Here is a 66,728-nt window from a genome sequence, read left to right as displayed (position 1 = left end):
CATGATATAAAAATGCACCGACACACAACAATATACTGTAAAGGTGTCTTTACATCACCATATTTCCTAAAATCAAATTAAACATTTGTACAATTCTTGTACAATTCTTACAATTCATCTATACAATTCTTCTGTAAATGCATTTATACATCTCTGAACAGCACTGATAGTGTGTAAAGACACAAATGCCTCTTTCAAAAGTGCTTCCGTGCCTTATTTGCAGAGATGTATAAAGTACTAGAGACCCAGACTTAAGTAAAAGTACAAGTACTCTATCAAAAAGTGACTTGAGTAGAAGTAAAAGTGCTCTTCAAGCACCATACTTAAGTGGAAGTACTAAAGTATTCAACATTTTTTGTACTTAAGTATTGCAAGTAGTTTATTTCAAAATTTACTACTCAAGTACTGAAAGTAAAAGTACAAGTATTGTGTAATGTAGTTATTAAAGAATGCAGTCAAAAGACATCATATTGTTTTGTTTATTTTAAATCTCTTTTTTGGGGGCACGTCATTAAGCAGAACGAAAAGAAACATGACTTACAATACTGTTTTTCTCTCACGCTTGAACCACAGATCTGACAGATTATAACAGCTTTAACACACACCTTTCAAAGTTGTGTGTCACAAAAACAGTCCATAATCCACTCAAAACGCTATTGAAACCCATTTTCGGAGCACAAATTACTGGTTGTAAACGCTGTAAACGAACGTTCTAATTCACTTGATTTTGATTTTATTGTAAAAAATAGAAAACGTGTATATTACTGTGTTAAATGAAAATCTGAAATATTTTATGGCTTATGGCTATGATTTAGTATTCAAAAATGTTTCATTTTGATTATGTTTTAATTAAATTGGTCTTAAACTTCATATTTTTCTTATTTTTATAGTATATTTATTCATTCTGGTACTTTTACCATAAACCAACATCTCAACCATTTGGTAGAGGCTGATATTTTAGAAATTATGGGATGTGTTGGGGGAAAATGTATTGATTGTGTTAACTAGCGACATTAGGAGTTAAGAAATGCAATAAATAAAAAAATTCTATTGGTTTTTTTCTTGGCGTGACAGTTAAATGGTTACTTGTATTAAAATTTTGTTCTTTAACACAGCAGTAATATATATGAACTGTACCCTTAATTTGACCCGCTCAAAGAAAACACTCTTTCTGAATGTATCAAACAAAACTCATGCACTGAAGACAGCATGAGCATTTATAGCAAATAAACTAATGTAAATATTCTCCCGCCTGCTTTTTAAACGCTGACAGGCGAGGTCTTACACCCCTTTGATTGGTTATTGTGTTCACCTTCTCAACAGAAAGGGCTGCTGTCGGCTTTAGAAATGAAAGCGTTGTTCACTGATGGCGGGAAGAACAGCCGCGGTTACAGTCTATGTATGTTTAATACGCGGTTATCACAGGTAATCTATAATAGACACAGTGGAGAAACTTGCACCTCATACACGCCCAGGTCTGGATCCACAAGTATCGCTTTAACAGCCAAGAGGAGATGAAAAGTTACCTCACAAACAGGCCAGCGGGTCAAATGTCCAAAGTGAGAGAGGCAGAGATGGAGTCTCACAACATTTCTCTGTAGTAGTGAAATAGCGGCTCGTGTGCTGTGCCGCCTTCACTCGCCCTCGCGCCTCCGTCCTTCGCCATAGTATTGCGACACCGCACATAGATAAATGACGTCAGTACGTAATAACCCGTTATGATCTATTACTGAACCGATATCGACCATTTTGACACCTCTAGTAACGAGTAACGATGCAGCTCATAAAAAATCTATCGGAGTAAAAGTATTAAACTCATCAAAAATATGTACTTAAGTAAAAGTGGAAGTAGGAGAAAAAAACAATACTCCAGTAAAGTACAGATACTGCCTTTTAGTACTTAAGTACAGTAGTGAAGTAGTTCTACTTCGTTACTATACATCTCTGCTTATTTGAGTGTGAATTTGGTATTAGGGCCTACTCACACTATGCTATCTGAACCGTGCCCAGGCCTGTTTCCCGGATCATTTGAGAAGTGTGAGTGCTCTGAATCGGGCTCAGGCACGATTCACTTGGCCGGCCCTGGCCCGGTTGGAAGAGGTGTGCTAGAGCGTGGTTCACTTGGGCTTTGGCGCGGTACGCCTGTATGTGAGTACAAAACGCGCCAGAGTACGAAACTGAAAGCGAGTCGTGACGGGAAGGGACTGTTTCATATGGATTAATTAATCATTCTTACTGTTCATTGAACGCAAACTGTCGTAGTTTATTAAAGACGCAAACCCCTCACTGCACGAAAGCTGCGCACCTTTAGCAAACCTCCTAATTCTTGCAGCACGAGGACTTTATGATTGTTTATGAGCGTCAAAAGTGGCTGATCTGTTCTTTGAAATATTTGACTGCGTGTCACTGCATCTCAAACGACTAAACCGATATAACTAAAGAAATCTCCACTGTGCTGAGCGAGAGTGCTTCTCTACTGAACAGCGCATCATCGATGACGTAAGCGTGCCCAGGCCCGAATGAAATGTGAGTGCGGGTCGTCGGGGGAGACGGGAGAGGTGACAAACGTGCTTTGGCCCGGTTCAAGGCAACTGTACATAGTGTGAGTACGCCCCTGGACTCTGTATCAGGCATGAGGCCACAGGCAGGGCCGGATTAACATAAGGGCTTGCTGGGGCTGAAGCCCTAGGGCCCACAGAAGAAGGGGGACCTTGATTGGCTGAAGAATTATTTGCGCTATGATGCGGGAACCGTCTCTTTGCATTATGTTTTCTCTCGTCGATAAAGTGAAGTATTTCTTTTGGTTTGCTGCTGTTCAAAAACAGTGACACCAGCGCTAAACTGGGGCTCAGAGTGGCTGTAGCCCAATCAGAATATTGAATAGCCCTGTTTTAGTCACCCATAAGGGTGATCAGATGTCCCAATCTTCCCAGGACAGTCCTTTATTTGGGCATTACTGCCATATCAGTCCAGTCAATGGTAGGCTTATCAAGCTCGTAGTAGAACCAAAAATACAATTCAAACAGTCTTCATCACTGATTAACTTGTACATGTAGCAACAGAAGCTGGGATACGCGGAATTATGCTGAATGGACTCATTACTGCAACGCAGTCTCAGCTGCGCGGCAATTACAGCTGGACGCAAAAAACTGGTGCGCACCCACAATTCAAATAGCCTGCACAAGCAGTTATCAAAATGTCCGCCATTACGGAGTATATATCTCAAGTAAATACTCTCGGTTTTGCTTTACAGTAAGGGCGTACTCACACTATGCTAATCGAACCGTGCCCATTTCCCGGATTGTTTAAGAAGTGTGAGTGCTCTGAATCGGGCTCAGGCGTGGTTCACTTGGCCGGCCCTGGCCCGGTTGGAAGTGGAGCCAGAGCGCGATTCGCTTATAGTGTGAGTGCAAAGCGCACTTGAGCCCGAAACTGAAGATGAGACGTGACTTTTAAGGGACAGTTTCATATGAATTATTTAATCATTCTTACTGTCCAATGAACGCAAACTGTCGTAGTTTATTAAAGATGGAAACCCCTCACTGCACGACAGCTGCACCTTAAGCAAACCTTCTAATTCCTGCAGCACAAGGACTTTATGGTTATGAGCGTCAAAAGTGGCTGATCTGTTCTGTGAAATATTCAACTGCATGTCACTGCATCTCATACCACTAACACGATACAACTAAAGAAATCTCCACTGTCCTGAGCGAAACCGCTTACTGAACAGTGCATCATTGATGACGTAAGCATGCCCAAGCCCGAATGTAATGTGAGTGCGGGCCTTCAGGGGAGACGGGAGAGGGAACAATCGTGCTTCAGCCTGGTTCAAGGCAACTGTACATAGTGTGAGTACGCCACACAGTGCGAGTCTAACTGAACTAGTTAGAAAGCAAACTTTGTTTATAAATATTTACTTTGCCCCTTTTATAAAAACGACAGTAATAATATGGAGCAATGAAATATTGGCGCTGGCTTTCATCAGACAATATGTCTGATGTAAAAAAAAATTATAAAAAAGGATGATAGTCTTCCGTAACTGAGAAAACCACAGTATTTTGGATATTAGAAGCATGGATTTTAAAGATATCCTATCATTAGGGATTTATGGTCAGCTAAAGTTCCAAAAAAACTTTTTTTAAAGTAAACCCCTATTTAAAGTACCACTTTAAAGCTCTAAAAAATGAAGTATTGCAAATGTTTGTTTTTGTTTTGCTGATTTATGCAGCCTGTTTGAATTTCAAAGTTCATATCATGTCATTACATACAGTAGTTTTATAGCCTTCCTGCAGGCCTATTTTATTAAAATGGAAAAAAATATATAATAATCAAAAATAAATGAAATGGTGGAAAATTAGATAATCTTGATTAGTAAATTGTTAATAATAATAACAAGAACAACATATATATATATATATATATATATATATACATATATATATATATATATATATATATATATATATATATATATATATATATATATATATATATATATAAATATATATTTTAGATTGTTCAGGACGGGTATTTTATACCCACACACCAAAGATAACCTTTTTGAGGTTTGGGGAGATGCATCTCTGCAGATTCTCTTTTATTGCAAAAATCTACTAGTGCAAGCAAACATTTCACCTGGTGAGAAAATCCTGCATAACAGCTCTGTTTTAATCCCAGCTTGTAGCATTTCACCTTTGATATGAGGGGCTTGTTTTGAGTTTAATTATTGTGTTTTTTTCTGTTTGATATAAAGACAGCCTTGGAGATCACGCTTCGGAGATGGTGCTTTAACAACTCAGCCAGCTATCCTTTCTCCACTGCCATACAGATTGTGCAGCAAGATGGTTCGGCCCTCATACCAGGAGGCAAAACAAGAATTTGTTGATTTGCCACCTCTAGGTGTAGGACAATAAATGTTGGACATTATTTAATTCATGTGTGTATTTCGTTCAGTACTTAAAGATGGAGGAGCAACAGAGACAAAACAATCTTGTCCTGCTGCTTAGGGATGAACTAAACTGCTCTCAGGCGTTTGTTATTGTGGGAGAAGTGGCACTAAATTCATGGATTTAAATAAAGCTTTGCCAATGTAATAAAAACTACTACTATAATAATAATAATAATAATAATAATAATAATAATAATAATAATAATAATAATAATAATAATAATAATAATAATAATTTATCATTATATAGTGGTTAAGCCACATTTTGGCAAAATAACCCAACAAATTAGTTATATTTGTAACCCAAATTGTTGTGTTAACCTTAACAACTCAATGGAATTGGTAAAAAATATTCCTACAGAAGGTTGGTGACCCATCATTGGGTTACCTGTTGGGTTATTATTAAACCAACTGTTTTAAGTGAATAGGACATACATGTGTTATATATCTAGGGGACATGTATGTTTCTGACATATGGGACATATATGTGTTTTACATGTTTCTGGCATATATGTGGACATATAGCTTTCTGGCATATATAGAACATATATGTTTCTGGCATACATTATATGGGACATATATGTTTCTGACATATATCTGGACATATATAATCCTGAAATATAAGGGACATAGGATTCTGGCTTTTTAGGACTCATGTTTCTGACATGGACATATTTGTTTCTGGCATGTATGTGGACATATATGTTTCTGACATATATGGGACATGTTTTTCTTGGCATGCATGTGGGCTTATATGTTTCTGACACATTTGTGACATTTATATATGTGGAAATCTTTCTGATATGGGACATATATGATTCTACCATATATCGGGACTTGTATGATTATGAAATATAAAGGACATGTTATGATTCAGACATTTTTGGGACTCGTTTGTAACTGTTTATTTAAGTAGTAATATTTGAGTAAAATATTTGAGTAATATTTATTAGTTCATACATGGTTGGGTAGAACGTAAGATATGTTTAGGGTTAATTACATATTTATGCGTAATTTATTGTAATTACAAGAGTATGGAGCTTGTTTAATTAAACCTTAAATTAAAAGTGCTACAAAATATTTTACATGTTGAATATAAATGTTTATATTGTCAATGTCTATATTGTAAATACTTCATATAATATATTTGACCTACTTTTGTACCGAAACAAAGTGTTCAAGATTAAAAGAACAAATATATGACGACCTGTTCATAACGGGAGCTATAATAACAAAATATAGAACGTAATAAATAGAGTTTATTTTTTTTTAAAGAAATCCCGGCTGTGGTTTAAACTAAACTGCGCTTTGCCCCTTTAAGAGTGCGTCAGTTTTCCCCGCCCCGTCAGTTTATTGGGCGCTCCGCCCGGGCGGATTTGAAAATACAAGTGAAGGGAGGAGACAAGACAGGCCAACAGAATTTGTTGAGCGAGTTATAAAACCGTATTTTAACAAACTCTGTTACTTTACTGTATTATATTGACGTTTTAAGCTTCAGTGATGTCCGGGGAAGTTGTGTGTCCAAAGCCAGAGGAGGTGAGGGACGCCGAGGCTGAAAACGGCGTTGAAATCATCATCAAACTAACCAGCGGAGATTCACAAAATAATAACGACCAGAATGTAAATCAGCTCACCATCTGTAATGACATCAGACAAAACCACAGTCGGGTTTCAAAAGGTTTGTGATTTACATGCTTTGTAAATATTGTCGTGTGATTTGTTATGTTTTCTGTCAGGTTAATATGCCATTGACTTGAATTGAAACTAAATCTTTAGCCACACTTTTGACTTTTACATGTTTGTTTTTTTCGCACGTGGTAGGACGCAGTTTGTGTGGGATATGCCACTTTCTTGATCCACCGATGTATATTGTTTTCAGAGTTATTTCAGGCTATAGGTGAAGATGATGAAGATGATGATGATGACGACGATGACAGTGGCACGCATTATCTGAATGGTGACGATAGACCCTGCACACATCTACAGAGAGCAGAGAGACCAGGAAATGGAGGACTGCCGGACACCTTCCAAACAGACCATCTTCTGTACTATGAAAGATTCAAGGCCTATCAAGATTACATGCTTGGTAACACTTAAGACACTTGATAGACATTCATAACAATAAATGACTAAATAAGAGTATATTTATGAACCTAAAATGTCTGACAGGTGACAGTAAACCATCTGAAGTACAGTCTTTCACAGCTGAATACTTGGAGAAGATCGTGGAGCCATGTGATTGGCAAGCCATATGGCACACCGATGTATTTGATGTGCTGGTTGAAGTAAGCATATGAAATTTGCTTTATTTTAATTAGTTTAAATTTTTTACAATTAAAACATTGAAGCATCTACACAGTGGAATGTGGAGAAATCTGAGTCATGTGTGTTGTTGTTGTAGGTTGTTGACGTTGATTGTAAAGCGCTGAAGGCAAAAGTAGAGCTGGTGCTGCCGATGGCGTGTGAGACCAGAGGCTGTGATCTTACTGAAGAATCCATGAAGGCTCTGCTGGAGGCTACACTTCATAAAGTACCTCTTATGGAGCTCTCGGTTGTCTATGATGAGCCTGGAGACTTTGATCAGACTGCTTTGGCCCTGGAACACCTCAGGTAATCTAACTTTTGATAGGGTGAAATCTTTTTTTGACCAGTGGTACTGTTTACTTCATATTGATAGACCAGTATACATGATACAAGAATGAGCAATATCTAAAACTAAAGAAGGGTATAATGGATGTAATAATTAGGGTTTGGTAGTATTTCAGATTTGATATCTCTTGATTCAATTTAATTCTTGATTCAGTTCATGATTCTTGATTGAATTGAATTTTAATAAAAAAACAAAAAACTGAACTTAAGTTTACAAATGGTAAAAAAGAAATTAAGGTTAATCTCATAAAAATTGTAACATTATAAAACTGAATATTAAACTTTTTTTAAAAATAAGGCACATATATGTGACTCACTGCGGAATTGTGGTAAATTTCAGGCACTTTAGGAAAAAAAAAAAAAGAGTTGGGGGGAAAAAAATTGTGCTTTAGCTCAAGATGCTAACCTTAAATCAGAATAATACGCAAAATAGATGTTTCATGCACATTTTTATTTAGCTTATAATAGTAAAGATAAAAATTAGTCTTATTTTATGAAAATGGATGCTGAATACATGAATCAAGAGGCAGACACAGTCAAAAATATCTAGTGGGAGACTGAGTTAATATCTTCAAGATATTATGTCTAAATACACATACAAACTATATTTATAGATGTATTTATCTAATTTGTGTTATTCTTCAAAACTGTTTTATTAATGTTTTGTATTTGGAAAAAAAAATAGGTCATATATTTCAGAAACAAAATGCATCCTCAATTCTAGAATCACTATATTGCTAAGAGCTTGTAAGTTTACGTGAAAGCGTGCAGTGTGCAGGACTCAAAAAATGGCACACCTCAGTGCACACATCCCTAATACCGCTTCAGAGTGGTATTTGAGACCAAGCATTTACCTATCTATAATCACATTTTAAGAACTTGTGTTATCAAAATGTCAAGGAAAATTTTCCATTTGCAGCAAGTTAATCTATTTAAGGATCACATGAAATTTATGTAAAGCGTAAGTGTTGCCCATTTTAATTGAGCAAAGATGTTTGTGTATTTTGTAAAACAATTGTACCTTCTTAAACATTACAAGCATCAAAATAAAATAAAAAGAATCATTCAAAAAGAACCTTTTATCAACGTTTACATTTTAAATTAGTGCAAGAGGAGTGGGATGCAGTGAAAAATAATAAATTGTATGAAATACAACCTGAAATCTCAGAGTTTTAAAACATTTTAAGACTAGATTTGATCAAGGGATTTTTACCAGATGTCGTATTGAACATACAAGATTAACCCATTCCTTTTTGCTCAAAGGTGAAGACCCCACTCAATGTTGGTACTGCACAACTCCCCTTACTGTAAAACACATTTTACTGGACTGTCCTGCTTTTAATGATTCCAGAAGGTTTTTTATTAAATGAACTCTCTTAAGGACATTTTAACTAAGTGACACCAGGAAAATATTTTGAATTTTTATCATGCATGAACACAAAAATATTTCTACGTATTCAGTTGTTTAATTGTTTATTTATTATTAAAATGTTCCTGCCATAAAATAGCCTTGGTTGCTGAAATGGCATTAAATAAAAGAAATACATTACATTTCACTAAAATATATTATCAAGAATAAGTTTAAACATCAATTAATAGAGCAACGCATTACATGTACAAAATGTTCATTGTTGTTTATTTGTGCATACTACCTTAACTAATGTAATTTTATGTCAATTGTAAAACTTTAATTTATAAAAATTTCTTATAAAGTGGGTGAAAATTGTAGCCAAAAGCAGATTTTAAATATCTAATTTAATACAATTTCAGTTTGTCTCATTTTAAATGCCTAAAAAGGGATGCTGCTACATACCAGTTTGCTTTGTGATTTTGAGGAGGTTCCTCTATTCAACTAAACTGACTGGATGAGCATGCTTTACAGACATTCTTTTTCACATTTACCCCCGCCACCCCCTTTCTCCCCCTCTCCTCCATTCACTTTTGCATCTTTCTGTCTAATTCCTACAGGTTTTTTTATAAACATATCTGGAGGAAGTGGGATGAGGAGGATGAAGATGATGACTTTGATTACTTTGTGAGATGTGTGGAGCCTCGTCTCAGGCTGTGAGTGTCCTGTTTGTCCCATCTCTTACCCTGAAGCATAACACACTGCACTAAAGTATTAGATTCTTCCAGAAGAAAATCCAACCACAAGGTGGCAGTATGTACCCAGTGATAAACTGTTCATTACATGACATCACCATAAACTGCTTTGAGTAATGCCAATACATTTACTTTGCAAATAATTTATAGTAGCTTTAGGAAATGAGTAGTTTTAAATTAAACAAGGTATATCTAGATTTTAACGACAATGATGTCATCTGACAAAATAAATGTGTCCTAGAGCTCCTCTTTGACTTTTTAAACACAAGTTTGATTGCAATTTGTTTTGGTGCCATTGGGGATGCTCAAATTACATGTTGTTTGTTTTAATTTGAATGCCAAATGCAGAGTTGCTATCACATTTAGAAAAAAATTTAAGTCAACATTTTTCAAATGCATTTTTTGTTATTGCAAACAATTCATCAATGCTGTTTTTTTTTTTTTTATATCGCCCTGACATCTCAATCACTCATTTAAATGTAGATTCAAATCCCGTTAGAAGGCGACCTGACTTCCATTGGTTTCGTTCAGTTTGCTAAAAATCACCAAAAAATATTCTTTTTGATCTCTCTTGTAATGCAGAAATTGCATGTAGCCACTTTAAATATGAACTGGATTTTCTCTCTTCTCGCTCCTTTCTCATCTCTGCCCCATATATTTTCTCCACAGCTACTATGACATTTTGGAGGATCGTGTTCCAGCTGGTCTTGTAGCAGAGTATCACTCATTGCTGGCGCTGTGCTCGGAGAAGTTTCAGGAGTTCTCCAGCCTGAGAAGTGACCTGAACAGTGACTCCGAATCTGAACAAGACAACGTGTCTATGGTTGAAGGGCTGCGCATGTACGAGCAGCTGGAAGCACTTAAGCGCAAGCTGCGTATTATTGAAAACCCACTGCTCAGGTTATTATTACTGCTGTTTGTCTGTGTTTGAGATTGAAAGGTGTCACACATTTGCGCTTTCGCTCTTCAACCTCAGGTTAATCAGGACAGCAACCTAATAGGCATAAATGTGATTAATATTGCTGTCAGGCATTCATGCCTTTTGAAGTATTGACTTCTTTACATTTTCCAAACCTGGATCAATACACACTGCTTCATAATTAATCATCCGTCTTTCCTAGTTACTACATCCCAGATCCGCAGAGATCAAAGAGGTGTCAATCCCAACCGCTGGGTTTGAACAAGTGTGTCTTTGCTTTGCCCACTGCAGGTACGTTCTGGGCTACAAGGTGAATTCCGGTCAGCAGTCATGCCGGGCCAAAGGGCCACGTCCTGCCGGCGGCCGAGTAGTCCACTTGGTATCTGCCTCAGCTACAGTTCACCAGCTTCAAAGCTTAATAACTGACAAACTGATGCCCTGCTACTCGAGTGAAGAGTTTGAAGTCCAGGTGTGTATGACCTGTTCTTATTTTCAAGATATAGTTGCATGCTGGTCAGAAGACCTTGTGCTCACCTTTTCAGGATAATGGTTTTCATCTGTACTGTACTCGACCAAACTGATAGTTGGCCTTAGGGCTGTCTTTGAGCATCGGTCAGCTTAGTTTTTGTGGTGTGTTCTGAACTATCCACACTAGTTGGACAAAGCATCAAACTTCTTTTGAACTCTTTTCAAGCCAGTGAGAGAGATAGACCTCTGACAATCTGTTCAGTTTAGTAGAGGAGGTTCATTCATTCATTAATTTTCTTTTCGGCTTAGTCCCTTTATTAATCCATAATAACCACCAATTTATCCAGCACAGTGGATAAGCAGCGGATTATGCAGCGAATGCCCTTCCAGCTGCAACCCATCTCTGGGAAACATCCATACACTACAGACAATTTAGCCTATACCCAATTGACCTATACCGCATGTCTTTAGACTGTGGGGGAAAGCGGAGCACCTGGAGGAAACCCACGCGAACGCAGGGAGAACATGCAAACTCCACACAGAAATGCCAACTGACCTAGCCGAGGCTCGAACCAGCGACCTTCTTTCTGTGAGGCGACATAGTAGAGGAGGTTGTTTAATGTAATTTTACATGTGCATTTCACAGTGGTGTAAAGTAATAAAATTACAAAGACTTTGATTAGTGTAATTGAGTAGTTTTCGCAGGATTTGTACTGTATTGGATAGTTTAAAAATCTGTACTTTTTACTTGAATTTGTGTTTTAGTGCTGTATTGTACTTTTACTGCACTATTTTCCTTCAACCTGTAGTCACAATATGATTATTTATTTATTTTCTATTCTATTATTTACAAATTGCTCGTAGGAAAATGCATCAGGTATGCTGTATAAATTCAGCAGACAATGTGGAAATAGGGCTGCATGATATTGGAAAAATTTGACATTTCGATATATTATTTTGCTGTGACTTCTATTGCGATATGAATACAATTTCGGTAGATGACTTGAATAGCTCTATTTGGAATGAAACCATTAACTTCGTCTGATTGGAATAATGGTGTAGAGGAGTGAATCAAAGAAGTTGCAAGAATATATAAATAAAATACAAGTGAAATAAGTAGTCAAATTTTCAAGTACAGTAATATGATACGATATTATCATGATATTTTGGCCCTGTTAATGGTAATCACGATTTCTTGAGATTTGTATCACAAGAAAACCATCCACAATATCATTATATTTGTAAATGAAGAGGAGAAAATGCATCAACAAGTTATAAGATGTATATTTTTTTAATAAACAGCACATATGTTTCTTAGAATTCCAACATTGATATATGTTCCATCCACTATAACTAAAGCGCCACCTCATCCATATCGCTATTTTCTCCTGCCCCTATTGAATATTCAAATGTAATGTATAATGTAAACACTGTACATTCTTCATTGCTGATCAACAACAATAATAATCCCAATTCCACATTGCAGAGCCTGCGATGTGACTATTGCAAATGCACACATTACGATATAGATGCTGAAGCGATATATTGTGCAGTCCTATATGAAAGCATTAAAAATGTCCAAGAAGAGGAAAAATCATTACACGCAATGAGAAGATGAAGTATGCCTATTGTATAATGACTGTAATCATGAACTTGTCTTAAACAGCTTGGTTTGCAGTACCAACTGTTGGACACTTGTAGCTTGTTAGTCTGGGTTCAAAAAGCATATCCTAAGCGTTAACGCATCAACACAGCTAGATGTAAACTTTACAACACATTGCTCCAGATGTAAATGTATCAACATGGATTCTGTCGGCTTATTATAGGTGCATGTATTAATGTAATATGTTCTTGCATTAAAATAATCTCACATTTTATTTATAGTCCATGAATGGCAAATAATTTATCTTGCACTTAGAAACACCCTTAAAAGTAAATGGCACAGATGTAAGCTACATTTTTAATTTGCAGGGTGCAAAGTGGAATGATTTTCACAGCATAATATAATACTCAATACTCTTGAGTGCTTCTAGAGGGGCTAGTTTTACTCCTACTTAACAGATTCGGTTAGTCTGTGCACATTGTTTTTGGGAATGGTACTTTTACTTGAGTATGAATTTTCAGTTCTCTTGCCACCACTGGCATTCAATGTGTGAGTATATTCATAACTAATGTAAATGGAATGAATGTTTGGTTTAAAAAAAAAAAAAAAATTCTGAATCCAAATTTCCTAATTTCTTCATCTGTTTCACTCTCAGACCAAAAACATTGAATTTTTTTTTCTAGCATTCATGGTATTGGCTGTCTTGAAAAATGTTGCTGCATCTTTGTTATTGGTTTGTGTCAGGGCCTTAAATGGGGATTTTGGGATTGGTTTATTGACATCTGGACTGTGCAAGAATAGGAAAACCTCTTATTTTTAAGCCATGACAAGACTTTTGAGTGGAAATATGGTATTTGTTTGGGAAAAGGTCAGTCCTGAGAGCTGAATCTGAATGGAGGATTGTCAGATCGTTTAAATAAAGTAGTTTTAGACACAAATCCTGCCCAAACAGTGAAATTAATGTTCCTCGCTTTCTCTCCCACCACGTCTGATCACTGTCTTTTAATTTCCTGGGTTTACCTCTTAAAGGTTAATATCTGCTCGAGAGCACCGGCCGCCTCAGAGCTCTTAGAAAAAAAATCAAATCATCGATTTCTCTCATGCTAGTATAATTTTATGACCGATAAGACTCTATGAATATTTTTGCCAGTAAACTCTCACGTTCGCTTCTCTCTTCTGTTTGGATGGTAAGATTAAAGATCGGTTTGTGCATAAAAGAAGGACTGTATGATCGCTAATGTGTCAGGGTGCTGTAATGCAGGATTTGTAAAGCACTATGTTCATGCACTAGCTCATGTTTGATCTCTCTTGTTCTGTGAGCCAGTTTATCCCTCAAGAACTTGTTAAAATGGTGCAGATGTGTGTGCTTGGATGTCTTTGCTCAACCCCACTGAGACCCGTTCGCTTAAATTTCTGTGTCGGGCTGTTTTTTTACAGTGTGATTTGAAATTCAATTTTTAATGCTTTTTATTTTATTTTGAAATCTTAAGGTGATTTGAGTTAGATTAATGTGGTGTGTTTTTTGATTCCAGTTTCACAGTGACCCAGTGCTTGCGGTCAATGCGTGCTTTGAGGGGGATGTGGTCATTGTCTGTCCTGGTCTTTACAGCATCACCAGCTCCATCAGTATTGTTGACTCCATCGAGATTGAAGGTAATAGCATGACTCATTGGATGGACATCTATGTCCTCCTTTTCCTTTTATGATTGTTGAGTTGGTGTAAATAAATTATTTATTTTTAAAAAAAGGTTTCTCCAGTTATTAAGTCTGCTAAATAAGCATGCAAAGGCAGTGCAGACATTAGGAAATACTCATGTATTTATTTATTACAGATTTAGGGATCAAATGAACTTAGGTTTAAATTAATATCATTGGTTTAAATACAGTTTGACAAAAATCAACACTGCAGAACAAACGGAGCAAAAAAAAAAAAAAAGATGGTGGCTCAGTAGTTAGAACTGTAGCCTTACTGCAAGAAGGTCGCTGGTTTGAGTTCCGGCTGGGCCAGTTGGCATTTCTATGTGGAGTTGTCATGTTCTCCCTGTGTTGGCATGAGTTTGCTCAGTGTGCTCCAGTTTCCCCTACAGTCTAAAGACATGCGGTATAGGTGAATTGGGTAAACAAAGCTAGCTGTTTCACAGAACTGGGTTGCGGCTTGTAGGGAATCTGCTGCGTAAAACATGCTGGAGTAATTGGTGGTCGTGACAACCCCTGAAAAATAAGGAACTAAGCTGAAGGAAAGTGAAATGCTTGAACATGTTTAAATGGACATCTAAATTAGTCAACATCGATCAATTAACAGACAGTTGCTGCATATTTAATGAACTTATAACCCTTTAAGTTGATAAACAATGCAGTCTACCTACTCCTTCAGATATTGATGGACAAAATGCATATAACTGACTTCACCTGGTAAAATGTCACTTGATTTTGGTGAACCGTTAATAATTCCATGAGACATGACATATTCGACCAAATGAAAATCCACATAAACAGTATATTTCTTTCGTGAAATGTAGCAGAATTGGAGAATGGAGATGTGTAGGGATGCACCGATACCACTTTTTACAAACCGATACGAGTACAAGTATTTTAATTTGTGTACTCGCCGATACAGAGTACCGATATCAATACTTAATAGATTTGGTTTCAATTATGTTTATTTTTTTTGTTTTTTTGCCTGTAACAAGGATGAACACAAATCTTTAACCGAATGCTGTTCCAAGCCAAAAATATATGAGGTTTCTATTTTTTATAATTAATACTCCATTCTAACTCCATTTGATTGCTTTTTGTTCATAAAAGTTTAATGAACTATCACTTTAAAATTTAGTGACATCAGTGATTTCTAAATGGTTTGGCCAGTTTTAGCTTGCAGTGAAGAAAAGGCATTGACCTTTATCGTCTGATTGATTGGACTGTATTTCATTTTTTTTTTCCCCATTCACCTCTATCTGCAACTCAGAGGAAATCACCTGCGCTTTGTACTATTCTTTTCCCTTTAATAAAGCTTTGTTATATACCATGCTTCATAACAGTAAGTCAATAGTCTGGCACCAGGCCTTGTTTGTCAAAATGGTTCCCTGGGCGTGAATAAAACGAACACTGCAATCGGTACATGATATTACGAAGCCTGCTCAAGGTAATTGAGCTCGATAGCACAATAACCACCTTCCAATGATGAGGGGCGGAAATTAATGCATGAGGAATGTGGGAGCAGGCGAGCAGAGAGAGCACAGGGTCAGGGTCGAGCTTCTTTATGCAAATTGACGACCTGCAAAGTCAGATAGTGATGAAGTCAAATGAGGAAGAGGAAAGAAGGCCTGGAGGACGCTGTGTAAATATGGAGTTTTTTGTCTGCTTGGCAGTACCTCCTGCAGCGTCAGGGAAGCCCTGAAAGAGGAGATAACACACAGGCGGCTGCTGGCTCTTCTACAGGAGAAGAGCAACTCAATTAGACCACTGCCAGATTACCATAAAAGAGCTGGGCTTGCTGCACTAAAGTTCTTTGATATTTTGTGAGAACGTCACATGTCTCTGTCTTAGGTCACGGCTTTATCAAGAAGATTAATTGAAGGAGCTGTAAATAGATTTTTGCTTTTGTTTTGTTTTTTTAAAGTAAAGAGGAGTCATTTTCATAGGTTGTAGCTTTTGTATCCAAACTTGTGAATATATATATATATATATATATATATATATATATATATATATATATATATATATATATATATATATATATATATATATATATATATATATATATATATATATATATATATATATATATATATATATATATATATTTCACCCCATGTGTTAAAGAATAAAATTGGCACTTCCTGGGAAACTAGCATGATAAATTAGTAATAAAGAAATAAAATATTATTTCTAAAAGCCGCGTAAACTACAGAGCTCTTTTCCCTTCATAATGGCAACTCAGAGGTGCAGACGATATATCCAACAGCACACTTGTGTTAACTTTTGCTTGGGAACACAATTATGTAAGACTATTTTAAGTGGTAAGTATTCCAAATCATTTTAATGGGCTTCAGCTCTAACATAATTTAAGATGCTTTGCAATGGAATTGGTCCTGTGGTTAATCCAGTTATTTAAACACATCATCAGCTGAGACAAATTCACATGATCACATGATTTTTTTATTTTTTTTTAATCTGCATCAAGAAATTTATTGTCAATAATAAAAAAAACATTTGTGGTTTAGTCACAGATCATCTTATCAAATACTTTTATTACTCTGTTTGACCCCTTCCTTTTTAATGCACGTTAAGAAATGATCAAATTTTTTTTTTAATAAGCAAGTAATAAATATGATAATAAATATGCAAGAAAAGGATGTTTACACCACAGTTATTAACACTGTTAATCAAGCAGTTTTTTACCTTAAAGCACTGTATATTAATGTTAACTTTGCAATAAATTACATCTTATGCATCTAATGCTTTAAGTATTAAGCTCTCATTTTTGACAGTCTGGTTATAAGTTTTAAATGATAGTTAATTTATGGATGGGTTGTTTTTTTATAATGTAAACTTTCATGTGGTAAAATGCACTCTAAAATCCACAAAAGACCATCTACTTCTACTTATTGTGAAAGTGCACCAAATCATGGTACGAAAACCATAGGGATCACAATTAAAATTGCATAGCATGTGTTGTTTATTTTAATCGTATGATGAAATAAGGTGGAAAGATTCCCATGATCTGAACTTGAGTTTGATGCCAGTTATGCCGAGTTCAGACTGCATGATTTTCAAAGTAGTCATATCACAGATGTTTTCACACTGCATGACTATCTGGGGTAGCGTTCTGTCAGTGCTGTGTTTACACTAAAGGATGGATCGGCGACAGGGAGTTTCACACTGCATGACTTTTAAAATAGGAAGAATCGCTGACAAATTTGTACAAATTACGTCTCACACCCAAACAAACGCGAGAAGTGACATGGAAACAATGCGAGGTCACATAGTATATCTTTCTTTATTAACTAAATAATGAAAAAAAAGAAGGCTATCGCTTTAGAAAATGTACTTATTTTGTTCACCTGGCATTTGAAGGGAATTAGCAATTTCTCTTAAATTTTATTTATGTATTTTTTTAATTTATTACTTTTTGACCCGGATGTGATATTGCTACAATACACACGTCAAACAGACACTGTGCTCCTGCCAAATTTCCACTAGTTTTATTATTTTTTTAAAATATATATACATTTTTTTTAGTTTTTCGCTTTTGACTTCTCCCCCAACCTCCCGCTGACCTGCAGGTACTTATACTAGTAGATGCTGCTCTCTCATTGGCTGTAGGTGATCGCCGATGTTATTTTCAATCAGAATACTTTTCACACGGCATGATTTGAATCACCGACAGCTCCAGATATTTAGCATGCCAAATATCTCACAGGTGTCTGACTCATCGGCGATTCTTTTAATATCGCGTTCTGGAAATTTCATACTGTATGATTGTCACTCACGTGAACGAGCACCAATTTGCCTGTGATTTCAGGCATTCATCGGCGATTTCTCAAAACCTGTCGGCGAGTCAAAATCAGGGCTAAAGTCATGCAATCTGAACTCTGCATTAGAAGCAGTGTCTATGTTTGATATCTTTGTTCACTGACTGACATGCTCTTTTGGAAAGACTTGGAAACACACTGTGAAATAAATGTACATGTGTGTTATTTTTATGTATATATTATACAGTTTCTCTGGACCACTATAGAAGTTTACCCATATATAATGACTTCAGTTTTATCCTGGAAGTGTTAAATCAGTCAATCGAGACCTGCAACCGTGTTGAGCGCAGGAAGTACGGTGTATGCTTCCCCATTCAAAGCATCCCACTGCTGTCAATTACGGTGTGATCTTCAGCAAATCCACTGTTGTTACCTGCAGACGTAGAAGCGAGGATGGTGCTGTGACCTTATTGGTCTATATTCAGCCCTTGGCATTTGAAAGAAGTGTGTGAGAGCTGACCAGGGTGCTGGAGTTCATCTGGGCATTGTTAGAAAACTCTGGGAGAAACCTGCTTCAGGACCATCTGTCAAAGAGCAGTGCGTAATGAAGCCGGGCTGTCAAACTCTGCGGCTTTGAACCGCTATTCTCGCTGACCTGCCACCACTATCTCATACTGATATGGTGCTAAGCTGACCTCTCAGTCATCAGTCTGCAGGCTGCTATAGACTCAACACACTTGTTGATGGCCATTTAGGCACATTGTTACCCAGAAACCATGTGTCTAGACTGAGAGACAGTCTAATTTCCATAGAGAATTAGGCCCTTTATGGAGAGGCTTTGCTGTAATGAGATGTTCTCTGCTGGATGGTATGTCTAGTGGTAAATGACAGTGATCCATCAGGGTTAAGGGGCTGTCAATTTCCTTTCTGCATTTTTATTTTTTGTCATGCAGGTTCAGAAAATGTTTTATTCACACGGTACGGATTTAACTGGTTCTTGTTACTGTCAAAACTGCCATTACCGACCTGTTTTATAACAAGGGTATTTTTGAGATTATTTATTTATATAAGATAAAACTCACTGCATGGATGTTCTGTACTTTTTTGCTTTGAATAAAAGTCATAAAACACTTTTTCAGTGGCATTTCTCTCCTCATCTTCCCTCAGGATACGGTCTGCCAGACGAGGTGGTGATCGAGAAGCGTAACAAGGGTGATGCTTTTGTGGAGTCAACAGGAGCAAACGTCAAACTCTCAAATATAAAGTTCATACAGCGCGACGCCATTGAAGGCATCTTATGTAAGTTTCAAAGAAAATTGTCCTGTCCTTTTCCCCCCTTTCTAGCTATTTGTTGAAAAGCCTTTAGGGACTGCCGCTGTTGAATGGACAGCAGCTTGTCCACCAGAGACCTGACGTGCACTTTTGCTCAGACATTCATTTGGCCTCTACAGCCGCACGGTAACAAGAGAGTCATCTCATGTTTTCCTTGTCATTTCATCGGTGAACCGTTCTGGCATGTCTAGTCTAGGGAGCTTTTAAATCTGTACCCTTGTGCAGCTACACTAAAGGTTTGGTTCCTGCGGGATTTCTGATCTGGTCAGGGCAGCAAGGCTGTTTATTATCCACTGGATATCCTTCTTGCTTTCAAAACAATATGTTCCCAACTGTATTAGGGTGGGGTGATGCAGCTAGGAATAAATGTACTGCTATTTTGTTTTGATTTATGCATTTGTTCTGCAGATTCTTAAAAGATGCCCTTAAATATCATGTTGACTCGCTGGATTTTGTTTTTTGATGATTAATTGTCATACAGATGATTGCAATTATAAGGTTATTTAAAGTTTTGGATTTCTTTGTTTAAAATGTATAATAAAATATGCCTTAATGATTTAAATTACAGGTATGGTGTGAATATAATTTAATATATAATTAGATTGATATATTACAAACAAAAAAAATAATCTTAAACTGACCGTAACATTTTTTTTTTTTTACACAGTTTTTAAAAGGATAAAAAATAATAAATGATTGCAGTTATAAGGTCGTTTAAAGATTTTGATTTCTTTGTGTTTAGAATGTATAATAAAATAGCCTTTATGATTTAAATTACAGTTATTGTGTGAATATAATATAATTAGTATGATATATTACAAATGACGACAAAAATAAATCTTAAACGGACCCTTAAATCAGGGCAGCGGTGTTTTTCAACACAGATTTTGTAAAATGATTATGATAAAAAAAAAATTAAGTTTTTGATTTCGTTGTGTTTAAAATATATAATAAAAATGCCTTTTATGGTTTAAATTACAGGTATGGTGTTAATGTAATGTAATGTAATATAATATATATATATATATATGATGTATTACAAATGACAACAAAAAATAATCTTAAAAACTGACCCTAAAAATCAGAGCAGCCTTTTTTTATTTTTATTTTTTATTATAAGAGCACAGTTTTTAAAATGATAAAAAATAGTAAATGATTGCAATCAATAGGTCATTTAAAGTTTTTGATTTCTTTGTGTTAAAAATATATGATAAAATATGCCTTCATGATTTAAATTACAGGTATGGTGTAAATGTAATGTAATTTAGTATGATATATTAACCTGACTCTAAAAAAATCAGGGCAGCATATTTTTAAGTGAACACAAAGTTTTCAAATTGATAAAAAATAATGATGTAAATTAATGTAAATTTTACTTTTACTAAGTGGTTTTGAACAGACTGTAAAAGTGAAAGTAACAAAATGACTTTGTTACAAATGATTTCTATTGTGGGTGACGCGGTGGCGCAGTAGGTAGTGCTGTCGCCTCACAGCAAGAAGATCGCTGGTTTGAGCCTCGGCTGGGTCAGTTGGCGTTACTGTGTGGAGTTTGCATGTTCTCCCTGTGTTTACGTGGGTTTTCTCCGGGTGCTCCCCCACAGTCCAAAGACATGTGATACAGGTGAATTGGGAAGGCTAAAATTGTAGTGTGTGAGTGAGTGTGTATGGATGTTTCCCAGAGATGGGTTGCAGCTGTAAGCATCCGCTTGGTAAAACATGTGCTGGATAAGTTGGTGATTCATTCCGCTGTGGCGACCCCAGATTAATGAAGGGACTAAGCCGAAAAGAAAATGAATGAATGATTTCTATTGCATCTGACTGGCTTGCCTCATAGATTTGTACTGAAAGACATGTATATGTATAATACAAATAAATCCATGGATGTTTGGTTAGGAGTTATTAATCATATTTTTGAGATTACACCACAATATTATTTAGTTAATCAAAACCATTTAAACTGATTCACAGATAGTCTAATTTAATGCCAGTCATTGTCATTGCATGTCTAATCTTGAATTACTCAGTGACCAAATAACAGAATTATTTAAATCTATATCCAACATATATTCAATATAGATCAGCACTATTCTTAATCTTCATGTGAGCAGAAGATTCCTCCTCCTTGCATAAACTGTCACCATCCTTCAAGGTCTTTTTGATTCGTCACCCTTTATCCTTCATCAGGTGTTCGCCAGGGGAAGCTGGAAATGGAAAATTGTGTGATGCAGTGTGAGACCACAGGTGTGATTGTGCGATCAGCAGCACAGCTCTCCATGAACATGTGTGACCTGTATGGCTCCAAGGTAAGCCGTGCAAGCACACGGTACCTCATGTGAAATATAAAATGACTTCTTCACTTATTCAGTGGCCATTATCATCTGAATGTCTTGCTCCATCATTTATCTGTTACAATAGGCATTGCAGTCTGAGGTACAGGTGTGAAAGATCTTGCCAGCAGTCTTGTTTGACTTGAATAACCACCGGCCACTTTACTAAAGAGCCACTTTTTCATTGACCAATAACATTATCTATTCTAATGGTCTCTGTGTGTGCTTGCTTCAGGGGGCCGGTGTGGAGATTTACCCCGGGAGTGTGTGCAGTCTGGTTGGCAATGGCATCCATCACTGCAAGGAGGGGATCCTGATTAAGGTGAGGAAGATGGATGAGCTTCAGCTCTTCTAAATGCCTGTAGATTAGCCCGTCTGAGTCCCAGTTACCGCTAATAGTTGCCCAGGCAACAGCAAGTATCTTACCTGACCTGACAGAGCTGCACTGTAGGGCTGTCTTAGTATCGTTTTAATGATCTAGTGGATTAATGCATTTAGAAGACCTCCGGGGAAGTTGGCCCCTTTACTGCGTTAGTGGAGTGGGACTTCAGTAGGCATCATGGGGCTTCTTTGATGTTAATAGCTCTAAGCTGTGCCATCAGAGGTCACTATGCTCACACCGTTCAGAGGAAATGTGAGAGAAGCCAACGAGCACTCTAGTTGTAAACACAAATGTTGGTTCAAAAATTTGCTGATCAGCTTTGAGAGGGTTTCTTGAGCTGAATTATTATGTGATGGCTTATTTCTGCCATGGAATACAAAAAAAGTGTTATTAATCTGCTATTTTTCTTGCAGTTTTGGGTATTTTTTTTTTTATTCTCCTGGGGCCAGTTGCACCAGCAGTGCGTAAGTTAAAAACGTAGCCTAGTTATGACTTAGAGGGACACCAAGTTACAACTTGCGTACTACTAAATATTTTTGGTTTTTCAGTTTGTGAAAGAAGAGTTTAATTTTCTTTCAAGGAAGGCTTTCTGTTAATTCTTTCCATCAATTAAAATGAGAATTTCTTCATTACTAAGATCTTCTCCCCACTCTTTTCTCTTTCATGTGTTCCTCTTTAATGATATCTAAAAATATCTTCATGTGTATGTGTATTTCACATGCATTCCCAACTCGCGATGCAGGTATGTACGTCGTCTGTTATAGTGACTGACTGTAATTTATTTATGTACTATAAAAATGCTATTTGTCATTTCATCTTCATAGGACAGTTGTACGTAGGCTAGGCACATTAGATGCTGAATTTTAAAGCAGATAAGGATTTAAATGCTTCTGATTTGATCTTACGTCATTCAGTGCAATTACGCATGACTTTACGGAGAGCTTATGACCTACTAACTACGGCTTGCCTTGTGTGCACATGTAGTGCAACAGAAGTAAGAACAAATTTGGTTGCAAACTAGCTAGTAGTTACTAAGCCCCTAGTGTGGACTTTACATTCCAGTTTAAGAAAGAACTTACGAACAGTGCAACCTTACCCCGTCATTCAGATTTTCTTTTTTTCAATATTTGATTCCTAAAAGGAATATTCCGAATTCTAGTTAGTAAGTTAGCAACATGTGTGGGAAAAAGTCAGAATTGGTTGATGTTTAATGTACAGTTCACAGCAAAAACTCAGATTTATCATTTAATCGCCCTCATGATGTTCCGATTCCATAAAAATTCTTTGATCTTTTGAACACAAGTGAAGATATTTAGATCAAAATATCCCTCTGTTTTCTCTTTCTCTCCATTTTCTCAAACTGAACGACTGTTCATCTAGAGCTCTTAGGGTTCTTCAATTAATTGGCTACCAAAATTTTAATTTATCATCAAATGTGATCGTATCTCATTGGTAGACTTGGACCAAACTGCTTGATTCACTTGGATTTATTTATTGATTTTTAAACTTTTGGGTGAATAGGCTGAGGTGGAGGAACAGAAATTTCTCAGATTTCATAAAACTACTTATTAATTTAGGTGAAACTGGGGCTCAGTGGTTAGCACTATCGCCTCACATCAAGACTGGTTCGAGTTCCAGCTAGATCAGTTGACATTTCTGTGTGGAGTTTGCATGTTCTCCCCGTGTTCACAGCCCAAAGACATGCGTTATAGATGAATTGAATAAACTAAATTGGCTGTAGTGTATGCGTGTGAATGAGTGTATATAGATGTTTCCTAGTACTGGGTTGCAGCTCTATGATGGATAAGCTCGTGGATCATTTTGCTGTGATCAACCTTGATGAATAAAAGGACTAAGCCGAAGGAAAATGAATAAATGTCTTCATTAGTGTTGTGAAGTTTCATGACGTGAATAAATGATGACCGTTTTATTTTTAAGGTGTGAATGAACATCTAGCATTTCTGACTTTTGTATCTTATAAATATCAGATATAAACTTGCTTATTTAAGAGAGCGAAATAGTCAGATATGAAATTTGTAATTAGCCTTTTATTTTTGTGAAGATAAGATGAGCTTCCATCGCTTTCTCCAGCCTTTGTTATTGTTTCACCTAAGAGCAAATTAGACTCGCACACAGGTAGTGGCATCCCAAAAGGATTTTTCCGTAATTAACTCTAGCGGAATAATTGGATTTTATCTACCTTCCTAAAGCTCTGTGTATTTGTGTACACCCTGCAACTTCCCAACCTCAGTCTTTTATTCTCCCTCACGTTTCTGAGGCCAAGACGAGATGTGAGAGTGTTTGTGTGCATGTTGATTTGTGTAGGCATGCTGCATGTTTACCACCCCCTGCTTCCCCTTTGGCAGGATTTTGCAGACGAGTTGGATGTCACGCCTAAAATCACCATGGTGAATAACGTGATCCACAACAATCAGGGCTACGGTGTTATCTTGGTCAAGCCAGGTGACTCTACAGTGGAGGATCTTCCTGCAGAGCTCAATGCCACAGGTGCACTTTTCTTCTTCTCTACTTGGTTTACCAGCAGCAAGCCGTAGTCTCAAATTAACAGCAGCTAGCTGAAGAGGAAGAAACCCTCTAGGCTTTGTGCAGACAAATTGCTTCAGGCATTAAAGAGATAGTTTCCCCAAAATCATAATTCCTTCCTTTTATTAATCAAAAGAAATATGCATAAAAGTATGCAAAGTGACACGGGATAAAACAAAACTATTGATGATCAACTTAACCTTACATGTCATTTCAACTTGAAACCTTAACTAATGGAATCTTATTGTAAAGTTAGTTAATTGTTTTCACTAACATGAACAAACAATGAGCAATCCAGTTATTTATGTATTAGTCTTTGATAAATTAGTTATTGACAAAAAAGTAATTCATTGCTAGTCCTTTGTAACTCACAGATCGTTTACTAATGTTAACAAGCTGCACACTTTAGTAAATATTAAACTAGTATTAATAAATGCTGTGTATTTCATGCTCTAATTTAGCATATGCATTAACCAATCGAACCTTATTGTTAATTAGTTAATTTTTTTCACTATAATAAACAAACAATGAACAATATAGTTATTGCCTTATGGATTGGCCTTTGATAAATGTTAGTTCATGAAAAATACTTAATTCATTTTTAGTCCTTAGTAACTCGCATAGTGTTTACTAATGTTAACAAGCTGCACAACATGCTATAATAAGTGAACTAATTAAATTAGTTCAACTAGTATTAATAAATGCTGTTTACTTCATACTTGTTCAATTTAGCATATGCATTAATTAATGGAACCGTTTGTAAAATGTGACCTGACGTTAAAGTAACAAAAAAACATTTGCCTTGACTTAATCATATTTGCAGTACAATAATCATCATAATATTGATAATATTTAAAATAATTGCTCATATTAGAGAATATGTATTCGTTAATGTATTGAAAAATACGAGAAATGTGCAATTAAATTCTAATATTGATCATGTCTTTACATTTAATTACATTTGTCATTAACAAAGTATCTTCAAATGCACATAAAAATAATATTAATAATAATAAATAGTAAATCTTTAAATATTATAAAAGATTTTCTAAAATATATTTTTAACAAATCGTTAGCAGAATGGGATCAGTGCTCGGGAAAAAAACAAAAAAAAACTTTTTGAAGTCCAGCAGTAGTAGGAAGAAAATGGAACTATTTTTAACTCAAGATCTGATGAGATTGTTTATACAAGATGCTGTATTGGACACACAAGACTCACTCGTGGATATTTACTAAAAGGAGAAGTTCCCCCAAAATGTCAATATTGCAACAGAAACCAAACTGTTAAACATATATTTTTGAAATTACCTATTTTTAATGTTGTCAGACCACTATTTTTTATCTGGAGAGACCCGTTTTTAAATGTGAATTCTTCAAAATTGATAGATTTTTTTTTCTTTTTTTTTTTTTTCTTACCAAAGTAAACCTTTTAGATCTGTTTTATCTTATGTATTATTTACCACTCAATATGACTTTTTATTGTTAGATTTATTATTTCATCATTATATTCAAATATATGATGAAATAATAAATCTAACAATAAATAGACATAATCAGCTATATATATATATATATATATATATATATATATATATATATATATATATATATATATATATATATATATATATATATATATATATATATATATATATATATATATATATATATATATATATATATATATATATATATATATATATATATATATACATATACATACGCACGCGCACGCACATTACGGCCAATTTTGTTTATTCATTTCACATATAACGCATGTCTTTGGGCTGTACGGGAAACCGGAGCACCCTGAGGAAACCCACACGAACATGGAGAGAACGTGCAAACTCCACACAGAAATGCCAACTGGCCGAGCTGTGACTCGAACCAGTGACCTTGCTGTGAGGTGACAGTAATAACCACTAAGCCACTATGCCAGCTTAACTTAAAATATTAAAGCATTTTTAGATCAAAACAGCTGAAAAAAAAAAGTTCCTGAGTGAAAGTATGAAAATTAGATGCTTAATTTTATAATATTAAAAGTGAGAGCAAGTTTGGAATTTATTGCCAAATCAGTTTCTCTGGCTATATATATATATATATATATATATAATTTTATTTTTTTTTCAGCTGTTTGGATCTAAAAATGCTTTAATATTTTAAGTTAAGTTGTGGAGTTTGCATGTTCTCTCCATGTTCGTGTGGGTTTCCTCAGGGTGCTCCGGTTTCCCGTACAGTCCAAAGACATGCGTTATATGTGAAATGAATAAACAAAATTGGCCGTAATGTGCGTGCGTGTGTGTGTATGGGTGTTTCTCAGTACTGGGTTGTGGCTGGAAGAGCATCCACTGCTAAAACATATGCTGGAATAGTTGGGGGTTCATTCCGCTGTGGTGATTTTTGAAATAGACACAAAGCTGAAGGAAAATGAATGTACGATTTTTATATATATATATTTCTAAATTTTCTCAGCATGTTTGTTCATCTCTTTTAGTGATTAAATGACATGCAGGCTAAAAACAACAACTATTATTTACCAATAATCATGCTTTCAATAAGATCATTAGATCACTGTTTAACATAAGAACTAGATACACTGCTTTGCTTCTGACACTATTCATATGAATCATATGGCTTACTTGCAGTGTTGTCTTCATATTTTTAAATAAGTTCTCATTCTGTGGATGAAGTAAAGCTGTCCTCATGTTTGTTTCCATGGTAAAATGTAATTGCATCTGAGTTTGTAACATAACACACGACCGAGTTGTTTCTTTAATTCGTATGTTATTTATGCTGAATTTTGAAATGGAGTAATTCTTATCATTTATCAAAAAATATAGGAAAATATATTATATGCAAGCTGAAGCACAGAACATCAATAATGCATGCAGATGTCCAGGGCTTCCATGTTAGAGCTGAATATTTTTCATGTCCTTTGTTTCTTGTTAGGGGAATACTGTAACCTTGATGTTTTTTCGCTTTCACACATCTCATCTTCTTTGGCACAAATTAAATAGGCCACGATCACTCTCCCCATTACTGTAAATGGTTCTGTGCATGCCTGCATACACCACACGTCTATATAGAAAAAAACCCGCAGGACTCAGTCTGACTATGCCAAAAGTGCTCTACTTTCTCCTGCGGTAATATCTGTGAGAATATATTCGCTTGCATAAAATTTTGTTAAAAATACCCCCCTGGGGCTGTTGGAAGGCCTGTCCGTAATGACTGCCATCCCCACGGTACTTTTCTCCAGCAGGATTGACTTTTTTCCTCTCTCTCTTAGCCAGCTCCGGTTTGAGTAAAGGAAAGAGTGGAAGTGCGCTTGACATTCAGTGAAGGGCAGCTGTGAACGCAGTGTGCTTAATTTCTGAATTATGCTCCGCAGATGCCGTCTCGGCTTTAAAATAAAAGTAGACCCTACTTCTCCCTCAGGTTCCTTTATGTTGCCATCTCACACAGTCTGCCGGTGTTAAATGGACGCCCTGGCAATGTCACTTTCTATGATGAAATACTTCTTTTATATGAAAAGGAGTGCATTTTGAATGGTTTCCGATGACTTTTTTTTGTGTTTTTGTTTGGGAAATAATTTCAGAACTGTTTTCTCCTAGAAATGCCTTTGAAATAATATGGTGCACTTGTTATTATTATGTAGATGTGCTTAGGTGGATCCTTAACATTTCGTTATACAGTATATGCAGAAAGTAGAGCAAATTAAATAAGCAGTTAGATTCTGTTTTTCCATATCATTATATTCTGGTGAATTCACTTTTTAGTTAGTTTTTATGGACCTCTTACACATTCAGTTCACTATACAAGTAAGTCATTTTTCTAACTATATGTCAACTAGCAGTGTGTGCAGCCATGCATGCTCTTACAGTGGCTTTTGCTGACTATTCATTTACATCTAGCAGGTCTGGTTGCAAATTCAGTGAAGCGGGTAATGATGATTCTCTCTGGCCAGTCAGGGATCTGTAGTGTTTACATGTCCCGCTTTAGTTTCGATGCACCTTGCTTAGATTCTCAAACAAGGCAGTACTGTATAAAGTTCCAGGTACTGTAAACGGTGGAAATATAGACGCCAAAAAAAAACTGAAATCGAAAAATAGACTAGCATTTAGAGGGACTGTATCATATTGCTGAATGCTAACATTAAAATGAAATGATTAATAAAGGATCTTTTGTGGGAGCATTAGAATACTGACTTGGAGTGCCAAAGCTACTTTTAGTGAAAAGTCTATTGATAGACTGTCTAAAGGGGACAATCAAAATAAAATAATGCCTCTTTCTTTTTTTTTTTCCCTGTACTGTAGGAAATTGAAGTCTTTATCTAGTATCATAGTGTAGGTATTGTTTGTCTTTAATGTTTTGTTTGCTGGGAACAGCAGGGTTTACTTTTAGTGCACAAGCCCCTCATTTATGGCAGAGTCCTACATGTTTCAACACATCCTTTTATTGTACCCTATCATTTTCAGAACGACTACAACCATTCCTGTTGCTCTCTGCTGGAATGGTGAATGAGGGAGTGTTGTGTGTCCTTCTGCGCTGCCTGCTTTACACACATGCGTTTAATGAATATTCCCAAAAATTAATATTGTGCAGGGCTGGGCAGTATTGCAAAAAATGCATCACAATATCATGTTTCATATCATTCAGTATTGATAATTATTGATTTTTTTTAAACAATACATGTAGGAACATTCGGATTTATTTATTTTACCACTTTTTTTTACCACTTTATCCAACATTACTAAGGCAAATATTTTTAATGGTAAAAAAACTAAATATTTAAACAAACAAAATATCTCATCTCTTTAGAATAAAATAAACATATCCGTTAAAGAGACTCTTTAACTTTAACTTGGTAAGTAAAATGTTACAGTGTGTGTGAAATGGTAAAGGATTAACTCTGAACAGTCAAAGCAAACTTTAAGGTGTGAATAATAATGATACAGTAAACCTCAAACTCTGTGAACAACACAAATTATGATAATTAAATGTGAGATTTCAAGTAAAGGAACTAACCAACATTATTTTAAATACATACTGCAACATTACAAATTGTGAAGTTAAATGACTATATTACCCCAATGCTAAACTCTTTCAGATGGGGTGCTAGTGGCTGGGATGCACACGAAAAGAAACCAAAAAGCGAATCTGGCTACATCCTTACATCCTTTTTTATTTACCATTCCCCTCACTGCTGCTATACGACACTCATTTTCGCATGTTGTTGTTCTGACCTAAAGGGCGAGAATTCCTTGACCATTTACAATGGACTTTGTGCTCACAGTCCCCTGGTGTCTCTCGTAACTAGGTGACCATGAATCATTTTTTCAGAGTATGATAAATGGAAAAACCATTGCTGCAGCTCCGACACAAGTTTATGGAGAAAAGTAAAACCGCTACAGTGTTTGAATGTGCTGAGGTAATTAGTCTGCCGTTATTGCTGAAATGGGTATATTCCATACAAAGTGTGAAGCAGATTGGTTAGTTCTACTTTCATGAATTGCAGTGTGCTCGGGGCATTCGGAAAAGTTAAGATGTGTTTTTATTTTATTTTTTTAAACTAGGTAAAGCTGAAAAAACGCACATGCCTCATCTGCGCACCACTTGCACAACATTTGCGTCACCACCATATGTGTGTCGTGCAAGTCGCTGCCTCCATTGGGAATGACATACTGACACCCTAAGCTTATTAGCATTGCATCCAAGGCGTGCTCGGCAGCCACATTTTAATAAAACTTAAGCACTTCATACCGAACTTTTTCTTTTTTTTTTTTACTTTGAAGGTTTTTCCAGTTATTGAAGATCTATATATCATTTCTATATACCAGTGCCAATTTGTTCCTTTCTTTCTTGTCAGCCGGCAATCAGTGAAATGCAATCACCAGGCTGTATCTGTTAAAATACTCTGTGTGGTTGGTTTCGTCTGCTCAATACAACAGCTGTCTGTTTTTGTGTTCATTATGTCATGGAAATTCAGCTTTTTAGTCCGTGAAAGGCAGGGAAAAGGCAGAGGATTTGACATTTGGCTTTAGACCCATTTACACAGCAGCTCACAGTGACAAAGCAACAAGTGACCATTCGTTTCAATGGAGAGCTGGTGACTTCTGGCCATCTCTGACTACATGAGTGATATCAAACATTAGTGACTGGATGTGGGCGTGTTCAACAGTAAGGCAAAGTGGAGAATCCTTATGCTCAAATGCTCTTCATTTGCATAAAGATTGAGTAAATCTCAAATGATCCGTTCTCTCACTATATATCTGTTTGTGTTCTCTTTACTGTACTCTAATGCAGATAAATAGCTGCAATGACAGAACACAAGAAATTAAAAGTATAGTTACTTTAATAAAACTTATTCATTTTTTAATTTTTTTTTGATGTTTTGAAGACATTTGGAAAACTTTAACCATTGATTTCCACAGTATTTTATCCCTACTATGGGTGCCGTAGTGGCGACTACTAGTTTTCAGCTTTTTTTTTTTTATCAAACAGAAAATAAAAAATTTTGGGAGCGATTTAAAGGGTTAGTTCACCCAAAAAATGAAAATATACTCTCTATTTACTCCGCCTCTAGTGGTTTCAAACCTTCACAAGGTTCTTCTGTTGAAAACAAAAGTATATGTTAAGTAATATTTTGAAGAAAGCTGAGAACCTGTAACCATATTTTGATAATTGCATCTGTTATGGCTTGTTTCCTTTTGAGGTTTAATGGTTCAGATTAAAAAACAAATAATTTCAAAACCACATCAGTTCTGAACGCTGTTGTTTCTCTTGTGTTTTATCAGATGTGAAAGAGGAAGAATATGAAGACACGGGTGTAAAACCAGATGCAGATATGAATGATGATGAAGATGATGTTGGGGTGGATATTCCCATCATTGTGGTAGAGGAAGAGTGCCCAGCCATCAAATACAGCTGCACAGTTCCTCCAGACTGTGAGGGAAATGATGCCATCAAACAAGAGTTAGTTGCCACCTCGGCCAGAAAACTTGGGCGTCAGAAGAGCCGGATGAAAGCGTTAGGTGACATGCAGGCTGATGAGAATCTACTCTCACAGGAAATGTTCATTTCCATTCATGGAAATCAATTTAAGCACAATGGAAAGGGGAGCTTTGGTACCTTCCTGTACTGAAGCATCTCAATGCAGGCCTGCACACACACTTTACCCTTTAATTATTTATTGTGTAATTCTTCGATTTTTGCTTCGCTTACTTTGTAAGCTAGTATTAATTACTGTGTGAATGTAACGAAAGATGAATTAAACGCGCTAACATTTCTAGCCTTTTAAACATTCTATTTTTAAATGGTCTTTTTTTAATAACGTTTATAAACACTGAAATACAAGGACACATAATTACGCCAAAAGAGTGTTTACATTTTCTGTTCACACCATGTTCTGTTTCAGAACAAACATGTTCATAGACACAAATAATATGTTTGTTTTTCTTCAGGGTTCATACAGTTCATGTTTTGTCCACACATTAATTTAATGGTTCATACAGTCACTAATAAGCACTCAAATATTTCTGGTTCCTACAAAGTCCTTTGGACCTTCCCCCCTTGATTGTTTCTCTTATTTTTTTTTTATTTTTGAAGTAATAAAGATGTTTTATTGTTCTAAATGGCAGTCTCATGTAATTCTGTTAAAGAAGCATCGAGAGTTACTGCTTGTGTGATGCGCTGGGGTTCCTTTAGTCGCACAAATTTTAATTTCCATTAAGTAAACAATGTAATTTAGCTCAATTCCCAGAAAATTAAAGGTAAACAACATTACAATGAAGACATTTGATTAATTACTTAATCCTGCATGTTGTTCTGTACATTAAAGAAAAAGAGCTGCAACTTGACCTGTCTTAGCCTTAACTGCTGTGAGACTAATGTCACGAGGGGAGGGGGAGAGAATTACAAAAGCATTATTTTTTAAGAAGGTAAATATGAAATGTAACAACACAAATTAATTGCAGGAAATTAGATGGAGAAAGATTAATGATTTGTCAAGTTATCCATTCTCGTGCATGTCAATTTCAGCATTATTATTGTCCAGTGGTCACATTAAACTGCTGTCCAAAAATGGCAACAGGTTTGTAGAGCGAATGCCCATTGTTGTCTGAAATAGAGTTATTGACGGTACTTTTCTTATTATAGGTCAAAGTCTTTGAGTGGAATTGAAGATTCTGTTTTTATATACGTATACACACACATTTTCTTTTTAAAAAGGGTAAAAAGGAGCTGGAAATTATTGATTTCTGTTTCTCCTTCTACTGATTCTTCTGGCATATTTTAGATGCAGCAGAAATGGAAGAGGAAAAGAAGTGACAGGCTTCTTTTGTGGCGATTGTTTTATCTTCAAAGAAGGTGTCAGTTTCTGGACAGACTAAAGCAAGTGCTCACAGCCATGGAGGACTCTAGAAAGCATCACATTTTGAAGCAGTGTCCTTCAGATCAGCGAGCATTCGGGGAACAATGGCAGGATCTATTGTTTCAGGTAAGGGCGACTGTCAAAGCCACTGAAGGAGCAGTTAGTTTGAGTGTCCCCTATGACGGTAAACATCCGCACCCTCTCCTTGTTTTTCCCTCTTTTGTCTTTTACCTAAATAAGGTGACCTGCAATATCTAGCAGTTGCTCATTAAGTTATGACAATGAGCATTTCACCTTCTGAATTCTTTGATGCTGCATGCGACTGCTGGAGTAACAAGCTGCTCATGTACAGTTTAAGTACAAGATAGCAGTGAACACGGTTTTGTTAATTAGAACTGCTGTCTGTTAATTAAATGTCAGAGAGCATCGTCCTTCTCTTGAGGTTAAAGTTTTCTAGGATACGCTGTTATTTAAAAATTCCTGAGTGGAATAAGGGAGGTGTTTTAGAAAGTAAAACTGAAATAAGTTGCTCTTGTTTGTGCAGAACTCTGTTAAAATGGACATGGGCTTGAACTGATCTAAGGATACAGGAGCTGTGAAATAAAATCATATCTTTAAAGTCTCTTCCATTTGAATCCTTGGGGAATATTTAACAATTTAGGTGAACTTAAGTCAGCCTTAAAATATTATTAAATCAAGCAGACTAATTGTAGTTCTAAACTTTATAGCTACTGACTTTGTACAACCATACATTAAATACAAGCTAATATTCTCTTATATTTTAGTTACAGTATTGTTCATTAAATAATTTGGTAGCACATTTCAGGGGTCACCAATCTCGATCTTTGAGGGCCGGTGTCCCTGCTGAGTTTAGCTCCAACTTGCCTCGACAGACCTGCCTGGAAGTTTCAAGCATATCTATCCTGCATTCCAGTCAGTTAATTTATGCCCTTCACTCACTAAATCCCCTTAGTCTCGTTTTCTCAGATGTGCACCATTGATTACCAGTGTTGAGGGTAATGCATTACAAATAATGCAAGTTACGTAATAATATTACTTTTCAAAGTAACAAATAAAGTATTGCATATCATTGTTGGGGAAAGTTACTTTTGAAAGTAGTGCAGTACAATATTGAGTTACTCCCCCCAAAAGTAACTAATTGTGTTACTTAGTTACTTTTATGGTAAGTAATGTGTTGCATTACTTTTTAGTTACTTTTCCTGACCTAGCTGAGGTTTGATCTCTTTTACAACTTGCAGGCGTTTCTTCAACTCCTTTTTTTTTTTTTTTTTTTTTTTTTTTTCTGCATTTACCAACCACCTATATAACCTACACCTAATTTCCCTTCATTTACCAAAAAATGTAATGCAAGTTACTTTTTAGTGTAATTAATTAGCTTTTTAAAATAAATTGCTGAATTAAAATGAATGTTGTGACACTAAATCACGCAAATGCACTTCCTGCGGAAACAGTTGAAGATGGCATGCCAGAGCCTTACATTTATTTTGAACACATTGACGAAAAGAAAAAGGGTTCGGTCTCAACAGACAAAGAGTGATTTTACTTAACTAATAAGACAAAAACTACAAAAATAGCAAACACATTGCTTTAAACTTTATATACGCTATAGATAACTCTGGCATCCTAAATTATATATTTATATTCCGAGTGTGGGTGTGGGTGGGTGTTTTTTTTTTTTTTTTTGTTGTTGTTTTTTTTCAAGTAAAAGAAGGTTATACAGTGCCTTATTAATTGCAGAGCTGAAAAAAGAAGAGGAGAGAAAAATAAATAAACGGGTGAGAAAAAGTAACTCAAAAGTTCAAACTGTGTTGGTGCCAATAGCCTAGTGGTAAAGTGTGCTGACATACAGCACTGAGGTGCTCATGATTACCTGAGTTCAATTCCTGGCTTGGGAAGTAACTTAATATTGTAAAACATTACTTTAAAAAGACAACTTTCCCCAACACTGTTGAATACATTATAAAAGTGTCCACTACTGACGGAACCTCTGAATGGGTTTAAATGGAATTCTCTATCCCTTGAGTACTTGGGAACTACACTGTTGTGACGACACAATTGCATTGCATTCTGGGACATATAGGTGCTGGAGTGGACATATGAAGCAGACTCGCTCCCTCTGTCAAATTTAAAGGATTAAGGGTTTGCTCATGTAAGCTTTCCTCGTTCACTTGAAGTTGAACACACTTTAAAATGGTGGTGGGTATTCTCATGAGGGAGCAAGGGAAGGGAAGTTTGCAAGTGTGTCTAAAAAAGAGAGTGGAATGCAGCTCAAATAAGACCTTAATTAGCTTATTCAGGTGTGTTTGGGTGCCGCAGTGGGTAGCACGATTGCCTCACAGCAAGAAGGTTGCTGGTTCGAGCCCTGGCTCCGATTTCCCCCACAGTCCACAGCTATAGTTGAATTGAGTAAGCTAAACTGTCAGCTAAACTGGTGTTGGGTTGCAGCTAGAAGGGAATCTGCTTCGTAAATAATATGCTGGATTAGTTGGCAGTTCATTCCACTGTTGTGAACCCTGATTATTAAAGTGACTAAGCTGAAGGAAAATGAATAAATGAATGTCTTTTCTCGAAAAGAAAATAAATGAAAGGTGTGTTTAAGGTTGGAGCTAAACTATACATGACGCTGATCCTCCAGGAACAGGTTTGGTAATCCCTGTATTACTTGAAGGAGGTGTTCATAAATCTGTTGTGAAGACTTTATGCTGACATAACACGTCATAAATATAAAGGAGATTTTATGTCTGCTTATGACAACTGTCCTATTAGCTATCACATGATTTACCAATCAGACAAGTCCAAACTCACTATAAATAACCAGATTTTCTTACCTTTGCAATCTTCGTCTTGAAGAATCCACCCATCCACCCCAACACCTCAGTGGTTAGCACAGTTGCCTCAGCAAGAATGTCACTGGTTCAAGTTAAGTCTGGGCCAGTTGGTGTTTCTGTGTGGAGTTTACATGTTCTCACAGTGCATGCGTGGGTTTTCCCCAGGTACTCCGGTTGCCCCCCACAATACAAAGACATACGCTATTAGTGAATTGAATAAAATAAAATACTAAGTTTTCAATGCAGAAACTGTAATGATCAAAGAACAGGCCAAAAGAATGAATTCAGGGGAGCTCTTGAGACCTACCTAAGCTCAGACTCCCCTCTCACCCTACGAAATGGGAGGGAGTCCCAGGCTCGAGGATCTTCTGAGCTCAGGGCTCTCTCCTGGGACAGCATGCCAGACACGCTTTATTACCAATCATCAGCTAAGTGTGAACTCTTGAATGTCATTTAAAGATGACATTACGATGTTTATATGACAACTTGACATAAATCAATACATCATAACTTGTCGGTGTCTTTGTTATGACGACTTTACCAAGACACCATAACTTGTTATAAATTGGTAACAGTGTCATTAATATTTTTGTTGACCTCAAATACACTGGTGTATATTTATGTTGCCATTAGCAATTCATTAAATGTCATTAAATATTAATGACGCAATTATAAAACAATTTGACATTGGTGTTGATGTTTTCACTGAGAAATTTTAATGGCAAATTCAGTTTGTCCAACTGAAAAAATGTTATCAGTTACACAATTATGATGGCCTCATGACAATCATGTTTATGACAGATTTATGACAAGTAATGTTGTCTTTGTAATGTTAAATTGTGAAGACAACTGTTGATGTCTTTATCAATTTCCTATAAAGACAAATCAAACACCTATCTTAGCATTTAAAATAACACCGCTGAGGAAATGACACTAATAATGTCACGATTATAAAGTTGTCATGGCAGTTTTATGAACACTTCTTTCAAGTATTACCAACATTTTATTTGACTAGATATGAATGCAACTTCCTAACTCATAAATGTGAACTTCTATCACTGCATAACATAATATGAACTGATCTCCTTTAGTCCGGTTATCTATCAGATACTAGCGCAAGAGTGTGGAATATATGCAAAATACAGCAAGACATCATTTTCTCCTTCAGTTTGTGGCGCGATCAGCTTTGAGCTCTGAGAAAACCTGTCGCAGATTGTGTCCAATTATATCCAGGCCAAAGTGAATGAGTGGTTTGAGTCCTCCACGGGCTCCTTCATTTAAATCTCCATATTGGCTCAAGCGTCCCGTCACAGGCTGCCATTGCCAAATCTGTAAAGGAGCCACTCAAGATAAGTGACTTCACTCCATTATTATGAGTCAGAGCACAAGACAAAGCAATAACACCATCGAAGGTTTTAAATCCAGAAACCTCCCACTGGCATCCTAATCCACCAGCCATCAAGTCAGAATATAATGCATTTCCTGCTCGAAATCTGAACAGCTAGAGATAATGCTAAATCGATGCCTTCACGAGAAGCTCAAGTCGCTCTTCTCTGTCCTCCATCACCGCTCGCTCTCTATTATTAGATCGGTGGGGTCAGGTTTAAGGTGTCGAGGCTGAACGTGTTGCGGATCAATGAAGTCTGGAGGATCACTTTGCCAGAGTTTCCGAGCTTTAATGACTGCAATATCTCACACCATCTGTCACTCTGTGCGGGACGAGGTGGGAGGTCCGAATCTGTTGTTCAGGATTAAAGGCCGTAATTGTCAGCTCCAATTCTGCATTTCTTGCCAGTGTGTTTTGGATGCTGTTGACATGCACGCCCCCTCAACACCACCCCTCTTCATCATTTCTGAGGAGGGACAGCAGCCGGGAATATTGGAAAAATGTGTATACTTCCATTACTGCTCATGCTGTGAGTTCAATGAGTTTGGCTCTGAAATCTACAGCGGCCATCCTGTCGCCAATTACTGTTTTTTTTCCACCCCAAAAAGGCTGTGTTGACTGCAGCGATGTTCTCGATTTCTTCCGGCTGACCCCTTTTAAAGTTTTTCAAAATAAATGGCTTTGTCAGTCTGTCAAATTCCAGCTCCTAATATTTTGTAATGAAGAGCTCTTGTATAACTTATCTTTTACTGATTTCTGTCAAGTCAGTGTCAGCTTATAGTCGGTGTCAGGTGAACATTTGACAAGAATATTGAAGGGCTCCTGGGGGAATTGATGTCTGTGCTGCTGCATTTGTAATTGAAGCTGTGACTTTTTGTGACAGGGGCTGCAAATGTGATGTGATCATTTATTATTTAACTAAAAAGAAAGAAAAAGTGCTAAGCATGAACCATGCCTGCTTTTGAAGATCAACCGATATTTGCATCCACTTGAGTATTTGTGATACTCACACCTTTCTAGTCTGTCAAAAAAAAAACTTTGACTCAAACGTCAAAAAATGAATCAGTTCTGCATTGGAAAATGAGATGTTGTGTAACGGGTGCGGAAGATTATTATTATTTTTTTTGGACGTTGAATCACCTGTCCTTTATTTTTTATTCTCATCCTTCCGTTCTGTCTCTCTGAAGAAACCAAATAAGATTTTTGACACACAAAAAGCAGAAATCAATGTTGCATCTCATTCACTTTGAAGATCTGGCCTCTCAGTGTTGCAACATTTTTTTTACCAGGTTTATTCTGCATTCTCTGTAGTTCTGTTTGATGGGATGGAACCGTAGAGCTAAAATGCACGGCACAAATACAGTTTGTGAAATAATGGTGCTAAATTATATTCAGTGTCATTTCACATAAAATGAGCATTCTGGCATCTCTCCCTCCAGTTGTTCATACTTGTTTAATTTCTCTCTTTGTTAAATTAAAAAGACAATATCGACAATAAGAATGGAGTAAAGCGGTAACTGTTGATATTAGACATTGGCCGGTGTAAGATTATGAAGTTATGATAACCTTGGATAAAAATATCATGGTTTGGCGGTATTGTGATCACTTTATTTTATTTTGAGAAACATTTATACTATTTTGGAGCAGTGAATACAGTTGAAGTCAGAGTTATTAGCCCCCCCTTGAATTTATTTTTCTTTTTTAAATATTTCCCAAATGATGTCTGATAATATTTTTTCATTTGGAGAAAGTCTTATTTGATTTATTTCGGCTAGAATAAAAGCAGTTTTAATTTTTTATGAATCATTTTAAGGTCAAAATTATTAGCCCCTTTAAGCTATATATTTTTTCAATAGTCTATAGAAGAAACCATCATTATCCAATAACTTGCCTAATTACCCTAACCTGCTTAGTTAACCTAGTTAAGCCTTTAAATGTCACTTTAAGCTGTATAGAAGTGTCTTGAAAAATATCTAGTCAAATATTATTTACTGTCATCATGGCAAAGATAAAATAAATCAGTTATTAGAAATGAGTTATTGAAACTATTATGTGTAGAAATGTGTTGAAAAAAATCTCTCTGTTAAACAGAAATTGGGGAAAAAAATAAACAGGGCGGCTAATAATAATTCAAATGAATCATTGACTTCTGCTGCCTTCATTTGTTTTAGAAACACTGATTTCTTTACAATTTAAAAGCGCATCTTTGAATATCTTTTCTGCTGGAGATACTGTTGTCATAAAAATAAAAAAATCTTACATACCGTAGGAACAGCTTTTCAAGACTGAGGTATACCTTGAAAATAGTTATCATCTCATGGCTAGTAGATATATTTTACTTTCTTAATGTGGATGTCAGTATGGCTTCCAGTTTCCAACGTACTTTAAACCATATTTTGTGAACAACAGAAAAAGTGTTTCAAGCTAGTTTAGAATCAAGCTTGAGGAAATGGTGAGTACTTTAAAAATGTAATTTTAAGTTTTTAGATGGTTGTTTGAATGTTTTTCAAATGGTTGTTGAGTGTTTTAGTCTGAAAGCAGTCAGATTGAATACATTTTTAATCTTGTGGAATTCAGTTGAAACCTGATAAACCTATTTAACTTATTCACCGGCCACTTTATTAGGTACACCATACTAGTACCTGGTTGTACCCATTTTTCCCTTTAGAACTGCTTTAATCCTTTGTGGCAGAGATTCAACAAGTTACTGGAAATATTCTTCAGACATTTTGGTCCATATCGACATGATAGCATCAAGCAGTTGCTGCAGATTTGTCAGCTGCACATGATGCGAATCTTCTGTTCCACCACATACCAACCCAGGTAGCAAAGAATTCTGGCCCAGATTTGGCATAAATCTGGCACAGCAGGCATTTATCCGGCACTGACATATAGCATGTGGGCCAAACTTGGCCCTGGTTTGGCAGAGGTGGCACCGTCTTTAAGGTGGCAAACAATACTCGGGCCAAAAGTAAAATGTAGTATTTGGCCCAGATGTTAATACCTGATATGTGGGCCATGTAAGTTTGGCCTGTCCTGACCCACATTTATTAATACATTTTTATTATTTTAAAATAAAGAAAAAAATTCTACCAATCAGGTCACTTTGAGAAAAAAGCTCACTCATAGCAAGCCTAAAATGCAATGATTTATGGGTTTATCAATTTCATTGCAGTCGTGACACACCAACATATCTGGCCCATTTTAGGCTCAGTTATGGGTTACTAACTCGGCTGAGACTTGGCCCAGATATGGTCCGTGTTTGGCCCTTGTCTGGAAGCCAGATATGGTCCAGTCATGTGCCGTAATTCACTGCGGCATGTGGGCCAAGCAAAAGCTGATTGTGTGGGCCAGAGCTGGGCCAGAGATATTTTGCTATGTGGGAAAGGTGCTCCATTGGATTGAGTTCTGGTGACTGTGGAGGCCATTTGAGTACAGTGAACTCATTGTCATGTTCAAGAAACCAGTCTGAGATGATTTGTACTTTATGACATGACGCATTATCCTGCTGGAAGAAGCCGTCAGAAGATGGGTACACTGTTTTCATAAAGGGATGGACATGGTCAGCAACAATACTAAAGTAGGCGTTGACATGATGCTCAATTGTACTAATGCGCCCAAAGTGCATCAAGAATATATCCCCCACACCATTACACCACCACCACCAGCCTGAACCGTTGATATGGTTGATAAGGCAGCATGGATCCTCACGTTCATGTTGTCGCCAAATTCTGTTGAACAGGTGTACCTAATAAAGTGGCCGGTGAGAGTATATTTTATATTATTTCACACAATCCACTGTAAAAACTTGCTTATTTTATCATCTTGTTTTTGTAATCATGTTTTTTCTTTTATTTTTTTCCCTTTTAGATTACATTGCTAATAAATGTTGGAGGCATTTGAACATTTATATTTCTTCATCCACACCTTTTTTTGTACAATAACTTTTTTCATAAATTTATATATATATATATATATATATATATATATATATATATATATATATATATATATATATATATATATATATATATATATATAAATATATATATATATAAATATATAAATGCATATATAAAGATTTCAGATAGAAAAGGCTCTAAGTGCTGTCTGAAATTGTCTTCTATAATAAGCATTTATCTCAGGCTCCTACAGGTTCTGTAATTTCACTTTTATGGCAATGAATAGGTTCTTTTGATTGCCTTTGAAGTGAAAAAACTAAACATGAAGAGGAGGCAGAGAAAATTTCAGACTGCACTTAAAGGTTTTTGCATCTGAACTCTTCATGTACACTTTTATTCAATGTTAGGTACATATTTTCCACTGAGCATTAGAGTAGTAACCCTATTTAATATTGTTTTTAGTGAAGCAAATGCATTCCTTTACATTGATCAGAATAGAACTGCTATGGTTTTGCTGTGACTCATCGTTCATATGAATTATTGATAGGAAATCAAACACAACAGAATGGCTTAGACAAGCATGTCACAAATAACTCACAATATTGGTGACAACCTGAGAGCACATTAGTGGAATATCAACATATGACAAATAACTGAAAGTGACAAGTCTAACAACAGCAGAAATAAAAGCAGCAACTGTGAAACAATAATAGCAACACCATAATCTGCATAATTTATTCATTCTACACCTGCACAAAAATGCTCAGTGTTCATATTCTGCAACAAGAATGCATAAAAAACGGAAACGCTTGCTTTGTGCTTATTTTAGACTTTGCTCTTTTTACTTTTAATGGTACTTTAATGACACTTTGCATTGAAGAAACAGTCAACCCAAAGACTTTTCTTAAGAAAAATATGAAGAAAAAGCAAACACTATAAAGTTTCTTTGCAGAGATGCAAAGAAGTCCCACAGAGTTTAAAATACAGGCAATTCATCTGCAAGCTAACCTTTCTGCAAAGATCAGCTCTTTAAGTGGTCTCTGTATAAAGTTCGTACTCATTTTATTCCTCTTCTATACCTCATTTAATTACGTACTTTTGTTTCCTCGGACAAAAACAAGTTTTCACTGAGGACTTTTGTTCTCTTTTGTACACATTCCTCAATTATTGTTTGTTAACACCAAATCTGTTATGCTATATACTCTTTTATACAGTTATCAACCAGCAGGACACATTTTCATGATCTCGCCTAGGGTCCTACATATCCACAGGCCAGCGCTGCCACAATTATAGTAAAACATTTGCTTTACCAGTGAAAAAGACAGGCCTGCAGAGCTGCTGATAAAAGTCCAGGCTTTCTGGTTGAGTTGTTTGTGTGCTTGGAGTTTGTCCACAGCCCATGTGGTGTAGGGAAACTGTGAGCTGTGGGATTCTTGTTCAAGGCCTTTTTGTCTCAGGTGGGTTTAAGCATTATTCTAAACTAATAACATCAGGACTGTACAATTTGTTTTACACTGTTATTTCATTTTCTTTAGCTCATACAAAACAACATGTGCTACTTGAAGTTGCTCTTTCTTGATTATTGAATGCTTGATTCTGATCTGTTGAAGAACTAAGACTTATTTATAGGGAAGTTCACATTACAAATGAAATGGTTTTGCAATTGAATAATTGATTGATATTTCTTCCTATTCATTCATTCATTTTCTTTTCGGCTTAGTCCCTTTATTAATCCAGGGTCACCACAGCGGAATGAACCACAAACTTATCCAGCACGTTTTTTACGCAGTGGATGTCCTTCCATCTGGGAAACACACACACGCTACGGACAATTTAGCCTACCCAATTCACCTGTACCACATGTCTTTGGACTTGTAGGGGGAAACCGGAGCACCCGGAGGAAACCCACATGAACACAAGGAGAACATGCAAACTCCACACAGAAACGCCAACTGACCCAGCCGAGGCTTGAACCAGCGACCTTCTTGCTGTGAGGCAACAGCACTACCTACTGTGCCACTGTGTCGCCCATTTCTTGTTATCAAGGTAATAAAATGAATGATTGAAAAAGTTCAAATTTGTATTGAAGTCACTGAGGACAAACACTGAGTCAAACAAACACTCATTTTTAGTTTATTCCTATCTATGAAAGCATAAACACATGTGAGATTGAAAGGAGCTCTGAGAAAACTACATTAGAGTGGCCAAGAGGAAAGGTTAGATCATTGCTCAACTTTATGTAAATGTTGAGCGAAAAAACCCCCCCCAAAAAAACTTGATGACAACAATGGCTGTGGAGAAAAAAAAAAACAAGGCAAGAAGTTGACGTGTTTCTGAGTGTTTGCAGAACTGGTGGATTACAGAACTAGAAAGTCACATATAAAATATGAAGAGTTCAGATGCAAAAACCTCTATATGCCATCTGAAATTTTCACCTAAAATGAGCATTTTTCTCAGCCTTCTGTGTTTAATGGTCAGTTATTTAACGTTAAAGGCGATGAAAAGAATATTTGTCACTTTAAAAGTAAAATTACTGAGCCTACACACACACACACACACGCACGCACGCACGCACACACTCAAACGAGTCTGAGAAAAATGCTAATTTAGTAGAAAATATCAAATTTCGCATCTAAACTCTTCATATATTCCTTCACACTTTGAGTTACACACACATATTCTAACTAACATTTCCCCTAATGTAAATCATGTTAATGTCTGTGTTTATCAGTAAGTTTGCATGAACACCAATACGATTTTAAAACGATTAAGACAATACTCTGGTTAAGGGTCTACCATGTAAACAGAGATATTTGATTACCTCATCTTACTAAAGTCATAATCCAACTACAGGAATCAAATGTGGAGTATTCCTATGTGGAGTATTCCTATATTAGTTGCATTACTGAAGTGCAGTACAGACATCGTCATCTTAGAATTATAAAGTTCTATCTGACATTTTTGTCAAAATTGAGTTATTGACATATTCTAATTAAATGACGACTTACTTACATTATGTGATGTTTTTTTGATAAGTTGTTTACATTTTAAGACTTTTTATTTAAAAAACAAATAAACAAACAAATAAAATCTTCCTGTGAGCCAATTAGCATTTCAACTGCATGCACGAGGACCAATCAGGCTCCGCTTTCTTTTTCATTTTGCTCCGTTGACTGCAGGAAAGACCAGAAAGAAACACAAAATCATTCATTCATTTTCTTTTCGGCTTAGCCCCTTTATTCATCAGGGGTCGCCACAGCAGAATGAACCGACAACTTATCAAGCATATGTTTTACACAGTGAATGGCCTTCCAGCTGCAACCCATCACTGGAAAACACCCATACACTCTCATTCACAAACAAAGACTACGGACAATTTAGCATACCCAATTCACCTATAGTGCATGTCTTTGGACTCTGGGAAACCAGAGCACCCGAAGAAAACCCACGCCAACACGGGGAGAACATGCAAACTCCACACAGATTTGCCAACTGGTCCAGCCGAGGCTCTAACCAGCGACCTTCTTGCTGTGAGGCAACAGCGCTACCCACTGCATCGCCCAACACAAAATCAGCCGACTACATAATGCTGCACCACATAAAATTGAGAAGAAACCTGAAGTTGAATAGATGTGTAAATATGATGATTTAGAAGCATTTTTTGGCATTGAGAGGAAATGTTAAATTTGACATTGTTGAAAAACAAACAGCTATAAAAACATTGTAAATATTAAATGTGCAAATATTTAGATTTGTGTATATATAGTCAGTGAAATATTTTCAGTGTTCAGTAAACTTTGTTATACAACTAATTTGCACATTGTCTTTATACCCTGCTGAAAAATCCAGCTTAAACCAGCCTAGGCTGGTTGGCTGGTTTTAGCTGGTTGACCAGCCTGGTTTTAGAGGGGTTTTGGCCATTTCCAGGCTGGTTACCAGCCTTTTCCAGCCTGGTCTTAGCTGGTCAGGCTGGAAAATGACCAGCTAAATCCAGCTAAAACCAGCTTGACCAGCCTGGTTTAAGATGGACATAGCTGGTTTTGGCAGGGCTCCCAGCCTGGCTAGGTGGTCAAGCTGGTTTTAGCTGGTCATTTTCCAGCCTGACCAGCTAAGACCAGGCTGGAAATGGCTGGAAACCAGCCTGGAAATGGCCAAAACCCCTCTAAAACCAGGCTGGTCAACCAGCTAAAACCAGCCAACCAGCCTAGGCTGGTTTAAGCTGGATTTTTCAGTAGGGTAAGTTTAATATGAAGCCTTGAATGGGAAATAAAGCATATCATTTAATAAATAAAATTCAATAATTCATATAAAGCATATAATTAAAAAATACAATTCAATAATTAATATGAAACATATAATTCAATCAACATTACCATATTAAATACATAAAACTATCAACGTTACAGGGGGCGGGCGGGCGTCACGTTGCAAAAAAAACAAAATTTTCTATACCAGCCTACGTCATTTTTCTCCCGCACAATCGTGTTCAAAACCGCCCAATCTGGCAACACTGATCAAATTACCGTACTGTGGTACTTTTCGCTACATTTTGCGACAGGATGCACACGCGGCATTTATCAGGCGTTAACGACAAACAAATTAGAATGGTTTCAAGCAACAGAGCACATTTTTGTTGCGAGCGGGAATCGATGACAATGCTTTCATCCAGTGCCTCAGAGTTTGTCGCAGAGGCATGAATGAAAAGTTAGTGAATGAAACTCAATATATATGACTGAAGAGGTGGCTTGTTTCTTCAGAATTTCTATCCACCGTCGTCCGTCTGTTTGCATACATAGTGTGAGAATTTAACTGCAGTGTTTTATGGACAAAAGCTGATGCATATCTTACATAAACCGTTTGATAAATGCATTTAGAGGTGATAACTGCAAAAATGAACTTGGCTTTATTGAATTAGGCCTATTAGAAACACAAATAAAGTGTAAATGTAACTCAGGTTCTCTTTACACAATGCTTTTTATAGTCCACATATCTAAAATTAATGAATCGATATGAATTTTCTAATATTCCCTTGTTTTCAGAAATACCATCTCAAAATTAAGTGAGTTTTTAAGCACAAATAATCTGTCAAATGGGTAAGCAAAGAAAAATCTTATTAATTATTTATTATTATTTGTTAATACTAATTATTTCTGAGAACAAGACGATATGTGTTTTTTTTTGCTTGTCTTGAAAATGTTAAATCAAGAAACATTTTTCTATACTTTGTGTTTATGTTACCCCTTTGAAACCTTTTTTCTTTCTCCCACAAATTGCAAGCAAGGGACCATTGTAGCACCAACACTTTTCTGATTGTTACAGACCGTCTCCTGCCAGGGCTTTCTGTTTCCACTGATATTTCCCTCCATTTGCCCTCATTAAGGTGTCAGCGCTCTGAGTCCTCCACCATCTGCTGCATCTACACTCTAAAGGCCTGAGGTGGATGACAGACACAGTGCCTTGTGAGGTCAGAAAACCATCACCTTCTGTTTGGACAGACGCAACACTGAAAAACGAGCTTGGAGAGAAATTAAAGATGGTACCAGTGAGGACACCTTGGTTCAGTCTGATGCATGTTGTTATCCTTAAAGGTAAGGCCTAAGCAGAGCATGTTTATTTTGGTATGCATATTAACAAGCAGAGTTGTGCTACATAGCAGAAGTTTAGGTCTAAGAAGAGTTTCAGTGCTGAAGCATTTTAACAATTTATTAATTTATTTTGCTGTTCGTGGTTCACTGAACACAGCAAAAATAAGGTGCAAATGCTGTGTGAATATATTAGCAACTTATTTACTTTTACTACTAATATTCACTGTTGGGTAAGTTACTTAAAAAAGAAATTAATTACTAATGACTGATTACTACTGGGAAATTGTAATTTGATGACATTACTAATTACTTCATGTAACAAGTAATCAGATTACTAATTACTTTACTTTGAGGTTACTTTTAAAACATATTTTTTTGTATAAAATGTAAATTTAATATTCACTGACAAACATTAAGGGTTTAACACAGCAGCTTGACAAATTCAAAATCAATTCAGATTTAAAGAGATTGTTCACCCAAAACTTAAAATTCTCATGATTTACTTCACTTGTTCCGAACCTGTTTGACATTTAGAGAAAACTGGATACATGTTACAATTGACATTCATAGTAAGAAAAACACATACTATGTCTGCAATTGTGGAGACAAACTGTAAATGCTCCAATGTGGAATACGTGAAATCTGGAATTTGTGATTGTGTCACACCCAAGCGGCAACCTCCCGTTCTCCCTCGTGAAGCAAATACGGAAGTAACTGAAACTGCAATTCATTGAAATTCCACTAGTCCTGGCTCCAAAATAGAACACATTTATATTGAGGCCATTGGTAATGTGGCTCAATAGGAAAAGGGTGTTTAAAGCCTGGTACAAAGAACAATTTCGGTTCCTATAGCTAATATTACCCTTCATGACAACTGTGAGGGGGGTGAATTTTTTTAGAACTCATTCGTTTGCTTTATATTAGGTTATATTAAGTCTGCATAATTAAGGGCGTGGCCACTTGAGGACAGCTAGGTCTCGCTGGTTACTGTCATGTCACCTCTGATTCCGGCTGATTAGCCACTGAACTCAGCATATACATGGTATTTTTGTTTTGTTTTATGTGGCTTTACACAGTCAGTTGCTTTTTGGGATTATTTCCTATAATTATCAGATAATATAGCATGCTGTGCACTTAATTGTACTCACAAACCATTCATGTGACCTCCATTTCCCAGGTGACTGAAATTCTATACTTATGTACCATCTCTATAAATGTATTTGTTTTATTTAAGATCATTTCTAATATACTTAAGAACTGTAATTCACTCCACAATCTGACAGATTGATTAGCAGTAGGCTATAGAACAGTTATCTGAAACAATGTCATGCAGTGTTATGTCATGGTTGCATCAATAGCCTTGCATTTACTAACACAGACTATATTTTAAGTGTTTTGAAGTTATTTGCGTTTTCCTCCTGTAGAAAAATGTCATAAGAACAATTCTTAGTGGCTTAATGTATTACAACATTGTTTTTAAAAGTCTAAAAACTTTATTGATATAGTATACAACCAAGCACATGTGGTCAGAACACAAACGAGTTGCAGGTAATGAAGTATTAAGTGTTTCTCCCAAGGAAAAGCCTGTCTAAGCAAAATGCTAGCAGGCGTCTGTGGCTCCGCTCGAGCTCCGCCTCTTTGCCCTTGTTTGGTATCACTCGGTCAGTGCGATGACGCCTGAACAAAATGGCGACGTGTGACCATGCCTTCTTGTAGCTTCTTTTGCGTTCTTCAGAAACCTATGGGTGACGTAATGGATACTACGTCCATATCTTTTATAGTATATTGTAGCACTACTTGCGCACTGTGTGTGGTTTGCTTCCAATACGTGCGCCTCCAAATAGCAATTAACAAACTTGTGTGCACAAAAGAAGCGATATGTGAATGGCGCCATAAGCAGATATGCTTCTCTTAATATTTTCAGAAGTCACCTTCACTCCCGATCCTGCACAAAAATCTATTTTATCCTGTTTAGGCTGAGTTGGGCCGCCATGTTTTTGGGTGCTAGTGTCCTCCTTGGTGATGTGTATTGTCATAGAATGCTTTCTGTTTAAGTGCTTGAATAAGTTGCTGGTCGAGTTAAAAGCAGTGTAAAGTTGTTTAGAGACTGGACATAGACTGCATTTCACGGCAATATTTTTGTTTTTACGCTTAATGAAATCAAAGTAATGTCTGTATTTCCACTTGAAGCATCTGTCACCAGCAACCATTTCAGCACTAATTCAGCTCGCGTTCTCCAGCAGTTTAAAAGCGAATGCTCATTAACTGACGTTGCAGTGAAAACATGATTTAAAAAAAGCAAATATTGTTTTCTAAAATCTATATTTGTAACGCAAGTAATGCAATTACCCTGACTTTAGTAACTGTAATCAAATTACACACATTTAAAATGTAATTCATTACATTACTGCATTCCACAAAAATGTAATTAGAATACAGTCACCCCTTACGGTGAAATGTGCTACACCCAACTCTGCTAATATTGTTGCAGATTTTGTTTATTATAATCAATCAATCAAGAAAAAAAAATACTGAAATAAAATAATGGTATCATGTTTTGTGTAGACTAATTATTGCGTAGACCTGCACTACAGGTCGTAACATGGAGGTGGATATAAATGCATATATATATATATATATATATATATATATATATATATATATATATATATACACTGTCAGAATTAAAGGTTCAGAGACTGAGGTGGTATCTTTCGAAAAAGGGCACTTGTTATTAACTGATAGTTTTCAGATGTTGTCACACCATTAGGGAAACACCTCCTAGGCAGGACACCAAGTCATGGGCTGAATAACTTCTTTTTTTAGCCAAAAATATATAACTTTGCAATGAGGTTTAGTGCTACTAACCAAGGAAGAGACACCTGAGCTGTGCTTATACAGAATTCCTTCTGCCAGAATGGAGAAATGTATGGATTTGTGCTGAATGGTAGCGTTATTGACGCATAACAATCCATTGTACCTATAACTGGCAGTGTGTTTATATGCTTTTTACTGACCTTATTCTCCACGTATGAGCGGACGCAGCCATTTGAATTTCTTTGGCTCGAGACTTCTGTCTCATTCAGTTCCATTCATTTTTAAACGTTAAAAACCGCTCGTTATGCTGCTTGATGTTGCAAACTGATATTTTCTTATTGTATTATTCCGCTTTGTATAGTCATGAAGACACTTGTTTGTAGAGCAAGCAGTTTGACCGTTTTCTTCCGTTTATTATTCCTAGTCATTTTTCCCATTGGCAGCTCAATCGGAAGTCCTAAAACAACCGCAAAAACAAGTGCACTTCCGCATTTTAGAATAAGGTCAATACAGCTTCTATTCCCATTTGTAGGTCAAGTAAAAATTTAAATGCAAAGTCAAAGTATAAATAGCAGAAGTGAACGAATAGATTTTCCCTCCTGCAAATTATAATTTAAATAAGAAACCGACACCAAATATAAAAGCATAAAATGACATGCTTTACCATCGTCACTAATGATTGAATTGCTGAGGAATATCCAAAAGATAACGCTATATATAAGAATTGTAGCTCTGACAGGAACATGACGATTTTAAATGACTGAAAAAGTGTTGCGATGCCCTATATGGATCACAAGTACCAACAATTTACAGTTTGTAATCATATTGGTTCTGTTCTGTTGATAAGTGATCCAAATATTTGTAGCTTGAAACAGATGCATACAGTATAAGACTACCTTGTGCTGCGTTTCTATAGATATCCCGGTGTAGCTGCCATTATGGCCTATATTTTTTTTCTCCGCACAGGTCATGTGACTGAAAACTGTCAATAGACACACTTTAGGTACTAATATGTACCCTTAAGATTTTGCCAACACCAAATAAATGAAAAGAAAATTCTATTACTGTTCTAACTGTATGTGTATGTGTGCACTCCAGCTGTTCTTGCTGAGTATCTGTTAGTGTCAGTGCATTGTATGACAGACTGACCATGAAAAATCCCTCAGTGTCTTATTAATGTTGACAATGAGCTGTTTGTTTGTTTGCTGGGCACAGAACAGTGTGGCACCTCAGCCAACTCGTGTGTATCTCTCCGCACAGAATAGAAAAGATTTGATGCAAGTAATAGGATTCAGTTTGCCAGTCTTTTTCTGAATGTGGTTAATATGATGCTTATGCTGTACAATTTAGGATTTTATTGGAACTCATCAAAATGTCCAAAAAAATCACGTGAAATGTGAACAGATTGCTCATCTAACCATGGCCAAGTCATATAGAGCCAAATCAACAGCAATTATTCACTTTAAAAGTCCTTTCTAAAATATAAATGCCTCAAATTTCTGCCACTTACAATTGTGACTGCTTTTTGGCTGTAAAATATAGTATTTTTATAATAAACATACTGAGGTTCATAAACATTGTAACGAATTCCTTCTTGCATGTTGTTTTTTTTAATGACTTCTTTTTGACATCATAACAGCATATATATATATATATATATATATATATATATATATATATATATATATATATATATATATATATATATATATATATATATATTTTTTTTTTTTTTTTTTTTTCCCCAATTTCTGTTTAACAGAGAGATTTTTTTCAACACATTTCTAAACATAATAGTTTTAATAACTCATTTCTAATAACTGATTTATTTTATCTTTGCCATGATGACAGTAAATAATATTTGACTAGATATTTTTTAAGACTCTCCATACAGCTTAAAGTGACATTTAAAGGCTTAACTAGGTTAATTAGGTTAACTGGGCAGGTTAGGGTAATTAGGCAAGTTATTGTATAACGATGCTTTGTTCTATAGACTAAATCTATCGAATAAATATATAGCTTAAAGGGGCTAATAATTTTGACCGTAAAATGGATCTTAAAAAATTAAAAACTGCTTTTATTCTAGCCAAAATAAAACAAATCAGACTTTCTCCAGAAGAAAAATATTATCAGACATACTGTGAAAATGTCCTTGCTCTGTTAAACATAATTTAGGAAATATTTAAAAAAGAAGAAAAAAATCTATATTTTATTATATATTCAGTTATGTTTATCTGCATAAACCTGTCCTTTTCCCACAATAATCTGCAAGCTCACATTCAATCTGCTTTCATCCAATGGATTAAAATATGTGCCTGCATTTTATATATTTGATTCAATAGAAAACACCCATCACTAGTCTTAAACTGCTCTGGGTGCCCCTATACCCTATATTGTGCACTGTGTGTATTTCGTGGCGGTGTCTAAATCCAGAGTCAAAACTTTTCTCTTCTACAAACGTTATTTTTCTTCAGTATAGCCACAGCATACTTGGATTTTGAGTGTACATTTGATAACCACTTGCTGAAGCAATATTTTCCAAAATCCAGCAGAGTGAGGACTGACTTTTTTTAGGGATTAACTCTAAGGTGAGATGTCCACAACACTGTAAGCGAGAAATGATTTTTTTGGAATATAGATTATAATAATATTTGTTATTGACTAATCTTAAAGTAATTATAATGGCTGTCTGATTTGCACCCATTCATTTTTTAATGTCCTCTTTATGTTTTAGTTTGGAGAGTTAAAAATATGTACACTTTTTGTTGCATCCATGCCCTGCATTAAAATATTGTATACAGTGTCTAAAAATTTTTAAAGGTGCAATATGTGAGTTTGACACCCAGTGGTTGAACTAGGTATTGCATTCCTGAATCAAAACAAATCCAAGTGCAGGTTGCCAGATTGAGAACCAACAGCTGAAAGTCTGACAATCGAGCCTAAAGGCTGATTTAAGTTGTGTTCTAAAAAAAAAGCAGCAGCATACGATAGAAGAAATATTTACCATATTAAAAGGAGTTTTTTGTTCTAACCAATACCTGAAATTTATATTTTAGAAAAGGCTTCTATTTCTTGCAGCTGAACAACAGAAAACTGACAATGAGGTAAACCACATGTGCTTTATTTAGTGTTAAATGCTAACATTGTGAGCTTGAAGGTCATTTCACATTACATTTTATGCCGTACTACTGAAAGCAGCAGCAGATAGTTCACCTCTGTTAAAATATACCATTTGAAATTGAACTTTAGACTCAAAACCAACACACATCAGTGATTCAGCATCTACATTTAATAACATAAAAGTATGAATATGAAATGATTTGATTTATAAACATTACCCTTTCGTGAGTGAGTGCATATTCTGTGCTTCTGAATAGCTGTAATTAAGTTTCTGTCGTGTTTCGTCTGGTGCAAACAGCCAATTGCTTGTCATGTAGCATGTTGTTAGGACATGGGGTTACAATGTAATCTGCGCATCTAATTTTTACGTTCGTAATATTTATATTATTTGATAATTAATAACCTCATGTGGAACTCTCTGAATCAGGTCACATTTCAGTCACAGACGCATGCTTTAAGAGCCTCTCTGAATGAATGAATGAATGAATGAATGAATGAAATACGTAGACTTCTTTGTAGATGCTGTTTGACTGCAGAACAATCAACACATTTTCAATGAAGAATTCTGCTTGAAATGAGTCTCCTGGTTTGGGTTCTGAAATTTCCTACTGATGCCACCCTTTTGCCACTCTACAACTTTTTGTATGACCAAAATTATATTTATTTGTACAAATTAGCCACTAAACTGACAAAATGTAAAATTGTTATGTTTCCTTGTGAGATCAGGCTCTTATTCCCCTTTAAAGTCAATGAAAAGAACCAATTTATTGGTATTAAAATGCAATTGCTGAACCTACACATATGAGCCTTGGGAAAATGCTTATTTTAAAAGAAAGTTTCAGACAGCACTTAGAGGCTTTTGCATCCGAACTCCTCATACATTATATCATCCACAATCAACAGCTTCCATAACATATCACATCAGTGTCTGAATTATTAGTTTTGATTTTTTTATAGTATAGCTTTCTCACTAAATGTCCATAGACCATATAGGAATTAGTGACAGCATATTATGAGTACAGTTGAAGTCAGAATTATTAGCTGCCCTGTTTATTTTTATCCCAATTTCTGTTTAATGGAGAGATTATTTTTTTCAACACATTTCTAAACATAGTAGTTAATTTATTTTATCTTTGCCATGATGACAGTAAATATTATTTGACTAGTTATTTTTCAAGACACTTCTATACCGCTTAAAGTGACATTTAAAGGCTTAACTAGGTTAATTAGGTTAACTAGGCAGGTTAGGGTAATTAGGAAAGTTATTGTATAACGATGGTTTGTTCTGTAGACTATCAGAAAAAAATATATCTTAAAGGGGTTAATATTTTTGACCTTAAAATGTTTCATAAAAAATTTAAAACTGCTTTTATTCTAGCCTAAATAAAACAAATAAGACTTTCTCCAGAAGAAAAAATATTATCAGACATACTGTGAAAATTTCCTTGCTCTGTTAAACATCATTTGGGAAATATTTAAAAAAGAAAAAAACAATTCTTAGGGGGGCTAATAATTCTGACTTCAACTGTATGTGTATCATATATATATACTGATTATTGCTGCAGAAGTAAATGCATTATAAACAATACAGTACTGTTTGTGCAGCATTAGATTCATTATACAACATGAATAAAGTTCAGATGACTTTCCTCCCCCACTGCTTTGAGAAGTCTGTAAAAAGTTTTGACTTATGAAAGCCATCTTGGATAAAAAGTAAAGTTTCACATATTCTCATCCGCCAGGCTGAGCAAACTGTGAGCTGACAGGCGTGGTGTCTGTTTAACTATTCCACTTGTCTCTCCTGACCCCCAGTGAAACCAGAGCAGACGTCTCCCTTCTTTCAGAGCTTATTGACACTGGATGGTCAAATAGCATGTTGAGCAGCGAGTGCCTTTACCTGCATTAATTAGCCTTAGAGTTCGACTCTGGCCCTCTGCTAACCTTCGTGCTGGTCTTATGCCAGTCTCTCTGTCTTTACCTCCAGGCGGTGGACTGTGAGTGGGAAGAACAGCTCTGACACTAGAAAGCAGTGTGGCTCAGTGAAAGGTCTAATTATCATTATGAACATATGGTTTCTTCTTCTGACATGTGTATCTGGCAATAAACAGACCTCTTTTACACGTGCAGTGCTGGCTGACATGTGGGAGTTCTCCATTCTGTTTCTTCTACTTGAGATGCATTTTTAATGCTGCTGGCTAATTACACTATAGCATTGTTATGTGGTCAGAATTATAAAATACACAGTGGTTTGATGTGCCAATGATATACATATACAGTCTGTAGATGAAATTAATTTTTCCTAAAGTGCCTGTAGCTATTGATTTGCATTTTATGAAAATCCAAAGAAGGCATTTCAGTTAAAAATTGCTTAATGTTTTGTATTTTTTATAAGAACATTTTATACATATGAAAATACCTGAATATTTGCAAGTCTAATTGGAAAATGAACACAAGATGTATTAATTACACTTCCCAACATATTTTTTTTTCCATTGTGGTATTGGAAAAGGTATCATATAATGATTTTAATTAGGGCTGGGCGATTAATCGAAAAGTAATGAATCGACATTCAGAACCTATAATCGATCGATTTTCCAGGTCGATTTTTTTTTTTTCAATTATTTTCCCTACCGCCTATGGAGTCACATGACCGCGCTCTTGTTCAAGACATGTTTTAAAAATGTAGTTGCTGAACTGAAAAATATTCAGCACTTTGCAGCCACATCTGATCTCTGGTCAAGTAGGACATCGGACTCATTCTTGAGCCTTACTATGCATTACATTGCTGATGATTGGAAGCTGCACCAGAGATCTCTTGAGATGGCATATTTTCCATTACATTAAAATGATTAATTACATTAAAATATTTGTTTACAGAAGATGCAAGAAATGCACTCTTTAAAATACTATTTACAGGATATACAAGAGTTATTTTATTTAGAAGAGAGACTGCTTATTTTCTACTTGAGATTGTGATTATTTTCTTGTAATATGAAAATGTTATATGGAAAATAATAATTTATTTTGTTTCCGAAAGTGCAAGTCATTTATTTTCATTGATTTTTGGTTTTAGGCAGTGTTTGTTTTAATTTCAGTTGATCGATGTTGATGTTCAATCAATAATCATAGATAGTAGATAGTGTGTGTTCCCTTCAATCATATTAAAATCAAGAAATGCACCTTTCATTTAAAGATTTTTCCACTTGGTGATGTTTTATAAACAAATTTCGGGAGGAGCACGCGCAGAAGTTTCAGTATCAAATACGTCATTGACAATTATTCTATTATCCAATCAGTTCTTGACCAAACCCCTGTATATACCAAAGCTGTCTTACCTGCAGCATCTTACGACTTTAGCATCCCTCCACCGCCCCGTCACCTCACCTCTTAACCTCTTAAGCATTACAATCCCGGGGGGAGCATTCTGGGGCCGGTCTAGATACTTCGCTCGAATCCCAATTCCTCTCTGTTTCCTGATAAGGGGAATAACTCGAGTTGGGGTGTCTTCTCCGAGCTCAGAGCCCTCTCCCCGGACAGCACGCCAAATACGCTTTATTCTGAAACTATTGCAAGTGTGAACTCATGAATTAAATGAGAGCGTAATAACTGTATAAAACTTGTCAGTGAACTATGAGGGCAAACAATACAATAAATAGATAAAATACTCATTCATCAATCATAATCGAGTTAAAATGTTCAATTGATGTAATTAATATAACATATAATATAATTTAATATAATATATATGGGCGACGCAGTAGGTAGTGCTGTCGCCTCACAGCAAGAAGGTCCCTGGTTTGAGCCTCGGCTGGGTCAGTTGGCGTTTCTGTGTAGAGTTTGCATGTTCTCCTCGTGCTCGTGTGGGTTTCCTCCGGGTGCTTTGGTTTCCCCCACTGTCCAAAGACATGCGGTATAGGTGCATTGGGAAGGCTAAATTGTCCATAGTGTATGTGTGTGGATGGGAGTGTATGGGTGTTTCCCAGAGATGGATTGTGGCTGGAAGGACATTCGCTGCGTAAAACATGTGCTATATAAGTTGGCGGTTCATTCCCCTGTGGCGACCCCGAATTAATAAAGGGACTAAGCCGAAAATGAAATAAATGAATAATATAATATAATATAATATAATATAATATAATATAATATAATATAATATAATATAATATAATATCATATAATATAATATAATATAATATAATGTAATGTAATGTAATGTAATATAATATAATATAGGGTGTCATGGTGGCGCAGTGGGTAGCACGATCACCTCACAGCAAGAAGGTCGCTGGTTCAGGCCCTGGCTGGGTCAGTTGGCGTTTCTGTGTGGAGTTTGCATGTTCTCCCTGTGTTCGCGTGGGTTTCTTTCGGGTGCTCTGGTTTCCCCCACAGTCCAAAGACATGCGCTATAGGTGAATTGAATAAGCTAAACTGGCCATAGTGTATGTGTGTGAAAGAGTGAGTATGGGTGTTTCCCAATGTTGGGTTGCGGCTGGAAGGGCATCCGCTGCGTCAAAATGTATGGTGGATGAGTTGGTGGTTCATTCCGCTCGTTCCCTGATTAATAAAGGGACGAATATATTGAAAAATATATTATAATATAAAGTTTGAAATTTCAGAATCATTATGGCTCCAGTCATGATATAATGTTTCTAAAACAAAAATATACCAAATAAGGTCTGAAAATTGTTTCCTTTACATATGAAATGCTACCTTAATTGTTTAACTTTTGTATAATTAAATGTAATTCTGTTTAGAAAAATATTTAAAATTCTAAAAATCAAATAATATTTAAATCTTTAAATTATATTTTAAATTATGGTCTTTGATTTTTTTCAACACAAGGATTTAGAACTACTGTAATCATATGATCAACATAGAAAACAACACAGAAAGCAAAGTTCAGTGCATAATGCCATTCTCAAAATGATGAAGCAGGACACACACACATCCACCTAGTGCTCAACCATCTGCATCATTTTTTCTCAACTCTCCGTAGTGCACAGACACAAGTTAGCAGAAATAAGCTGGTGCTGGGGCACAGTTTATCACAACAACATACCTCCTGCTCTCTTTCTCACTCTGTCTGTTTCTTTCTCTCTTTTCCCCGCTCTCTCTCCCTCTCTCTGAAGCTCAGGCTGCCTGTGGTGGTGTTTGCCATTTGATGTTACTCCTCTGTTGTAGCGTCGGAGAGGAGAATTCTCCTTCCCTGCAGGAGCATCAGACTCTGTGTGTGTGGAGGAAAACTCCAGCTGAGATGCCGGCTCCTTGTGAAGAATGCTGGGAAAGCAACACACGCAGGAGGAAAGAGAGCAGCGAGAGGTTTCCGTTTCAGAGATGCAAATGTAGACATTGCGTTAGGGTTTCAGAGAAAGAGAAAAAGACTTTGAAACTACTTTTTAAGGATGGAGGAAAGGGGTTTTATCAATTTTTTTGCTCACATGGAGCATTTTCCATTCTATTGAGAGGACAGATATACAGGACAAGAGAAGTTGATTAGAAGATGAATCTGATTAAAGGGATAGTTCAAACCAAAATGAATATTCTCTCATTTACTCATCAATTAGTTGTTTAAAACCTTGAGTTGAACACTAATGAATTTTTTTTAAATGCTGAAAACCTGTAACCATTGACTTGCACAGTATTTGTATTTACTACTATGGAAGTCAATGAGTATTTTTTTTTATTTTTTTATTTTTTTTTTTTTAGCTTTCTTCAAAATATCTTCTTTGTGGCCAATGGAAGAAAGAAACCTGAGGCTAAGTAAATAGTAAGTACATTTTTTGTGGAATTAATCCCTTTAATTTTTGTTTGATTCATATAGGGGTGGGCGGTACACAGGTGTCATAGTCATCACCGGTGTGACATTGCGCCACGACATGGATTTTCTAATACCGTCAATACCGTAATAAATCAATTATGCACCTTAAACAGCTGCATTTACATCAATAATAGCTAATTCTAAATAATAAGGCATTCAATTTTCTTCAAACGTTCAGTTGTGGTCTGAATACCTGTCCTTATACTACAGGGCTCGAAATTGCAACCATTTTGGTCGCATGAGCGCCCGAAATGTAATCTATGCGCCCTCATAATATATTTGGGAGCATTTGTGCGACTGAATATAATGGTTGAAGTGCAATCTGATTTGATTTTCTCTAAAAACTTGCTGAATCGCTGCTGCTGTATTAATTCATATTAGCTGTCAATCACTCAACGCTTCCCGCTGTCAGATAACAGGGAGCTTTTGTTACTGCAGGAAATGCAAACGGCTGAAGAGTGAAAAGTGCACAGGTTTGCAAACCTCACCTAAAGTTATAATAATAATAATGGCGCAGATGACAGCGATCATGACATGAGGTAAATGTTGATCCGCCAGCTGAGATCGAGTGTTTTCGGAGAAGGTGCCTGAATCTTGATGCGTTGCATTCACCGCGTGTTCAGCGCAAATGTCCGCTAAATATAAAGTCTAATACTGTAGACATCATCGCCAAAGAAACTCGCCTTTACTAAGTTTACACTGAAACTACAGCTCATAACAAAGAGCGGTATTGCGCCGGTGGTCATCATGAGAATCCTGCTCTGTCTGCTTATAAATTGGTGCGGCTGACTCGCCTGCTTTATTCCAGAAACATTCCAGAAATGAAGATCAGCACATAACGAGACTGAGCATTTAAAATGACCCAAACAGAAACTTTTAAAGAGTGATAGAAGTGAGACTTTCTTTTGTCTGTTCTTCCTTGAGATGTATATTATTTTGCTATTTAAAGTAATACCACGATATTATACCGTCACCGTTCAAAATATGAAAAATACCGTGATATTAATTTTAGGTCATATCGCCCACCTCTAGATTCATATAGTATAAATTTACATCACTCGACTAGATAATTCCCATGGACTGGATTCTGATCTGTGGTTCCATCTGATTTAATCAAGTTGTTTGGACATACTGTAACATACTGTACTGTTGTATTTCATCAATCAGATCACATCGCTTCTGGTTCTGTATGCTCTTCACTGACATGGTGCTGTTTTACACAAGATGCCTTCAGGAACTTCCACAAATGAGCATAACTGATGTCCATCGGATATGCTCGTTGACTTTTAAAACTCATGGCACCAAAATGAATAATGCGCCCTTTATACATAATGGATTACGAGGGTATGTAGGCTAGTGGAGCATAAATGTTATATAAAAACAGCTCATTTACATATTACACGTATGGATTTTTTTTTTCTTCATGATGTTTGGGACTTAAAATACTTCAAATAAGAGTAAGGCATCATGTGAAACTGGAAAGGGTACTTTTATTTCTATTTACCAATACAGAAACAAAACAGTTTCTTTGTAAAATAATAAAAACCAAACACTATAAAATGTGATCAGTTGAATTTACTTTAAAAAGTGAGTAAACATGCCTTTAAATTATTGACTAAAATTAACTTTTAATCCTTTTAAAGTAAAGTCAACTTTTAAAGTAACAGGCTTGCTCAATTTTTAAAGTCAGTTCGACTAATCACTTTTTTACACTGAATACAGTATGCTCTTTCAGCTGTCTCCATTTCCTTGAACTCATGGCATGGTCATTCATTTAAAAAAGCTCAGTGTTTTTTTTGCAGCACGATTTTTATTAAATATCTTAGTGAAACAGATTTTGTGTAGGACTATAGCACCGGCTGCTCTTTTAAGCATCATCGCCCACCTAAAATTATATACATGAAGAGGAAATGTCTATACTGCAGACTGCCATGTTCCCTTTTAATTACTGAAGTCTTACGCTTCACATAACAAACCCACATCTTTTTTAATGTCCCAGCCTTTGGGAAGCGGTGGAATCTCATGCTGAACAACGTATACCCTGCTGGAGTAGAAATAACATGTTTCCACTGTGTGAATGTGTTAGAATATAATATTATAAGTTACATAAATCTTGAAAAAAAAAAATGATAGAAGTTAACAGTCATCCCTAGCACCCTTACTTGAATTGCTTCTTGTTTTTTTATTATGAATGAAGTAACCTGTATTTTTATGCAACACACCAACAAAAGTATCATAACAGATAGTAATTTTAATACTAACATTAAAATATTAAATAAATACTAATTAATGCATGAAGTTAACAGAACCCATGAACAGAAAATCGGGTTAGGCAAAAACAAACATACATTGATTTATTTAATAAACATTATATATATATATATATATATATATATATATATATATATATATATATATATATATATATATATATATATATATATATATATATATATATATAAAACTGTTACTATTGTTTTCTAAAAATCAGGTTGTCAAGATATTCATAGTATATATTACTAAAAGGCTTATTCATAACACTGGCAATGCCAATGAAAAGTATTATATTATTAGGACATCCTTTTCAAGAATATTTCATTAGTTAATGTTAGTTAGTGTTTTTAGCATGAATAAAGAATGAACAATACTTGTAACACATTAATTAATCATTGTTCACTCCATTTACCAATGCATTATTAAAATCCAAAGTTGTTAACATTAACATTAATGTACTGTGACTTAACAAGATCCAAAAATAAACACCATTTTTCCCATTAGCTACCAATAAAGATGAGTACATGTAATGTATTGTTCATGTAAATGCACTAATCTTGACTACTGGAACTGTATTGTAAAGTGTTACATATTATTATTAATATTATTATTATTATTATATTTTCATAACAATGACCCTAATTATTAATGAAAATAATTTTATGATATTATTAATCACTTTAGGACAAAAATATAAACTTTTTATTAAATTTTTTTTTCTTAAGATTAAAAGTTCAGGAATTCTGGAAAATACTCAGCCAAGAACAGCATTTCCAATTATACAGTTGTGGATATGGTAGATAATAGTGTTTACTATAAAGACACATTACATAACATTACATTACTATGCAAAGTTAATTAAGTTTGATTCCCTCAGCACATGTACAGATCAATTTTTAACTTTACTGTAAGTCTCATTAGACTAAAATGTGCTCTATAGATGAAATGTAGATGCTTGTTACAAACGCTGCAGAAGAAAAGTAACTAGAAAAAAATAGGAAAAATAAATTTAGAACTGACCATGGTACTCCAAAACAGTGGGATAGCAGAAGCCTGAAAGTGAGATCCATTATCCAAACGTCCAACTTTAATATGCCTCTGAAACCTTTTTGCTTGTTGAAAAATAGCGCAACACTAAGAGCAAGCTGATTTAAAATGAAGGCTGCCCTTTCTCTTTCCTCCATTTTCTTGTTTACCCAGACAAACTAAAATAGATTTTATAGCCTTTTGGTAGCAGCAGGAGGCAAAAAAAGCCTTGAATTCACATCAGCTTCTCAAAATCGTGGTCAAATAAGAGCGCTATATTATTGACAAAGCTAAAATGGTTAGAAATATTTCTCTGCGAATGCTTGTTAGCTTCTTGTATCTCCAAAGTAAAGTACTGTTAATAACAGTAATCCTCCTCCATACAATTTCTTTTGAAAGGGAATTATCGTTGGAAGTGCACTGATCTCCATATGCATGCACGGCGTTTTACAAGCACAATCCTATCTCCTTAATGAATTCATTAGATTTCCTTCAGAAGGAGCAGTGGTCAGCAGGTCCCAGATGATTCCATTCAGAAACAAGCCAGAGAACATTCGCCAATATCTCCTGTCTGCAAGTGCGGCTGCACAGATGCGCATGGGCTTATTTGTTTTCTTGTCACTGCTGAAGATAACATATCACTGTACCGCTCAGATAATTACTCTTCTGTGAGTGTAAGGGGGATAAAGATGTTTAATCTTCTAAGACTCATTACTCACTGCAATGTTAATGGGAATTACAGAGAAGAAGCGAATGGAGGCCAGGGACTTCAAAGATCAGCCGTTGGATGTCGAGTGTTGGATTTGAATATTTGTGTGTGTGTGTGTGTGTGTGTGTGTGTGTGTGTGTGTGTGTGTGTGTGTGTGTGTGTGTGTGTGTGTGTGTGTGTGTGTGCGTGCGTGTGTGTGTGTGTGTGTGTGTGTTTTGTGAAAGGCTGGCGAAGATGTGTTAGGTATTTACTTTTTGTTTGATCCATTATAGCTATTTGAGATGCATGTTAAAGGGATCTCGTTTTTTTAAACACTTTCAACTTTCTTTAAAAAGTTATGTTGATGCTTGAGCACATTAAAGATCTGTAATGTTACAAAGTACAAAGTCCTCTCCAAAGGGAGTTCTTCATTTGAGAACAGTTTCTGAACTCTCATAGTGCAAGATACTGAGTTTTCATTTGGTGATGTATATAATTATACATGCATAATTACTAAAGGTGCAAGGCTTAATTAAGTTGTATTAGTAGTCTACTGAGGCTATGTTTACACAATAATGGTGTAGCCAAAGACTGAACAGTTTTCCCTTGTGGTTTGTGTTTACACATCCACAAAAATGGCCAAATATTACATATGCTGGGCCGGTATTTGTTGTTGTCACCTTGTTAGCAAAGAGTAAATTTAAGGAAGTAATGATGTGCATGTAAACTTGGGCAACAGAGGCACGTATTTAAATGAATGGGGAAGAGTAACGGACCCTGAAATGTATGCGGTCAATTTGACCATTATGATAATTCAAGGTCAGAACTTCTGGTAACACTTTAGGTACCAATTCACATCATTTACTGCTGGCTTATTACCTGCCTATCATTAAGGTATTAACTGTTTATTAGCACTTATAAAGTGTGATCTTATTTTACATCCCTAATCCCAATACCTAAACCCAACTACAACTTTACCAACTATTAATAAGCAGCACATTAGTAGTTTATTGAGCTAAAAGTCTTAGTTTAGGCATTGTTAATGGTTTGTTAATAGCATGAAAATAAAGTGTGACTGAACACTTTTGTGTTTCATAATTTTAATAAAATAACAATGTTCGAAAGAAATAATGAAAAGTCAGGGTATTATATGTTTTTTTTGTAAAAGTTATTAAAGAACAAATTTTTAAAAACTCTGTCAAACAGTCAAAATGACTGACTCTGTAGTTCTAGTTTAATTCAAGCGCAAACAAACACACAACGATGGCAGAGTACTTGGTAGTGTTGTTGTTGCTCACACTTAGGCTTAGGGGCATGTCCAATTCCACTTTTGGAATTCCAAAACATTCCAATACATTCCACTTGAATGGAAAAACTGAATGCTTCACTAGCAAGAAAAATAAAGAATAATAAGATAAAGAATGAGGCTCCTCCATTCGACCTCTTTATTTTTACTTTTTACTTTACTCTTTTACTTTCGTGGATAAGTCAACAGTGTTGTACGCACTCCAGTGAAGACATCCATTAGCCTACATATTTAATTTAGTTTAAGCACGATTATGTGTTTCAAAACGATTTCTGAATTCAGTTCTAATTTCCAGCAAACAAATAATTGAATTGAATTATATCCAAACATTCGTCCTGTTCTTATACCCCATATGGTGATGCATACGTCTCCAAAACCGACAGGTGGACAAATCTAAACTTGCTTTTATTAAAATAAATATAAATATGCGTATAATAAATAATACTGCTAATAATAATAACATTATACAAATGCAAATTGTGATGAATAAACTGAACCCCCCCCCCCCTGTGAAGTAGGCATGGAGGCAGTGTTTCTTATATTTATGTAGAAAATAATTTTTTAAAATTAAATAATTTTTTATTAAATATCATTAATACATTTTGATCCTTAAATTTTTTTCATATGTAAAGATATGGCGACGCCGTGACGCAGTAGGTAGTGCTGTCGCCTCACAACAAGATGGTTGCTGGTTCGAGTCTCAGCTGGGTCAGTTGGTGTTTCTGTGTGGAGTTTGCATCTTCTCCTCGTGTTCGGGTGGGTTTCCTCTGGGTGCTCTGGTTTCCACCACAGTCCAAAGTACAGGTGAATTGGGTAGGCTAAATTGTCCGTAGTGTATGAATGTGATTGAGTGTGTGTGGATGTTTCCCAGAGATGGGAAACAGCATCCGCTGTGTAAAACATATGCTGGATAAGTTGGCGATTTATTCTGCTGTGGTGACCCCAGATTATTAAAGGGACTAAGCCGAAAGGAATATGAACGAGTGAATGTAAAGATATTTGTGTATTGCTGTTCATCCTGTGTGTATTTAGCAATGTGTTTGCATTTTGAACCTGCATAGGCACATAACTAACGCGCTCTGTGCTGGACTTTAGTCCAGTTTTCAGTTGGTCAATGGCGCGGTCTATTTCAGTTCTTCAAAATAACAATGCACGAACATTGCGCCTTAACACACCTTCTTTATACACCAGAACACACGAGTCCGCAAAGTGGTGCGAATGAATTTGCTATTTAAACAACGTGGTGCAAAACATGAAAATTAGGGTTGCGCTGGTCTGAAAATAGCAAAAAATCACACAAAACACTTCTTGCGCCTTATTGTGTCCAAAGTGTGGATTGTTATCACATTAACCAGCTCTCCCCCTTTCTTGCAGGTACTGTTTACATACAAATCGTGGCCTGAAAATGTAATGCATTCCCAATGTGTACATGCGGATTCTTTTGAAAACATAGTTTGCAATACTCTGTAAATGTGAAACATGTTAAAATGCAGGGGAAAAACTTTTCAGTTTCTGGCTACAGTGTTGTTGCGTAGACATAACCTAAAATAAAACATTTTAATAAGAGCAAGGTACAGCAGAGAATTTTTCATTTTGTGTTCTTTTTGAAGCATCCATGTACTATTTTAGCATCCTGTTTCACATGAATCTAGAAAGCAGCAGCTAAATTAGCAGTTTTTCCCTTTTAAAAGCCAAGTGTTAAGTTCAAGACTGCTTGTGTCAGCTCGTGGACATCAGCAACACAGGGAATATTCAGAAAGTATCTAGTCTCCTCGTAACCTGAAGCAAGTAAATAACGAGACACATTTCTGACTCAGCAGGAAAAAAAATACTTTGGCTGCTTCTCATATGTTTGGGGCCCAGCAGCTGGAAGTGAGACAAATCGTCCTGGTCAATAGACAGTGACTGAGGTGGCCGGTTTTTCATTGTAGTTTTAGATTGTTATTTCTCTAATACTCTATTTTTAGCAAAGTCACTTATTCGCACTCGACAGGGGGATATGGGAAGAGATGGATGGGACTCTGGCATGATGAATATGCCATACACATTATGTGTCACTCCTTATCTTTTCACCTATCAGTCTGCATGTCTCCATAGGCCCACAACGGTGTTTGAACACGGCTGAGAGACCCTGGAGCCTGTGAAATGACCGAAAGCCATATTCAGAGCCGATGTTTGTTTTTGTCGCCCACTGGCTCCAAACCATCAGTCTGACATTCTTTAGATTGTCAAGGACATTTGAATAAATCTCAGCGCTTGCTTCTCACTTGAGGTGCTGTCATAGCACAAGTGCAGCCAAAGGTCTTCCTTTTGTGTGTGTGTGTTTATGCCTCCTGCTTATGATTTTGAAATATGCAGATTTGAAGAAGGTGGTTTGTTAATTGCTAGTGGGCAAACATGTCACATTTAGAAGCAGTACTACTAAAATTGCATGATTCTTGAAAAAATAATTATATATACCAACAAGTTTTCATTTGTGATGAAGTGGAAGAAAGAACAGATCTTTTCTTCTATGTTGTAATGTATTTTTAAGAGTAAAAGCATGAGAGTAAAAGAGTAAAATAGCATGACTGGACATGAATTCAGCGCATTGTTTGACTTTTAAGGCCCTGTGATTTCTGCAGTGTGAAAAACAATGTGGAGTCAAGTGAGAAAAAAGCTGTATAATGATAGGATTTAACATTTAATCACACATTTGTAAGGAATAAATTATGTAATTGTATTTTAATTTTAGTTTTAACAGAAATAAAAGTATGAATAAATGAAAAAAAGAAAAACATATTTCATATGGTTCCTAAAATTAAATTTTTGTTAAATGCCTTTTAAATACAACAACAGC

General features: G+C 35.9%; 1 protein-coding gene across 1 annotated transcript; it reads left to right on the top strand.

Moving 5' to 3' along the window:
* The first annotated feature begins 6,342 nt into the window (after positions 1-6,342).
* On the top strand, positions 6,343-32,380 carry shcbp1 (SHC SH2-domain binding protein 1). Its single transcript, XM_056462905.1, has 13 exons — positions 6,343-6,626; positions 6,828-7,034; positions 7,118-7,233; positions 7,350-7,558; positions 9,566-9,661; positions 10,370-10,600; positions 10,911-11,088; positions 14,223-14,343; positions 19,332-19,463; positions 21,681-21,799; positions 22,059-22,145; positions 24,572-24,713; positions 31,544-32,380. The coding sequence occupies exons 1-13, from the start codon at positions 6,449-6,451 to the stop codon at positions 31,888-31,890; spliced, it is 2,163 nt and encodes a 720-aa protein (XP_056318880.1). The 5' UTR covers positions 6,343-6,448; the 3' UTR covers positions 31,891-32,380.
* Positions 32,381-66,728: the final 34,348 nt, after the last annotated feature.

This window comes from Danio aesculapii, chromosome 7 (genome assembly GCF_903798145.1).
Source record: "Danio aesculapii chromosome 7, fDanAes4.1, whole genome shotgun sequence".
Classification (NCBI taxonomy): domain Eukaryota; kingdom Metazoa; phylum Chordata; class Actinopteri; order Cypriniformes; family Danionidae; genus Danio; species Danio aesculapii.
The sequence above is the reverse complement of the archived record's forward strand: the minus strand, read 5'-3'. Positions and strand labels throughout refer to the sequence as shown.

What these genes read in the sequence shown, in the direction of transcription:
- shcbp1 (XM_056462905.1), top strand. Translation starts at nt 6,449, where the DNA reads ATGTCCGGGGAAGTTGTGTGTCCAAAGCCAGAGGAGGTGAGGGACGCC. An exon ending in GTGAAGAGTTTGAAGTCCAG is followed by an intron (nt 11,089 to 14,222) that starts GTGTGTATGACC and finishes TTTTGATTCCAG; the next exon opens with TTTCACAGTGACCCAGTGCT. An exon ending in TGCAGAGCTCAATGCCACAG is followed by an intron (nt 24,714 to 31,543) that starts GTGCACTTTTCT and finishes GTGTTTTATCAG; the next exon opens with ATGTGAAAGAGGAAGAATAT.